The sequence below is a fragment of the Primulina tabacum genome, chromosome 11, assembly GCF_025594145.1.
Source record: "Primulina tabacum isolate GXHZ01 chromosome 11, ASM2559414v2, whole genome shotgun sequence".
NCBI classification, from domain to species: Eukaryota; Viridiplantae; Streptophyta; class Magnoliopsida; order Lamiales; family Gesneriaceae; genus Primulina; species Primulina tabacum.
This window is the reverse complement of record NC_134560.1, coordinates 28,783,338-28,855,426: the sequence shown is the minus strand read 5'-3', so window position 1 is coordinate 28,855,426 and position 72,089 is coordinate 28,783,338. Positions and strand designations below refer to the sequence as shown.

At 40.4% G+C, this 72,089-nt stretch overlaps 1 non-coding gene across 1 annotated transcript; it reads left to right on the top strand.

Annotated features, from left to right (window-relative positions):
- The first annotated feature begins 38,216 nt into the window (after positions 1 to 38,216).
- Positions 38,217 to 38,323, top strand: LOC142519963 (small nucleolar RNA R71). Its single transcript, XR_012813847.1, has one exon. It is a non-coding gene; the product is annotated as a small nucleolar RNA R71 (small nucleolar RNA).
- Positions 38,324 to 72,089: the final 33,766 nt, after the last annotated feature.

The window sequence follows — 72,089 nt, the reverse complement described above, 5'->3', positions numbered from 1 at the left end:
TTTCGGATGTCATCTACACCTCAGTCTCGGGGCGTGACATTTTGAAACGATTCGTGATGCTAAAATACTACTATAAATTTTTTTTTGTAAACTATTTTTTTGAAAATTACATTTAAGCTCATGGATGCAATAACAGCTGTCATTCACGCATTTTAAAATAAAAGTATTCAACTACATGTAAAAATACTGTAGTTAAAATGAATATCTCAACATTAAACCCAAGAATGTTATTTAAAATAATTTAAATATGAAACATGCAATATCTTGTCAAACCATCAACATATAAAAGCGTAAGTGTATAAAAATATTCATGTTTACTTCTAACTCATTAACATATGCGCAGAAAAAATATGGTCCTCCGGTTAGCGTGCGCACATCCAGCCCCGCCTACTCAGTCTTCGGCACCTCCATTCTCCATATCAATACGCTCAACTCCATCATTTACACCTAGTGAGTCTAAAGACTCAACACGTCAGAATCGTAATAGCAAGTACATATACATAACATGGAACCGCGAAAAATACTGTAATTAATATACATTTCATGACTTCAAAAGCGTAAGCATAAACATGACATGATAAAGCATAAATGTGTCCATATCGCATTATATCAACGTATACGTGTTTAGTTTTATTTATTTGAATTCTGTTTATTAGTTGTGACTTTCGTATCAACCATAGTCGATGGATCCATATACGCATAACCGCGGTGCCTGACGACGGGGACATCAGCGACAATATTACCCATCCACTGAGCCTTGGCCTTAAATATTCACGTTCGTGTTCGTATTAGTCACAACCTAACTCCCTTCCTTCAAAAACATCTCTTCGCATTCATCACTTTTAAAAATCATGCATATGCGTAAATTTTTTTAAAATCAAGCATGCAATGTATTTTTCGTATTTCCATAAAAATTCTTGTTCATGATAACATAGACATTTAAAACATGTCAATTTGTGATCAGGGCACTGCCAAGACTGTTAAATCGACCCAGGTGAAAAATGACTATTTTGTCCCTGGAAACCATAATTGAGCATTTTACCTCTGGACCTCATAATTTTGATCTAAAGCAAAACAAACTCCATAAAAAACCTCAAAAGATAATTATAAACAATTCCTAGACATAACCTCAAGCCCTTTCCGTAACTTATATGATTCGTTTTAAAACTTGGACCGGGTTCACGGTTTTAACCCGAAACTGAACCAAAATTTCCCAAATTTTTATCAAAACTTAATCACACCCTACAAGCTTCTAAACAACTAAATTCCAGCCCTTTTGATCCACCTAAGCACGGCTGCCCCTTGCTGGAATTTTCTAACCTTTGCAACCTACAAACACTAATGCGCTAAGCCATAAAATTTTTAATCCTAGACCTAACCAACTCGAACCATCCTTGAACCAATGTTACCTAGGACCGAGATCAGGCCATGGACTCTTTCTTGGACCAGCTCTAATCGCCCTTACTGTCCATGCATTCAGCCCTACATGTATCACCCGAAAAAAAATCCAACGCCCTACCCTACTCGCCCCTTGCTCTACGATCGGCTACTAGAGCGTGACCAGCCGTGGTTGAGCCCACCTAGACAACGTCTAAGACCCCTTAGGGTCTACACCGTGGCTTGGATCGACTCCTCTACATTCGGTTCCATTCCCATTGCCCGATCTAGCCCCATGCCTCAACCTATGCCCTAGACCCGTTCTTCCCTCAACCAAACTCGATCACACCCCGACTCCAGGACCTTGACGCCTTAGCCCTCGACGTGTACAACCCTTTAACACCTAGCCCTAGCAGCCTCTTGCACAAGAACAATGAAAAAATGAGTTACATCAAAAGTGTAGGCATATTTCTACGACTAATATTTTCTCATGGAAAAATATATAAACCAACATATATTGATGTGAATGATGAGAAAAATGAGATATAGGTGTGATTTTGCATTATTACGCTCGAAACCTTTGAGATATACATGTAGAACTTTTACCAGAGAGACAAAGAAGGAGTTCGTTGCAAAAGCTTGAGAAAACCTAAGGGAAAGAGCTGCTGAAATTCAAAGGAGGCTACAAGAGGTTGATGAAGGGGACGGCCGAATTAGTAAGGAGTAGGTTTAGGGTTTTGAAGGTAGGTTTAGGGTTTTGAAGGTAGGTTTAATAAAATAATTAGTGTATAATGAGCCTTTAATTAAAATAATGAAGTATAGTAGAATTTTGGCCCAATATGCATTAAATAATCCCAATAAGAAATATTTTGTTTAGGTACGTTTTTGAAAATATTTCTCGAAGCCTTAAAAAATCCTCTGGCTCGCTAAATTTTCGTGTCGGTTTAAAATATGAGTAAAAATACCCTACCAAGGCCCATTTAAAAAAAACACCCTTATTTACTCCATATATTAAATAATTGAAAATAATTATTTAATAAAAATATTTTTTCTTTACTGTCCCCGATCTTCGTTCCTCGTTCGAGTGCGAAATACTACTAAAAGCCCTAATACATGAGATCTTAATAAACCATGAAATGAAATACATATCAATGCAATAAACACGCATTTAATGTTTTAAATTAATTAAAAAAATATTTTAGTAAAACCCTAAATTGCTTGCAGTCAGGTTACGTAGCTTGAATTTCCTAAACTTCACATTTAATTGGTATCTGAACTGCCAGATTCATAATTCTATAGGGATTTTGATAGAAAAAAATTTGACAGTCAAATTTTGTATAAGCCCCATGCCTTCCTATCCAAAACAATCCGACAAATCAAACTCATCTTCTATCCTTTAGATTTCCAAATTCGAGCTATTACGAATTGCTGGTATATTTGAATTACTTATATCTTAGCATAGAAATCTCAAAACTCGATCTCTTCAATGATTACACATTTTCAATCAATCAAATTTTGTATAAGCCCCATGCCTTCATGTCCAAATCAATCCGAAAAATCAAACTCATCTTCTATCCTTTAGATTTCCAAATTCGAGCTATTACGAATTGCGGGTATATTTGAATGACTTATATCTTAGCATAGAAATCTCAAAACACGATCTTGTCAACGATTACACATTTTCAATCAATGCGAAAATTTCTTAATTTGCCATCTATGAATCAAAACTCGATCTTGTCAACCATGATGACAATTGCAACCATTCTGGCCTCAACGCTACAAGGTTTTATGAATTCAAACCCCAATGCCAACCAGCCACCACCGGAACCTCAACCATGTGGTATTAAGTACAACTATGAGCATTTCAGAAGAAACCGTGTCCCAATCTTTGATTGAAACCCTGCCCCAGAAGTTTGCCATAATAGGCTCAAGAACTTGGAAATCCAACTTCATCTGTTGGAAATCTCCGAAGAACTTAAAGTAGAAGTAGTGACGACATTCCTCGAAGATAGAGGGTGTAAATTGTGGGAAACCATCTCACCAACCATAGCTGATGCTGGATAGATAACATGGGATATATTTCGAAGAGGATTTTTGAAACAATATTATCCAGCAGAGTTTCATTGGCAAAACCAAAATGAATTCTAAGGTTTTAAGAAATCTCTAGATATGACGGTGATAGAATATACCTCAAAATTCAATGATCTCAGAACTTATATCACAACCATTATGGTGAATAGGACTTTGAAGATGCACTGTTTCAATAAAGGCTTCAGCAGCTGAATCCAGTCGGCCTTAGCTGCATATAAACCCACCAATTTTGCTGAACTTAATGGGAGCAGCCTCAAACTGATATAAAGCGTCATGACGAAGAAATCAAACACAAGCGACACTTCATCATTGGTCAGTCTCCCCAAGATGGACAGACTTTCAAACGGCCCAACCATTCAAGTATCCCATCGAAAGGAACTTTACAGCCTCTGACAACAAAGAAATAAAGCTCTGTACTAATTGCAACATGTGACACTTTTGAGAATGCTAAAGGAAGTTTGGTGATTGTTTCAAATGTGGAAAATTATGGCATTAGATTGCTGATTTCCATGAAAACAAGGATAAAGGGACCGTGCCAAACATGAATACTATCAAGCCAAAAGAAAACAAGCCCAATGCTCCAGTGTTCGCCATAACCCAAAATGAAGCGGAAAATACAAATGTCGTTGTGGCAGGTACCATCCTAATCAATAAAATACCTGCATATGTATTGTTTGACTGTAGAGTCTGTGGTGATAGCCATTCATTTGTGTCTAATAAATTCGCCAAGACACTAAAACTTGAGAGCGAATTAGTGAACCATTAAGAGTGGAAACAGCTGCTAGAAAAACAATTGAAACTCATAAGGCACATTGGAACTGCAAAATTTGCATGAATAAACAAATCTTTGAGGCAGAATTGATTCTACTCAATATGGTTGAGTTTGAATGCCATTGATCGATCAAACTTGCACTGTAACATCCTTAGTGAAAATTAATAATATTCAAGCTCGAAATAATCGCAAGTTTACGATGTCAAGTAATAATACATGTACGAGAGTACGAGTATCGTTCCTCTAGAGACTGTATTTCGCAAATTTTATTCTCAGTTATTAAACATTTAGCAACGATATTTCGGATGATTGTTTACTACTACGATGATTAAATAAAAGCCCAACGAAATGTTTCAAGGATTAAATGATGGAATAAATAAGTTAGAATGATTGATTAAAGTAGAATGAGAAATGAATTTTTTGGGAATCTCGGTTCACCAACCCCTCGCTAATTTACTTAATTCGTTCCACAATAATCTAGTTGTCGACAGATCTCCTATCCAATTGAACACGCCCTCTTGAGCTATGCCAAACAAATTCAACGCAATGAAGTAATTAAATCTCTTTAATTATTCATCAAATGTGAATTACATGTCGTTTTATGAAATCCCCTGGCTTTCGACCTACTGGACGATGACTATCGATGTGTATCTGTCTTCATATTTCTATGTAAATTGTAAATCCACAAATTATGCTGCTCGTTTCTATCACGGGTTATTCTCTCAAACTCACTCGCAATATGAACTTGTTATTAAAGTTAGATACACTCCAACAACGCAATGAAAATAATAGCACAATCAAGAATAAATCAAAAGTCATAGATGAATTAACTAAACTCGGTTTCGGGGTAGGATCCCCTTAAATCCAAACAAATAATGAAAATTAGATACTAGAATTCATGATAAAACTAAGCAAAACAATATTTAAACAAGAAGAATTAAACTAGAAATACTAGACGTGACGAAAACGCGAAAACGTTGCCCGGAAATCTTGAAATTTTCAACTCCAAGCTTTCTCCAAGCCTTTTCTCTATTCCCAACTTTGTGGCTGCTGAAAAGTATCTTAATTTTCGTCCCTTAGGGTTCTTTTGTGCAGCCCCACTTGGAAACCTCCCCCAGAAGGCAAGAAATCATCTTCAATTCCAAATTGAGTATCACTCGGATGGTAAGATTCTGTCGCCCGAGCGCTAACTCCTCTGTAATTTCTCTCGCAATGTGTGGTACTCGCACTCGAGCGATAAGATTGTATCGTCTGAGCCCCGAGTCATCTGTAATCCAGTCTTCAAAAGGCACATATTGTGCCCGAGTGGTAAGATTCTACCGTCCGGGTGCCAACTCTTTTATCCAAAAATTCATCTTCATGCCCGAGCGGAAAGATCCTACCGCCCGGGCGCCAACTTTTCTACTCATTCCTCCCTTCCTCGCCTGCCTTGTGTATTTCTCTCCCAATTTCAGCTCTCCTGTCATTTCACCTACAAATTCATCACTTACGAGTGAGACACGATCATATGCATATGCTAATTCTAAAACGAATAAAATGTATATAAAATTCACTCACTCACAATGCGAACACACACAAAAATAATGCAATAAAACACGTAAAAACAACACCTATCAACCCCCTCATACTGACCTTTTTCTTGCCCTCAAGAAAAATAGGTCATAAACCTTGACTAAGACACAAAATAAGACATAAAATAAAATTACCAAACAACCAACTCGATGGCAGAACAGCAAATTCGTATCTCATGCTTCTGTGGGTTTTTGAAATACACCTCATTAGTCACATCACAACATCCATTAACAACCCTTTTCCAGCACCACATAGCATTTTATTTTGAATCGAAAATTAGTTTAATTATGTGATGTGTGTTCTGCTAGCTTGTGCTTCAGATAGTTTTACTCGCAAATCATGTGAGTCACCAAATCAACAATTCAACGCATGTTTTCGCTCTCCTTAGTTCCTTTTCTTTTCGTGACCGATCAGTAAACACAATGTAGTAGAATTTCATGGTTGCACAATGATATTTAAAGGGTTAAAGTTAACATGTGCTCAAGTGGTCCAAAAAGATTGGGAGTACATCGATCATTTTCATTATGCACTTGTTAGAATTTTCATCTGACATTCCTCAATATCGTACATCTCCATATTTTCAGTGTAGGGTAGGATTTCATCCCTTTTTGGCTCCCCCACACCTTACATCACCTTTTGTTTTTCACATTTTTTTAATAAGTACATAATTTTCTCATGTGTACCCCCTAGGTTTTGAATATAAGGCATGCCCATTTATTTGTCCTATGGACGAATTTTCAGGTTCTATACACGATTGGGAATAAGGTTATTCCAGGTTTACAAGGTTTTCTACTCCTGTTCATGCTACTGGTCAGTCACTCCTTTCAACAGACATTCATTCAAGTTTTACTCACATCTCATGTCTCTCCAGTTTCCCCCACAAATTTTTAGACTCGGCTATCATTCACACAACTACCAAAACCTACTATATGTGCATTTAAAAATTCAGAATTCATGTTGAAATGCATATTTTTTTCTAGATGGGGTATAATAATGAGTGACAAGACTAAGAAACATGCAACTCATTAATCCCATCATCATAGTCGGCTACCAATATAATTTCTTAACCAACAATTAACAATCATGCAATACGCAATCCAACAAACAAATAGCAATACACAACCCAACTGACCCCCTCATACTAAGTGTGTGCAGTGTTCCTATTGCACAGAAGACTGAAACACATAAACGACACACAGATGCACAAAAACTGTAGAGCCCAAAATAAGTACACGTATGTAAGGCCCGAGAAATTTATCCGGTTAATCTGAAAAGATTTGGCGATAATTATTATAATTTATGGGTGATAATTGATACGATTATAGACGTAACGGATCGGACTGGGAAAGACGAAAGAAAATCAAAAGAGGTGCAAAGAGAAGCCCCCGCGCACATGCGCGACATGTATCGGCGCACATGCGCGAGGAAGACAGAACCACGCGCGCACATGCGCGACGTAAATGGCGCACATGTGCGGGTTGGGCAGAATGATCGGCGCATATGCGCGACATAGATGGCGCATATGCGCGAGCCAACAGAAGATGCTGGTCGAACTACCGGCGCATATACGGGAACAAGGTCGCGCATATGCGCGCAACGTGCAGAACATGCACAACGCCACTTGCCCTTGTATCATGCAACATATGTATATATATATATCAGCATGCGAATTCCTTCAGAAGAAAAGGAAACGAGGGCCAAAGAGATTTTCAGATTTTAAAGCATAGATTCGTGATCTTGTGAAATCCGTCCGTTCGATTTTGAATCTGACTTCAGTACTGAGTGCCTATCAACGCAGGCTTCATCTGGACATAAGTTTTATTACGTTTAGACATGATTTGAATTTATGATATTGTCAGAATTGAATACGAATCAGATATGATGTTTCTGCTACATTAGGCATTGTATAACTGAAGTCAGATTAAAGAATAGACTGTTTATGAAATTGTTATGATTTTTGGAGTTGATTTAGTTGAGATTCTATATAAGAGTTGTGTTATTATTCAGGGTATGAGCTGTACTGATATCGATTATGAGTTGGGGTATTATATCTGTGATGTTCAGATTGACGGGGTTATTCAGATTGTATCGCTATGCCGTCAAAACATCTGTTGATTTAGATTGATCAGATTCAGTAATGATTTCGATTGTATCGTGATATCGTTGATATGAATTAGATTGTACCTTGTTCAGTTATGGATCAGAATATATATATTTCGATTTGAATATTGATCAGAACAGGTATTGAATTGAATTGTTTACTGATATTGTATTTATGCGATTGTCATTGCCAGACTGGGTATGGACAGATTGACATACAAGACTTCGTCTTCATCAGATCGTGAAGAGAAAGGTATAAATTGATGTTATTTGGGAGATCGACTTGAGTTAGATTTAACTCAAGTTTCCCTAAACCACATACTTGTATGGTATTGTTTTTGTACCTTTGTATTTTAATGATTATGTTTATTCTATTGAATTAGAAGTAGAAAGCAGAGAGCTGTTGAGTGAGAGTCACTGACAGAGGGGTTAGATTTTGACAGTATAGTCACTGACCCATTGCACATTGTCAGACTAGGCTTAGTCTTGGTAGATACGCCAAGGCACTGGACGTTTGGTGTATCGATATGCTTAAGATACAAACATTGTTCTTATTGTAGATTATTCGATACAGCTAGACCAAAGTCCAGAAATAAGAATGTACCGCCACCGCGACTGGTAGTAGTAGGTGGGAGACTTGTTACGTTCTTATTCACCGGGATCCCTAGATTAGAATGAGAGATGAGTCGAGTCTTAGATATGGAGACTAGAACTTGATAACAGAGTTGTATTGATTTATGTTTCGTAGATTACGATTCAGATATTATTTACAGATTGGTATTGATACATGTTGTTTGATTTTGTTACATGTGATAAGATATAATTCATGCTTTTATGTTAATTCAGTTATCTGCATGTATACATTATTTATACTGGGATTTATTCTCACCGGAGTTATCCGGCTGTTGTCTTGTTTGTATGTGTGCATGACAAAAGGTGGGACAGGATCGGGGTCAAGAAGACGATGAGAGGAGACAGATTAGAGTGGTGATTCCGGACTCATTGTAGATATGGTTTTAACACTTGGAATCTAGTAGTTGAACCTTAGTCTAGTTTCATGATTATTTTACATTATTGTACTTCTATACTGAGATGTATATTAGTAAATTCCATTACGTTCCGCACTTGCATTTTAAAAAGAAAAATTTTTAGACCCTGTTTATCTGAATTGATAATTAACTCCCAAAGATGATTAAGAAGATGATTTGCATCCGGGTCCCCACAACAGGTGGTATCAGAGGGATGATCCTTTAGATTGAGATAGAAGAGAATGAGCGGGGTAGATTGAGTTTTCTTTCCTTGCATGTGATTGCTAGCATGAGATTTATTTTAATGTCGACTTACATTGTGTGTGCTAGCATGACATTATGCTTTACTGCTTTGAAATACATGTTATCTAATTATCTGATTTGAATTGGTAATATATATTATTGAGTATGAATCAGATTTGATTCTTGATCAGCAGTAAGATGATCAAAGAAAGATTGGAACAGATTTGTAGTATTGGGTTACTAATGGTTTTGATAAGCAGATATACCTCCACGGAGAATTCCAGAAATGGGTAGTACTTCGACTAAACAGATAGATGTATCGGAAACTCAGATGGAAATACAGTTGGAAGAGTTTCAGTTATTTCAGCCGCCAATTCTGAGTGGTATCGAGATGTTTGAAGATTGTGAGAACTGGTTTGATGACATAGAAATACTGTTTGATTTACTTGATTATTCAGATGAGCAGAGAATTAAACTGATATTCCACCAGTTACGAGAGACTGCCAGGAGTTGGTGGATTACAAGTAAAAGAATGCTAGAATAGAGAGGTACAGTGATTTCGTGGGAAATATTCAGAACTGAATTTTATCGAAGATTTTTCTCAATTTCGTACCGAGAGGACAAGAAAGCAGAGTTTGAGAATTTGAGACAAGGTCAACTGGATATTGAAGAATATGTTGCTAAATTCTCTACTCTATTGCGTTTTGCTCCTAATATAATTGGGAATGATGAAGCTGTAGCGGATCAATTCATCAGAGGATTGGACTCGGAGATAGTTGCATTGATGAATATGCAGCGACCTTATCATTTTGCTGATGCCTTGAGTAAAGGGAAGAGAGCGGAGGCGAGTCTGATTAGACAACTAAAAAGGGTGTGTGCGATGAACCCCAGACACAGCAATCCCCTCTCCGATTTGATCGTGGCAGCACGAGTGGAAAGCAAGATTTGCTGAAAGCTCGAAAGAAACCATTCAAGAAATTAGGGAGCGGACTGAGCGGTTCAACTAGCTCCAGTGGTTCCAGCCCAAGTTATACTGGAGTGTATTGCAGGATTTGCGGAGGGAGACATTCCATAGAGCAATGCCATGGAGTGACTGGTAATTGCCATATTTGTAGACAGCCGGGACACTTTGCTAGAGTTTGTCCTCAGAGAAGTTCCCGAAGATTTTAAGGAGCAGAAGACCGAGGAACAGACATAGGACACACCTGATGATAGAGTGGCAGGTATTGTTCTTTTATGATTATATTGCATAGGTATTGATATATACTAATGCATTCCCTACGATTATCTTTGACTGAGTTGCATTGAGATATGCTGTATCTGTTGAGTCTGATTGTATTGTAGTATTGATTCCCTTATTTTTTCTGGAAAGAAAGATTGATATCAGAGATTTCTGTGAAATATTGTATACTACGGTAAGATGAGAATGAGATTGAGTTAAATTATGATGTACTTGTGTTTTCTGATTTGATTGCATTATTGATATTAATATGCTGAACAAGTACAGAACTATTATAGATTCCTTTCGGGAGAGTATAAGATTCAGACCAGATATGGCTTATGAGTAGAGATTTCACGGTAAGGATTCTAGATTTAGAATTCCTTTGATATCTTTGTGTTGTCTATGACTCGATCGATACAGAAAGGAACAGATGGTATCCTTATGTATTCAGTAGATGTACTGAAGTCGAGTCTACCATTGGCAGATTTGCCAGTGATGTACGAGTTAGCTGATGTTTGCCCAGGCAAGATTTCAGATTTGCTTTGTATCAGAAAGATAAATTTCAGAATTGAGATCAGGTACTGTTTGTGCTTTAGAATTCAGTACAAAATGATATTAAATGTACAGAATGACACTGAATGAATTGAAAGAATTGAAAGATCAGTAGAAGAGTACCGACAAGGAGTTACATCTGATTTAGTGTTTTTATTTGGCATGTTTCAGTATGTTCCGAGATATTCTGTTGAGTTCATGCTTGTTGTATCTATGATAGCTTGATATACTCACAGCATCTGATTGATTGAATCGAATATCTGAGGATTGTATTGAATACTCTGAGAACTGTGAATATTGTATACAGATATTATTCAGATATGAATCCTGCTTGAAACAGATTGTATGCAGAATATGCGATATCTGAAGTTAGTATACCGATTGATTTTGACACAGTTGAGATCATGATCAGTAGATAAGAATAATACCGATATCAGAAAGAGCAGAAATGTCAGAAATTTATGTTTGGTCTGAATTAACAGATTTTCGTATACAATTGTTGTTTTATGTCTGCCTGAGTATTGTTATATTTCTACAGCCGTATTTGATACAGATCAATGTGAACCGTTGAGATTATATACAGTTCAATCCGAATCAGAGTTGAATTCGAGAATTTCAGTAGATCAAACATATAATCAGAATGTTCAGAGCTTAATTTCAATAATCAGAACAGAGCATCGATCATAGTGACAGATATGTGATTTTACGGAATGAGAATGATTATCTTGTGATGTCAAATGTTTCAGAATTGTACAACAGAATTTGATATCGATAATCAGAACCGAATACCAGGTAGGTATTTTTCTTTAATTTATATTATTAACTGATTGTTTATACCAAATAGTTCGAATTGGAAATGACAGATAGGGTCAGAAGCGCACAGAAATGGATTCAGTAGTCGTTCAGGTAACAGAAAGTATATGATAATTCGAACAGATAGTTTTGATATAGACAGACTAAATCAGTTATGATAGAATTTGTACGGAAATGTTGGCAGGAATTGTACTGAAATGTCTAAATCGCCAATAAATGAAGATAGAAAGATAGAAATCAGAAGATTTATTACAGAATTTGTATATTCTTGACTAGACATGGGGAGTATAGTTCGATGAATTTCGTAATAAGACCACTGCAATACTTTCCAGATTGTGATGTAATATGATTGTGATTGACAGATTGTTCAATCTATATCTATTAGTTTGTACCAGATAACGTACAAACATGACCAAATGACACAGATCGATGTCAGAAAAGTGGTCAGAATAACTAGAATGCCGAAGTAGAGTATATCAGATTGTGATTTTGCTTGATTTTGTGCTTGTGGCAGAATATACCACGAACTCTTTTCTATACTATCCAGATATGGGAAGTTATTTATAGAGCCATAGTGCTAGATGTTAGCACTAGTGAAAACGAAGCATTATTACTTTGTGCATTCTGGTACAATGAGAACTGCAGATTTCCTGCGTATAAGGATAATGACTCAAAGATATCTGAGATAAGATCTGATACAGTCAGAGATAGGGCAAGAAAAATGAAACTGATTCAGAAGAAAATGAAGATTATTCTGTTATTGATAACACAGTAAGATTTTCGAAATATCAAGGAGACTAACTGAAAGACCAGAATCTAATATAAGATATAGATTTCAGAATGGATTCATTAAGATGAGTTTCTTATTTAAACTCTGTATACATTTCTTCTGATATATCTGAATTGATTACTTGCGAGTTCGAGGACGAACTCCTCGAACTCAGATCTAAGAGGGGGAGAAATGTAAGGCCCGAGAAATTTATCCGGTTAATCTGAAAAGTTGGCGATAATTATTATAATTTATGGGTGATAATTGATACGATTAAAGACGGAATGGATCGGACTGGGAAAGACGAAAGAAAATCAAAAGAGGTGCAAAGAGAAGTCCCCGCGCACATGCGCGACATGTATCGGCGCACATGCGCGAGGAAGACAGAACCACGCGCGCACATGCGCGACGTAAATGGCGCACATGTGCGGGTTGGGCAGAATGATCGGCGCATATGCGCGACATAGATGGCGCATATGCGCGAGCCAACATAAGATGCTGGTCGAACTACCAGCGCATATGCGCGAACAAGGTTGCGCATATGCGCGCAACGTGCAGAACATGCACAACGCCACTTGCCCTTGTATCATGCAACATATGTATATATATATATATCAGCATGCGAATTCCTTCAGAAGAAAAGGAAACGAGGGCCAAAGAGATTTTCAGATTTTAAAGCATAGATTCGTGATCTTGTGAAATCCGTCCGTTCGATTTTGAATCCGACTTCAGTACTGAGTGCCTATCAATGCAGGCTTCATCTGGACGTAAGTTTTGTTACGTTTAGACATGATTTGAATTTATGATATTTTCAGAATTGAATACGAATCAGATATGATGTTTCTGCTACAGTAGGCATTGTATAACTGATGTCAGATTAAAGAATAGACTGTTTATGAAATTGTTATGATTTTTGGAGTTGATTTAGTTGAGATTCTATATAAGAGTTGTTTTATTATTCAGATTATGAGCTGTACTGATATCGATTATGAGTTAAGGTATTATATCTGTGATGTTCAGATTGACGGGGTTATTCAGATTGTATCGCTATGCCGTCAAAACATCAGTTGATTTAGATTGATCAGATTCAGTAATGATTTCGATTGTATCGTGATATCGTTGATATGAATTAGATTGTACCTTGTTCAGTTATGGATCAGAATATATATATTTCGATTTGAATATTGATCATAACAGGTATTGAATTGAATTGTTTACTGATATTGTATTTATGCGATTGTCATTGCCAGACTGGGTATGGACAGATTGACATACAAGACTTCGTCTTCATCAGATCGTGAAGAGAAAGGTATAAATTTATGTTATTTGGGAGATCGACTTGAGTTAGATTTAACTCGAGTTTCCCTAAACCACATACTTGTATGGTATTGTTTTTGTACATTTGTATTTTAATGATTATGTTTATTCTATTGAATTAGAAGTAGAAAGCAGAGAGCCGTTGAGTGAGAGTCACTGACAGAGGGGTTAGATTTTGACAGTATAGTCACTGACCCATTGCACATTGTCAGACTAGGCTTAGTCTTGGTAGATACGCCAAGGCACTGGACGTTTGGTGTATCGATATGCTTAAGATACAAGCATTGTTCTTATTGTAGATTATTCGATACAGCTAGACCAAAGTCCAGAAATAAGAATGTACCGCCACCGCGACTGGTAGTAGTAGGTGGGAGACTTGTTACGTTCTTATTCACCGGGATCCCTAGATTAGAATGAGAGATGAGTCGAGTCTTAGATATCAAGACTAGAACTTGATTACAGAGTTGTATTGATTTATGTTTCGTAGATTACGATTCAGATATTATTTACAGATTGGTATTGATACATGTTGTTTGATTTTGTTACATGTGATAAGATATAATTCATGCTTTTATGTTAATTCAGTTATCTGCATGTATACATTATTTATACTGGGATTTATTCTCACCGGAGTTATCCGCCTGTTGTCTTGTTTGTATGTGTGCATGACAAAAGGTGGGACAGGATCGGGGTCAAGAAGACGATGAGAGGAGACAGATTAGAGTGGTGATTCCGGACTTATTGTAGATATGGTTTTAACACTTGGAATCTAGTAGTTGAACCTTAGTCTAGTTTCATGATTATTGTACATTATTGTACTTCTATACTGAGATGTATATTAGTAAATTCCATTACGTTCCGCACTTGCATTTTAAAAAGAAAATTTTTTAGACCCTGTTTATCTGAATTGATAATTAACTCCCAAAGATGATTTGCGTCCGGGTCCCCACAACGTAAAACCCATGTATTTAATTAATTGTTAAATTATGTAATCAACTTTAAAATGATTTTCTTGAGATGCATGATTTATGAAATTACATTATTTTAAATTATTTATGTTTATGTGATGCACGTTAAAATGTTTCTCGACTTTTATGTTTCAGGCGATTATTCGATGCGAGATCGAGGAAAAGAGGCCTGCGACAATTTTGACGATTTTAAAATGTGGTATTTTATTTTAAGTCAAGGAATTGGCATTTTAAATGATTTATTTAGTTTTAAGCATTTTAAAAGCCTAATTTAATTATTAGGTGATTTTATGATTTTAAACTTTTAAAGATATGTCACTTGTGCATTTTATTTTAATTAAGAGATTTTATTAGAGTTAGAGGTGGGTTAGCATTTTTAATTTGTTTTTAATTACTAATTTAGCCAATTCTATTCCCCTAATTTAACTAAACACACGAACCAACATATTTTTACACACACTACATATATGTCATTTGTTTTGTTTTGATTTTTGAGAGCAAAACCTAGGGTTCATAGAGCTTGAGCAGCCGCCCCCTTTCCTATACATTTTTCCAACACATCTCGTTGAGTTTTCTTTAAGAAAATAGTGCCACGTTCGTCCCGTATCGTCTCTCGCATCCTTCCCGCTTCGGTGTCGTCGTTTTGGTAACTTTAAATATCAAAAGGCATGTATATTCTTTCATTCTTGCATCGATCTTGTCATATTATATGTTTTGTTGTTTATTATGCATAAAAATCCATGTATGATGTAAAAAGTTTGAGCAGAAATTTGTTGGATCGATTTTCGAAACGTTTTTGGATCTAAAACTCGAAATTTGCTGTCATTTTAATTACTGAGACTTTTCGGTCGATTTTCTGGAAATACTTTCAACATATAAAACGTAGAACTTTTTGATACCTTCGATTTGACTGTAAATAAAAATATTTGGATAAGAAATGAGTGAGTTATGATTTTTTTCGTGGGACTGCTCAAAATGCTTTTTTCTGAAAAAATGCGTTCTTGATGTGTTCTTGAAATTTTATTGTTGCAAGCTTTGTTGGGGATTGACGAGTATTCGCTGCAGCATTTAAGTATGTTGATTGTGATGTTGGGATGGTTTTTGGTGTGTCGGATCGCATCGATAGGCACTTGTTTGCATTAGAACTCGTAAGATGCCTTTTGGTGCCAAACGTCGAGTTCACAGATTGGGTTACGTTGTTTGTGATGCGTAGTTGATTTGGGGCGTTTGTTTGATTTTGAATAAGTGTATAGCATCCTAGGATGGGTCTCGAGGCATTGGTTCACGGTTCGTATGATCGAGTTAGGAGGAATAAGCCATAAGTGTAGTGTTTCTCCCTTGGTTTACGATTCCAGCACCTACACGGACCCAAAGCCGGACCCTTACACAGGGTCCGAGTCCTTTTTCCTTCGAAATGTGAATTTCCAGCACCTACCCGGACTGCGTGTACATTTACCCGGGCCCTTACACGGGTCCATGTACCCCTTTAATTAAAATAAAATAAAATTAAATTAAATTAAATTAAATTAATTTTTTTTAGGGATTGTTTTAGGGTTTGATGTAATGACTTAGTACGATGATTAAACGAGGTCAAGTCTCGATAGATTTAGAACGTTTTGTCATTTTTGGGTTTGAGCTTGACTCTACGTCTAAGTTATGCAAGATAGATATTAGAACTCATGTTAGTATGTTCAGCAGTGGCCCTAAACGAGATCCAACGAATCCCTCAACGTCAAGTAAGTATGTTCGACGTGCAAAAGGAAATATTTTAATTTTTTGAGGCATGATAAATGTCTTGTGACCAAATTATGAACGAATTGGAAGTCGATGAACGTGGCCGAGTACCTCTCCACCCCGGTAAAGCATGACCGGGTTTAGATCAGGATTGGAAAGCAGTAAAGAATGACAAGGGACCAATCCACCCGGTAAAGCATGACCGGAGATCTCATGTTGACAGTGGATTTTCCCTGTCAGCCCAGTGATGTGGTTTAGTCTGATCAGACACATTTATGTATGAGTCACTTGCTTTGAACCATATCTCTACGTAAAAAGATGAAGTTTATGTATGTTCAAGTATGTATGAAGCAAGCATGTTTATGAAAAGTTTTATGATGATGGCACGTCTACGTTTATGCTACTACATTCAAGTTTCAAGTATGTTTATGCTATTACGTTTAAGTTTCAAGTATGTACGCTCTATTTTAAAGATGCATGTGGTTTTATTACGTATTACTTGTTATATCATGTTAATACGTGTTGAGTCTTTAGACTCACTCGACTTGATCGATGCCGGTGAAGATGACTTTGAGGAGACGAGGGGTGGGGACCAATGATCTTTCTTGGACTGCGCAAGAGGCTAAACTAGAGGACCGTCCATGTTTTATGAATACTTTTATGCATGTTGTTTCAAGTACTCTTATTTTCATAAAGTGATTTATGATGTTTAAACAATTATTACTTTTGGCAAACTTGGTTGTGGTTGTTTTTGTTGCAAATGTTTTTAGACGAGCAAGTATTTTTAATGCAAATTTGAAAGTTTAGTTTGTATTTAAGAAAATTTTAATTTTTCCATAAATTTTAAATTAGTTAAAAGTACGGTACGTTACAGTTGGTATCAGAGCGGTGTTCTTGTAAAGGGTTATGCCTACTGCCAGTTGCGAAAAGCTCACGAAGCCACACCTCAAGTCTGTAAGTTTTAAATTCTTTCATGTAATATGTATCCACTCATGATTTCAGCATGTGCATGTTTGAGTTCAATTTACATGAATCTTATGATATTAGTATTATGTTCATGTATGTTGGGTTTACGTGTTGGGTAAATGTTGGAACAATATGCCTCCCAGACGTAGGATTGTGCGTGAAGCATGCGATGAGAATAGGGAAGCCCAGGATGGGGAGAGGGTCACTCTTCCTCGTCCACCCCTAGATATGTAAGCTCAGATGCTTGCAGGGATGACCCAGTTCTTCGCAAAGTTCGCGGGGAACCAGACTGCAGTAGACACAGGGGCGAGGCCCAGACCGGAGGCAGTTTATGAGAGGTTTAAGAGGATGGATCGGAAGGAGTTCTCGGGGACTACTGACCCGATGATAGCGGAAGGATGGATTAAGTCCATCGAGGTAATATTTGCGTTTATGGAGCTACAGGATGCAGACAGAGTTAGATGTGCGAACTTCTTGTTGACTGGAGACGCCAGGCTTTGTTGGGAAAGCGCGTCAGTGTTAGTGAACTTACAAACACTGACGAGGAATGGGTTCAAGGAGGTTTTCTAATCCAAGAACATCAATGAAGAAGTACGCTCCCGCTTGACCAGGTAGTTCATGTCGCTGTGACAGGGAGACAACAGCGTGGCAGACTTCGTCAGGAAGTTTGAGAGGGGGTGTCACTTTTTGCCCTTGATTGCAAATGATGTCCGGGAGAAGCTGAGGCATTTTATAGATGGGTTGCAGCCGATCTTGCATCGTGATGTTCGAGTTGCTAGCCCTACGACTTATGCAGTTGTCGTGTCGAGAGCTTTGGCAGCGGAGCAAGACCAGAGGGACATTGAGGTCGATAGACAGGGCAAGAGACCCTATCAGACGCCTCAGCAGCAGCAGCAGCAGTGACCTCAGTTTAAGTGGCCTATCCCAGGACAACAGGGGAAGAGACCCTTTCAGGGACCATCGAAAGGCAAGGGTCATATTCCTCAACAGAAGGCTCCTCAGAGACCCGATGAGTACCCAGTGTGCCTGAAGTGCAACCGCCAGCATTCGGGACAGTGTTTATTTGGATCGGGCAAATGCTTCAAATGTGGAGCCAGCGATCATATGCTGAAAGAATTCCCACAGTGGAGGCTGCCGAATCAGGAGAGAGTGTTCGCCATGCAGGCAGAGGAGGCGAACCCAGACACGACCTTGTTGACTAGTAACTTCTTTAATTCAGCTCATTATTAAATTTTTGCCTTGCATGTTTTGAATTTTATTTGGGATTATTAGTGTGCTAGTTAGTAATTTTGGTGACTGGGTGTAGAGATTTCTACTATACTTGAGATTAAGATTAGAATTTTTGGGATATAAGTTTTTGTATTGTACCAACGTCTTTCAGGAAATATTTTCATAAAGAGAGTAGCCACGAAGGCCTTGATAGATTCAGGGGCCACTCACTTTTTTATTTCGGAGACGTTCGCTAATCATCTGGACGTCAGGTCTATTGGACTCGACGTGAGCTATTCAGTGACAATCCCATCAGGGGAAGAGTTATTATCTACTAGCGTGGTCAGAGACATCGATCTCGAGCTGCAAGGCCACCTAGTGTATGCCGATATAATCGTGTTGCCGATCCCAGAATTTCATATTATCTTGGGAATGGATTGACTGACGAAGAACAGAGTTCTTATTGAATTTCAGAAAAGGTCAGTATTGGTAAGACCGTTGGGTTTGGAGCAATTTCTCTTTGAGCCGAATATATGGAGGAGTTTTCCTCGCATGATCTCTTTCATGCAGGCACGGAGACTTATTCATAAGGGTTGTCAGGCCTTCTTAGCCAGCATTGTTTCAGCGCCTGACATACCCACTCTGTCTATATCTGATGTACCAGTAGTCAGATATTTTCCTGACGTCTTTTCAGATGACGTCACAGGTCTTCCACCAGAGAGAGAGGTGGAGTTCTCTATTGATCTTTTGCCTAGCACTGTGCCAATTTCTAAGGCATCGTACCGACTAGCTCCATCTGATATGTTAGAGCCCAAACAGTAGATTCAGGAGCTTCTTGACAAAGAATTAATTCGCCCTAGTTTCTCACCATGGGGCACACAAGTGCTCTTTGTAAAAAAGAAAGATGGGAGCATGAGGCTGTGTATCGATTACCAAGAATTGAACAAGGTAAAGATCAAGAACAAATACCCATTTCCAAGGATCGAGGACTTGTTCGATCAGTTGCAGGGAGCTACAGTGTTTTCCAAGATAGATCTTCGATCATGGTATCATCAGCTGACGGTAAAGGATGCAGATGTTCATAAGACAGCCTTCAGGACTAGATATGGGCATTACGAGTTCTTAGTGATGCCATTCGAACTGACGAATGCTCCAGCGATTTTTATGGACTTGATGAATCGAGTATTCCAGCCCTATCTAGACCAGTTCGTCATAGTGTTCATCGACGACATTCTCATTTACTCGAAGAGCCATGAGGAACACCATCAGCATTTGGGTACAGTTTTGCAAGTCTTGCAGAGACGTAAGTTGTTTGCAAAATTCAGTAAGTGTGAATTCTGGTTGGAGAAGGTAGCATTTTTGGGTCATATAATAGCTGGCAATGGTGTCGAGGTGGATCCAACTAAGGTAGCAGCAGTTAAGGAATGGGTTGAACCAAAGAATGCGTCAGAGATTTGCAGTTTCCTAGGCTTAGCAGGATACTACAGGAAATTTATTCAGAGATTTTCTTCGATTGCAGTGCCACTCACCTCATTGACCAAGAAGAATGCCAAGTTCTTGTGGAGTGATGAATGTCAAAAGAGCTTTGATACTTTGAAGCAAGCTTTTATTTCAGCGCCAGTGTTAGCCATGCCAGCAGGGCAAGGCAATTTTGTGCTATACACTGATGCTTCTAAGCTTGGTTTAGGCGCAGTTTTGATGCAGCATGGTCGGGTATAGCTTATGCCTCCAGACAGTTGAAAGTGCATGAGAAGAATTACCCGACTCATGATCTTGAGTTAGCTGCCAATGTCTTTGCGTTGAAGATATGAAGACATTACTTGTACGGTGAGAAATGCCAGATATTTACTGATCACAAGAGTCTCAAGTATTTCTTCACTCAGAAAGAACTGAATATGAGACAGAGACGATGGTTAGAGTTAGTGAAAGACTACGATTGTGAGATTAGCTACAATCCGGGGAAAGCTAATGCTGTAGCAGACGCCTTGAGTAGAAAAGTTGTAGTTGTAGCACAGGTGTCAGTGCAGATATCACTTCAGTCAGAGATTCAGAAGTTTTATTTAGAAGTTTATCCTAAGGGCAGAGCTCCTAAGCTTTCTAATCTGACACTCCAATATTCTTTGTTTGACCGAATCTGTAGAGGTCAGCCTTCGGATGAGCAGTTACTGTAAATGACCCTAAAACTCCTTGCTTGAAAATTTGCGAAAAATTAAAAATTTTCTTTTTAAAAATAAATGGAGTGCCTCATTCATAAAATCAACTGATAACTCAAGTTCAATGTTTAAAATATAGCAGAGGAAGAAAATAAAGTTTGCCGAAAATAAAAATTTAAAAATATTCAACAGCTGATAAAATGTCTGAGCATAAAAAAAAATGGCAAGTGTTGAAACTGAGGTCCTCGGGTGCCACTACTGCCGACCCAAGCTGGCTCACTGGTCCCCGCCCTCGGCCCTGGCCTCATCAGTACCTACAACAATCAAGTCTAGTGAGCTTAAAGACTCAGCATGCAAATATCGTAGGTAACGAGTAAATACTGAAGTAAAATGTGCATGGGATAAAATATCATGTCATGAGGCATACTGAAAATAATTTGTACTGAGCAATTATAATACGTGCATAACTGAACTTAAATCATAGTAAAAATGTTTGCTCCTTGGAGCCCTGTACTGAAATAACTGGTAAAAATTTTTTGTTGAGATTATGGTCTACGCCTGTGGCTCCTGCACTGAACTGAACTTATCGGTAACTGGCTACCGGGGAGTATCAAACTGAACTGAGCTGACCGGTCACTGGCGACCGGGTGGTACCAAACTGAACTGATCGGTCACTGGCGACCGTATAAAATAATGCTCCCATAATAGTGAATTGACCACAAGAAATATCGCATAAATCTCAAAAATAAGTATTTTCTATTTTCATGCACGTAATATAATTAAATGGCATAATGAAAATATCCTGTATATTTTACCAACTGGATTGGATCAGTTCCCAGACTCACTGCAACCTAAATATACCAAGAAAAATATGCAATAACTTATACTTGACCAAACTATGCAATTAAGTTTGAAAATGCGACAATTACGTCTAACGACTTCGTATTTAATCATGACTCCGAACCAACCCGAACCGACACTGAACCGACGTATAGTCATGATTAAAATACGCTTAAAATTATGAACTAATGCTCCTAAAATGATGAGGGTCGAAATCTAGGTGAAATGGAGGCCAAAACAAGAAACGCTCTTTCGAGAGTCAATTTGGCACATCGCACCGTAAATTCTCGTACGACCTCAACAATGATCCGAATCACGAACGGTCAAAAACACAACCTTCCTAACTTGATGAGGCACTGTCCAGTCCAAGGCCACAGGCTAAAAGCCAACCAAGAACTCAAACAAGCCTCCGAACCAACACAGCAACTTGCTGTAAATTTCCAGCAGCTATACCATCGCGTATCTTGTGTTGTTTTCGAGACAACCGGCCATTGGGGCGTGAACCACCAACCAGAGACTCTTACCAACATCCCAAGGAATTATTTGAACCATGGCTAAGGGCCCTAGGCCAGCCACAATTTGCCTCATTCCAGCAACCAACCGAAAGCTCTTACCGAGGGCCCTCATGCGTGCGTGTGTGGTGTTGTGCTTCGCTTGCTGTCTCGACTCGTTCAAGTGGCCATTGATTGACCATGGCATGATCTAGACATCTAGGGGCATGGTATGAACCGTGGCTAAGGGCCATAGTCCAACCAAGATCCACACCAAACCAACCAACTCGAAGTACATGTGCTGTCAAAACCGAAGGGGCCGAAAAGGGAGGGGGCTGTTCTTGATATTTTATGTAAAAACCGATGAGCCATAGACCAAGCCACCAAAAGGGCGACTTAGTCACGTCTTAGACATGATTGGGGAGTGAGCCTAACCATGGATATAGACCTTTGGGGTAGCCAGGATCAGATTCAATCCCTTGACAGAAAAATCTGAAATTTCGAAGCACAAAATGGCAGTGGAGGAATGCTGCTATCATTTTCGGTTCCATCATGCATGGGGCTGATTTGAATGGACCAACATGGTCCTAATGCACCCTATTACATGTCTAGATGTCGCCTTGGGAGCCTGGAGTCGAACCATCTACCTGAAACCACTAAACAAGAGGAAACGTGAAGCTTGCCAAGGAAAGTCAAAAAAATCTGCACCATGGTTTCGAAAATATTTGGACATGCATCTCGATTTTTTTTTCTTGATAAAACATGATCACATACTGAAAAATAATTGCTAATATGACTTGATTGAGGTTTGAAAGAATCTAGACATGCCTTGGTTATCGTTTGAAATAAAAACAAAAAGAATACGACGACTCGGCGCGGAGGAGGTGGAGCGCTTCTTTCCTTTTCTTTCTTGCTCTCTACTTTTCTCTCTTGTTCTAGGCTGTGAAGGTCACGATTTTTAATCTGAAATGGATGCTGATTTCGGTGATGGAGGAGGGGATTAAGTGGTTGGGGGAGTGAGGGGGGATCCCATAATAAATGGATACAAAGGGTGACCAAGTCTACCATTCTTTTGAATTTTGAATTCTAGTTTGATATCAAATGATTTGTTGGTGCATGTTGGGGTGAGGTGGCCGATCCATTACCATCTAGACTAGGTGAGGATAAGGTTGATCATTAATTAAATGGTGCTCCCAAAAATAAAAGAATTATCCTACTAATTAAATACGAAAGAAAGGGTCAAATGTGTTGGGTTGGCATGGGATAATCTAGCAACTAAGGAGGGCCGAAAATTCACTAATAAATGGAGGAGAAATGTTGATTATCTAGTAAATTAATAACCCTTAAAAGCCTCACTAATCCTTTAAATAATTTAGTGAATTAACCCTTAATTATTGGAACTTAAATGAACTTATTTCTTAATCACCTCAAGTAATTACATTAAATCCTCAAAACATCCTTTTTAACTTAAATGAACTTACTTGCTAGCTAAATTAACTTCTGGAAATATTTCTCGAATCTTAAATTCTATCACAAAACTCCAACTCCAGTCCGGCCTCACTGAAATAACTGAAAAATCAAACTACTGCAATGAAATAATAAAATATTAACTTCAAAGAAATGCATTAAAATAATCATGCAATGAAGTCAATTTATTTTAAAAATCTAGAATTATGCATGGCTTATACGTAGACTGATTTACGGGTTCTACAATTCTTCCCCCCTTAAAAGAAATTTCGTCCTCGAAATTAGAACCCACCGAATAACTCAGGGTATCGATTTCTCATCTCCGGCTCAGACTCCCACGTAGCTTCCTCCTCTGAATGGTTGAGCCATTTGACTTTGACTCGCTTAACCAACTTGTTCCGAAGTTTCTTCTCCTGCCGGTCTAGGATCTGCACTAGTCTCTCCTCATAAGACAGGTTCGGAGTAAGCTGCAACGGCTCGAAATTCAGCACATGCGAAGGATTTGCCATATACTTCCTCAGCATGGAGACGTGGAACACATTGTGTACTCCGGCCAGATTCGGCAGAAGTGATAAGCTAGCGTCTCAACTCTGTCGAGGATCTCAAACGGTCCAATGAATCTCGGACCGAGCTTCCCTTTCTTCCCAAATCTCTTCACACCCTTCATAGGTGCCACTTTCACAAATACATGATCGCCCACTGCAAACTCTAAATCTCTCCTCCGCTGATCGGCATAACTCTTCTGTCGACTCTGAGCAGTCCTCATCCTATCACGGATCTTGACTACTACATCTGCCGCCTGCTGAACACTCTCTGGACCCAACTCTGCTCTCTCTCCTACTTCATCCCAATGAACAAGAGATCTGCACTTGCGGCCATATAGTGCTTCATACGGAGCCATACCTATAGACTGACTGGAAGCTGTTGTTATAGGTGAACTCAACCAATGGTAAGTTTGACTCCCAACTCCCTGAGAAATCAATGACGCAAGCGCGAAGAAGATCCTCCAAAATCTGAATAACTTGCTCCGACTGCCCATCTGTCTGCGGATGGAAAGCTGTGCTAAACAGCAACTTCGTACCAAAAGTCGAATGCAAACTCTTCCAAAATGAGGAAGTAAATCTGGGATCTCTGTCAGATAAGATCGAAACTGGAATACCATGGAGTCGGACTATCTCTCGGATATACAGCTCTGCATACTGAACCATGGTGAAATTCGTCTTAATAGGCAAGAAGTGCGCTGATTTGGTAAGACGATCTACAATCACCCAGATAGCATTCGATCCTCTGGCTGACCTCGGCAATCCGGTCACAAAGTCCATGGTAAAATTCTCCCACTTCCACTCGGGAATAGGGAGAGGCTTGAGCAAACCTGCTGGTCTCTGATGCTCGGCCTTCACTAACTGGCAGGTCAGACACTCGGACACAAAACGTCTGATGTCCTTCTTCATACCAGGCCACCAATACAATAGCTGCAGATCCTTGTACATCTTCGTACTCCCTGGATGAATAGAGTACGGCGACGTATGGGCTTCTGATAAGATATCTGCTCGGATAGAATCAATGCTAGGAACCCATATCCTGTCTCGGTATCTCACAATACCATCACTGACTGAATACAAGACACTGCCCTTGGCTTCATCTCTCTTCTTCCACTGTGCCAATTGCTCATCTGCTGACTGACCACTGCGAATACGGTCCAAAAGGGAAGACTGAATGGTCAAGGTAGATAGACGAGGAACTCTACCTCGAGGATAAGTCTCGAGATCAAACCTTTGTATCTCAACCTGAAGAGGTTTCTGAATCGTCAAATGAGCCATCACTGCGACTTTTCTGCTCAATGCATCTGCAACTACATTAGCTTTAACCGGGTGGTAGCTAATGTCACAATCGTAGTCTTTCACAAGCTCCAACCAACGCCTCTGACGCATGTTCAGCTCCTTCTGCGTAAAGAAATACTTGAGGCTCTTGTGGTCGGTAAAGATCTGACATTTCTCTCCATACAGATAGTGCCTCCAAATCTTCAAGGAGAAAACTACGGCCGCCAATTCTAGATCATTGGTATGGTAGTTCTTCTCATGAGTCTTCAGCTGTCTAGAAGCATAAGCTATCACCTTCCCATGCTGCATCAATACTGCGCCAAGGCCGAGCTTCGAAGCATCGGTATACAGAACAAACTCACCGGACCCTGACGGCACGGCCAAAACTGGTGCTGAGATAAGAGCTTGCTTCAAAGTATCGAAGCTCTTCTGACACTCCTCGCTCCAAACAAATTTCACATTCTTCTTGGTCAGAGCTGTGAGTGGAACTGCAATCGAAGAGAATCCATTAATGAACTTCCGATAATATCCTGCTAAGCCAAGAAAACTGCGGATCTCTGATGCATTCTGAGGCACAACCCAATCTCTGACTGCTGCAACTTTTGCTGGGTCTACCTCAATACCACTGCTAGAAAATGTGGCCTAAGAACGCCACCTTCTCTAACCAGAATTCGCATTTACTGAACTTTGCGAATAATTTGTGCTTCTGCAATGTCTGCAACACTGTGGTCAGATGTCTGCTGTGCTCCTCCCGACTCTTGAAGTAGACGAGAATGTCATCTATGAACACTATCACAAACTAGTCGAGGTATGGCTGAAATACGCGATTCATGAGATCCATGAAGATCGCTGGCGCATTCGTCAGTCCGAACGGCATCACAAGGGACTCGTAGTGGCCATAACGAGTCCTAAAAGCAGTCTTGGAAACATCAGCATCTCTCACCCTCAACTGGTGATAACCAGAGCGCAGATCAATCTTGGAGAAAATCGAAGCTCCCTGCAACTGGTCAAAAAGATCCTCAATCCTCGGAATAGGGTATTTATTCTTCACTGTAACCCTGTTCAACTCCCGATAGTCAATGCAAAGCCTCATCGAGCCATCCTTCTTTTTCACAAATAAGACCGGCGCGCCCCATGGTGAAAAGCTCGGGCGAATGAACTCCTTGTCGAGAAGTTCCTGAATCTGCTTCTTAAGCTCTGCCATCTCTGTCGGTGCTAGTCGGTACGGTGCTTTCGATATCGGAGCCGTACTTGGCATAAGCTCAATGGAAAACTCCACCTCTCTCTCGGGTGGCATACCAGAGACATCTTCGGGAAAAACGTCTAAGAAATCTCTGACAATCGGAACATCTGAGGCTGACTGGCTGGGTTCCTCGGGGACAGATAAAAAGGTCGCTAGAAATGCCCGACACCCTCTATGCATGAGCTTCCTGGCCTGAACATAAGGAATAATGCGCGGTAAAGGAAAGTACATGTTCGGCTCAAATAAGAACTGCTCCATTCCAGGCGGTCGGACAAGAACAGATCTCCGCTGGAAGTCTATCAACACTCTGTTCCTCAATAGCCAGTCCATCCCTAGGATAATGTCAAATTCCGGCATCGGTAGCACAATCAGATCCGCATAAACAAGATTACCGTGCAGCTCAAGGTCTATATCTCGGATAACATTTGTGGCTGCCATCTCCTCGCCTGATGGCAACACTACTGAAAAGGCTATGTCTAGCCCAATGGTCTTGATCTTGAGAAAGTTTGCAAAGACCTCCGAAATAAACGAGTGAGTTGCCCCTGAATCTATCATGGCCTTGGTAGAGGAACCAGATATAAAAATTCTCCCTGAAAGAGCGGAGCTCTAAGTTGAATCCAGTAGCTACAAGAACTAAACTTATAGACATGCAATGGTCAAAGTTCTTATAACTTAAATCTCCAAAATACTACTGAGTAGAGCATGCAATCCTATCACAGTTCTAAGTTCAATCTTAATCCTTATTCCCAAAACACGGAAATTCAAATAATAACTTAAAGTTTAAAGGTACCTGTCAACAACATAGTCTCCGGGTTGGTTTCCGCGGCATGGAGAGCAAAAACTCTGCCTTGGGAAGGCAGATTCATCTGAGGGCACTGCAGCAACATGTGGTCTGGACTGCCACACTTAAAACACTTTCTTGAGCTAGACATACATGCTCCAGGATGGCGGCGTGAGCACTTGGGACAGACTGGGTGCTCATAAGTCCTCGGGGCTGGGCGTCCCCGCTGCTGCTGCTGCTGCTGCTGGCCTCTGTTTCTAGGCGGTCCATGAAAAGGCCTCTTGTTCTGCTGCTGATGCTGATGAGGAGAAGGGCGGTGTGGTACCTGGACTGGGCGCTTGCCCTGGCGATCCCTCTCGATATCCCGCAGATCCTGCTCTGCGGCTAGGGCTTTGGAGACAGCAATCTCATAAGTAACAGGGTCAGACACCCTAACATCCCGGCGCAAGATTGGCCGTAGACCCACCAGGAAATGCATCAACTTGTCTTTGGCATCATTCGCGATCAGGGGCACAAAATGACAGCCCCTCTCGAACTTACGGATGAACGACGTAACCGTCATGTCTCCCTTTCTCAGGCTCATGAACTCAGTGGTCAACCTGGTGCGCACTTCCTCAGCAAAATATTTGGAGTAGAAAACCTCCGTGAAGCGTGTCCATGACAGTGTAGCCAAGGTCAGCGCTACCGACGCTCCTTCCCACCATAAGCGGGCGTCTCCAGTGAACAGATAGGTGGCACATCGGATTCGGTCTGCGTCTCCCAGCTCCATAAACTCGAAGATGACCTCGAGGGATTTGATCCATCCCTCGGCAATCATGAGGTCAGACGTCCCAGAGAACTCCTTCGGACGCATCTTCATGAATCGCTCATAAACAGCCTCGGGCCCTGTCGGCCTAGTCACCACAGCATTGTTCCCCGCAAACTGTGCGAAGAACTGCGTCATCCCAGCTAGCATCTGGGCACTCATGTCAGGTGGGGGCGGTGGTGGAGGTGGAGGAGGAGGAGGTGTCTGCCTCTCTTGTCTCTGATCGTCATCGTCCTCGCGACGGTGCTCGCCACTACCTCTCGGGCGTCCTACTTGACTTCTATGAGGCATACTGTTCCGACATAATCCATACGTAACTAACATGCATAATTCCATAATTTATTTTTTATGAACACTGAAATGCTGAAAATCTGGTCGAAATTATTTCATGGAAGCATGCTGTCAAAATAATTCATGCTTTAAATAAAATGCTGAAATGTAAAACTTACAGACCGAAGGCGTGGCTTCGTGAGCTTCTCATGGTCAGTAGTAGTGTAATCCTATACAGAACCACCACTCTGATACCAATTGTAAATGACCCTAAAACTCCTTGCTTGAAAATTTGCGAAAAAATAAAAATTTTCTTTTTAAAAATAAATGGAGTGCCTCACTCATAAAATCAACTGATAACTCAAGTTCAATGTTTAAAATATAGCAGAGGAAGAAAATAAAGTTTGCCGAAAATAAAAATTTAAAAATATTCAACAGCTGATAAAATGTCTGAGCATAAAAAAAAGTGGCAAGTGCTGAAACAGAGGTCCTCGGGTGCCACTACTGCCGACCCAAGCTGGCTCACTGGTCCTCGCCCTCGGCCCTGGCCTCATCAGTACCTACAAAAATCAAGTCTATTGAGCCTAAAGACTCAGCATGCAAATATCGTAGGTAACGAGTAAATACTGAAGTAAAATGTGCATGGGATAAAATATCATGTCATGAGGCATACTGAAAATAACTTGTACTGAGCAATTATAATACGTGCATAACTGAACTGAAATCATAGTAAAAATGTTTGCTCCTTGGAGCCCTGTACTGAAATAACTGGTAAAAATTTTCGGTTGAGTTTATGGTCTACGCCTGTGGCCCCTGCACTGAACTGAACTGATCGGTAACTGGCTACCGGGGAGTATCAAACTGAACTGAGCTGACCGGTCACTGGCGACCGGGTGGTACCAAACTGAACTGATCGGTCACTGGCGACCGTATAAAATAATGCTCCCATAATAGTGAATTGACCACAAGCAATATCGCATAAATCTCAAAAATAAGTATTTTCTATTTTCATGCACGTAATATAATTAAATGGCATAATGAAAATATCCTGTATATTTTACCAACTGGATTGGATCGTTCCCAGACTCACTGCAACCTAAATATACCAAGAAAAATATGCAATAACTTATACTTGACCAAACTATGCAATTAAGTTTGAAAATGCGACAATTACGTCTAACGACTTCGTATTTAATCATGACTCCGAACCAACCCGAACCGACACTGAACCGACCTATAGTCATGATTAAAATACGCTTAAAATTATGAACTAATGCTCCTAAAATGATGAGGGTCGAAATCTAGGTGAAATAGAGGCCAAAACAAGAAACGCTCTTCGAGAGTCAATTTGGCACATCGCACCGTAAATTCTCGTACGACCTCAACAATGATCCGAATCACAAACGATCAAAATCACGACCTTCCTAACTTGATGAGGCACTGTCCACTCCAAGGCCACAGGCTAAAAGCCAACCAAGAACTCAAACGAGCCTCCGAACCAACACAGCAACTTGCTGTAAATTTCCAGCAGCTATACCATCGCGTATCTTGTGTTGTTTTCGAGACTACCAGCCATTGGGGCGTGAACCACCGACCAAAGACTCTTACCAACATCCCAAGGAATTATTTGAACCATGGCTAAGGGCCCTAGGCCAGCCACAATTTGCCTCATTCCAGCAACCAACCGAAAGCTCTTACCGAGGGCCCTCATGCGTGCGTGTGTGGTGTTGTGCTTCGCTTGCTGTCTCGACTCGTTCCAGTGGCCATTGATTGACCATGGCACGATCTAGACATCTAGGGGCATGGTATGAACCGTGGCTAAGGGCCATAGGCCAACCAAGATCCACACCAAACCAACCAACTCGAAGTACATGTCCTGTCAAAACCGAAGGGGCAGAGAGGGGAGGGGGCTGTTCTTGATGTTTTATATAAAAACCGATGAGCCATGGACCAAGGCACCAAAAGGGCGACTTAGTCACGTCTTAGACATGCCAGGGGAGTGATCTAACCATGGCTATAGACCCTTGGGGTAGCCAAGATCAGATTCAATCCCTTGACAGAAAAATCTGAAATTTCGAAGCACAAAATGGCAGTGGAGGAATGCTGCTGTCATTTTTGGTTCCATCATGCATGGGGCTGATTTGAATGGACCAACATGGTCCTAATGCACCCTATTACGTGTCTAGATGTCGCCTTAGGAGCCTGGAGTCGAACCATCCACCTGAAACCACTAAACAAGAGGAAACGTGAAGCTTGCCAAGGAAAGTCAAAAAAATCTGCACCATGGTTTCGAAAATATTTGGACATGCATCTCGATTTTTTTTTCTTGATAAAACATGATCACATACTAAAAAATAATTGCTAATACGACTTGATTGAGGTTTGAAAGAATCTAGACATGCCTTGGTTATCGTTTGAAATAAAAACAAAAAGAATACGACGACTCGGCGCGGAGGAGGTGGAGCGCTTCTTTCCTTTTCTTTCTTGCTCTCTACTTTTCTCTCTTGTTCTAGGCTGTGAAGGTCATGATTTTTAATCTGAAATGGATGCTGATTTCGGTGATGGAGGAGAGGATTAAGTGGTTGGGGGAGTGAGGGGGGATCCCATAATAAAGGGATACAAAGGGTGACCAAGTCTACCATTCTTTTGAATTTTGAATTCTAGTTTGATATCAAATGATTTGTTGGTGTATGTTGGGGCGAGGTGGCCGATCCATTACCATCTAGACTAGGTGAGGATAAGGTTGATCATTAATTAAATGGTGCTCCCAAAAATAAAAGAATTATCCTACTAATTAAATACAAAGAAATGGTCAAATGTGTTGGGTTGGCAAGGGATAATCTAGCAACTAAGGGGGGCCGAAAATTCACTGATAAATGGAGGGGAAATGTTGATTATCTAGTAAATTAATAACCCTTAAAAGCCTCACTAATCCTTTAAATAATTTAGTGAATTAACCCTTAATTATTGGAACTTAAATGAACTTATTTCTTAATCACCTCAAGTAATTAAATTAAATCCTCAAAACATCCTTTTTAACTTAAATGAACTTACTTTCTAGCTAAATTAACTTCTGGAAATATTTCTCGAATCTTAAATTCTATCTCAAAACTCCAACTCCAGTCCGGCCTCACTGAAATAACTGAAAAATCAAACTACTGCAATGAAATAATAAAATAATTAACTTCAAAGAAACGCATTAAAATAATCATGCAATGAAGTCAATTTAATTTTAAAAATCTAGAATTATGCATGGCTTATACGTAGACTGATTTACGGGTTCTACAGTTACAGTAATGGAAACTGAAGGATGAGGCCAAGGGTAGTGTACTATACACAGTTTCTAATGGTATTGTGAGATACAGAGGTAGGATGTGGGTGCCTAGTGTTGATTCGATCAGAGAGGATATTCTGACAGAGGCACATACATCTCTGTATTTCATCCACCCAGGAGGTACCAAGATGTACAAAGATTTGCAGACCTTGTATTGGTGTCAAGGGATGAAGCGAGATATCCGCCGGTTTGTGTCTGAATGCCTCACTTGTTAGCAAGTGAAAGCAGAGCATCGAGGCCAGCAAGAATGCTTAAGCCACTCCCTATCCCCGAGTGGAAGTGGGAGAATATCATCATGGATTTCGTTGTTGGTTTGCCAAGGTGAGTCAGAGGATCCAATTATATTTGGGTTATAGTGGATTGACTTACCAAGTCGGCACACTTCTTGCCAGTTAAGACGACTTTCTCCATGACGCAGCATGCAGAGCTTTATATCAGGGAGATAGTCCGATTACATGGGATCCCAGTTTCTATTGTGTCTAACAGAGACCCGAGGTTTACATCGTCTTTATGGAAGAGTTTGCACGCAGCCATGGGGACGAAGTTGCTATTAAAACAGCTTTCCACCCTCAGACAGATGGCCAGTCTGAGCGTGTGATTCAGATTTTGGAGAATTTGTTGAGTGCTTGTGTGATCGATTTCCATGGGAATTGGGAATCGAAGATACCTCTTTTGGAGTTTACATACAACAACAACTTTCAATTATCTATAGTTATGGCTCCCTACGAGGCATTGTATGGGAGAAAGTGCAAATCGCCGATTCATTGGGATGAAGTCGGTGAGAGATCAGAACTTGGTCCAGAAATTGTTCGGCAGAATGCAGATGTGGTGGTCAAAATCTAAGACAGATAAAGACCTACCAGAGTCATCAAAAGAGTTATGCTGACAAGAGGAGGACAGATCTAGAGTTTGCCGTAGGTGATCACGTTTTCCTAGAGATAGAACCTATGAGGGGTGTTATGAGATTTGGGAAGAGAAGCAAGCTCAGTCCGAGATTCATTGGACCGTTCGAAATTCTTGACAGAGTTGGGACATTAGCAAATCGTGTAGCCCTACCACTGAATCGGGCTGGTGTACACAATGTGTTCCACGTCTCGATGCTAAGGAAGTACTTAGCGAATCCTTCGCATGTATTGAGCTATGAGTCATTGTAGCTTGCTCCAGATCTGTCGTATGAAGAAACACCTGTCCAAATCCTAGACAGACAGGAGTGGAGACTTCGGAACAAGGTGACCAAGTTGGTCAAAGTTTGGTCGCTAAATCAATCAGTGGAGGAAGCCAGTTGGGAGACCGAGGCAGAGATGAGGAGTCGCTATCCGGAATTTGGTAAGTTTAATTTCGAGGAGGAAATTTATATAAATGGGGGAGGAACTATAGAGCCCAAAATCAGTACACGTAAAACCCATGCATTTATTTAATTGTTAAATTATTTAATCAAGTTTAAAATGATTTTTTTGAGATGCATGATTTATAAAATTACATTATTTTAAATTATTTATGTTTATGTGATGCACGTTAAAATGTTTCTTGAGTTTCATGTTTCAGGCGATTATTCGATGCGGGATCGAGGAAAAGAGGTCGGCGACGATTTTGACGATTTTAAAACGTGGTATTTTATTTTAAGTCAAGGAAGTGGTATTTTAAATGATTTATTTAGTTTTAAGCATTTTAAAAGCCTAATTTAATTATTAGCTGATTTTATGATTTTAAACTTTTAAAGATATGAAATTTGTGCATTTTATTTTAAATTAAGAGATTTTATTAGAGTTAGAGGTGGGTTAGCATTTTTAATTAGTTTTTAATTACTAATTAAGCCAATTCTATTCTCATAATTTAACTAAACACACGCACACACACTCTTTTACACACACTACACATATGTCATTTGTTTTGTTTAAATTTTTGAGAGCAAAACCTAGGGTTCATAGAGCTTGAGCAGCGGCCCCCTTTCCTATACATTTTTCCAACACATCTCGTTGAGTTTTCTTCAAGAAAATAGTGTCACGTTCGTCCCGTATCGTCTCTCGCATCCTTCCCGCTTCGTTGTCATCGTTCCGGTAACTTTAAATATCAAAAGACATGTATATTCTTTCATTCTTGTATCGAACTTGTCATATTATATGTTTTGTTGTTTATTATGCGTAAAAATCCATGTAAGATGTACAAAGTTTGAGCAGAGGTTTGATTTTTGAAACGTTTTTGGATTTAAAACTCGAAATTTGCTGTCATTTTAATTATTGCGATTTTTCGATCGATTTTCTGGAAAAACGTTCAACATATAAAACGTAGAACTTTTTGATACCTTTGATTTGACAGTAAATAAAAATATTTGAATAAGAAATGAGTGAGTTATGATTGTTTTCGTGGGACTGCTCAAACTGCATTTTTCTGAAAAATGCGTTCTTGATGTGTTCTTGAAATTTTATTGTTGTAGGCTTTGTTTTGGATCCATGGGTGTTCGCTGCTGCGTTTAAGTATGTTGAGTGTGATGTTGGGATGGTTTTTGATGTGTCGGATCGCATCGATAGGCACTTGTTTGCATTAGAAGTCGTAGGATGCGTTTTGGTGTCAAACATCGAGTTCACAGATTGGGTTGCATTGCTTGTGATGCGTAGTTGTTTTGGAACGTTTGTTTAAGTTTGAATAAATGTCATAGCATCCTAGGATGGGTCTCGAGGCATTGGTTCACGGTTCGTATGATCGAGTTAGTAGGAATAAGCTATAAGTGTACTGTGTCTCCCTTGGTTTATGATTCCCGCACCTACACGGACCCGAAGCCGGACCCTTACACGGGGTGTGTACCCCTTTTATAAAAAAAATAATAAAAAATAAATAAAATTTAAATTTTTTAGGGATTGTTTCGGGGTTCTATGTAATGACTTAGTACGATGATTAAACAAGGTCAAGTGTCGAGAGATTTAGAACTTTTTGTCATTTTTGGGTGTGAGCTTGACTATACATCAAAGTTATGCAAGATAGGTATTCGAACTCATGTTAGTATGTGTAGCAGTGGCCCCAAACGAGATCCAACGAATCCCTCAACATTAAGTAAGTATGTTCGACGAGCAAAAGAAAATATTTTAAGATTTTGAGGTATGCTAAATGTCTTCTGACCAAATTATGAACGGGTTTGGAAGTCGGTGAACGTGGCCGAGGACCTCTCCACCCCGGTAAAGCATGACCGGGTTTAGATCATGATTGGAAAGCGGTAAAGCATGACCAGAGACCAATACACCCAGGTAAAGCATGACCGGGGATCTCATGTATGTGGCAGTGGATTTTCCATGTCAGCCCAGTACTGTGGTTTAGTCTGATCAGGCACATTTATGTATGAGTCACTTGCTTTGAAACATATTTCTACGCAAAATGATGAAGTTTATGTATGTTTAAGTATGTATGAAGCAAGCATGTTTATGAAAAGTTTTATGATGATGGCACGTCTACGTTTATGCTAATACATTCAAGTTTCAATTATGTTTATGCTATTATGTTCAAGTTTCAAATATGTACGCTCTATTTTAAAGATGCATGTGATTTTATTACGTATTACTTGTTATATCCAGTTTATACGTGTAGAGTCTTTACACTCACTAGACTTGATCGATGCAGGTGAGGAAGACTTTGAGGAGACGAGGGGTGGGGACCAATGAGCTTGCTTGGACTGCGCAGGAGGCTAAACCCGAGGACCGCCCATGTTTTATGAATACTTTTATGCATGTTGTTTCAAATTCTCTGATTTTCATGAAGTGGTTTATGATGTTTAAACGATTATTATTTTTGGCAAACTTGGTTGTGGTTGTTTTTATTGCAAATTTTTTTAGACGAGCAAGTTATTTTAATGCAAATTTGAAAGTTTATTTTGTATTTAAGAAAATTTTAATTTTTCCACAAATTTTATATTAGTTAAAGGTACGGTACGTTACAAAAACAAATGCATTGTAAATGACATAATGAAACAACGATGTTAAATAAAACAAACATAATGCAGTAGAAAATAACAACGAAAAGAAGGGGAAACGGTGAACTCCCTTGATCAATGCTCGTCCTCGTCGTGTTTCGGTGGTGGTACTCTAAGTGCATCCCCTTGCTGTTTATTTTTTTAAAATTAATAAATAAAAACAATTAAAATATAATTTAAAAACGCAACTAGAGCTAGACTGTAAGTCCCTCTCAGCTCTGATTGTTTTGGAATCGAGTGATTCCAATTTGTGGCTCCACTTTGCCACCTAAATAGAGCTTCAGTCGTTGAGCATTGTCTATGAACGCCTCATTTTTCCCATCTCTCAAAGTTATGGCTCCCGTAGGGAATGCCTAGGTAATCATGTAAGGGCCCGTCCACCTTGACTGGAGCTTGCCAGGAAATAAACGCAACTTGGAGTTGTACAGGAGCACCACTTCGTCTTCTATAAATTCCCTCAGTGTAATACGCTTGTCGGGTGCTAGCTTTGTACGATCTAAGTACACGTACTTCAGGTGTGGAGGCAGTGATTGAACTCACGTGTCTGAGGTTCCTCAATGCTTGACTTCTGAGGGGTCAAGTCTCTTCGATCCCCCAAATCCTCCAATTTCATCATCACTGGCTTTTTCCATGGATGGTTGGCATTAAATTATGCCACTCTTTCATATTTTCCTTCATCAAGTTCATCCTCCTTCAATTCAATGGTGAGAGTGGCTTCCAATGGATCCTTCACAACATCCTGCACAAAATGAAACACAAGTGAATTCAAAGAATTAACTCAATCATTAGTGTGCAGTGTGTGCTTAAAAGCGTTAAAAATATTAAATGTGATTTCCTTCTTTCCCGCTCTCAATCTCAAATTCCCTTCTTTCACTTCAATCATGGCCTTGCCAGTTGCAAGGAACGGTCTCCCTAAAATCAAAGGCATCTCTCTATCCCTTCCATTTCAAGCACCACAAAATCCGTAGGAAATATAAACATTCTCACTTTCACTAATACATCCTCAATGACTCCTCGTGAAAATTTGAAAGATATGTCTACTAACTACAAAGACATCCTCGTTAGCTTAGACTCTCCCAATCAAAGTTTCCTACATACAGATAAAGGCATAAGGTTAATACTTACACCAAGATCATACAAATCTTTATGAAAAACAACATAACCAATCATACAAGGAATAGAAAAACTCCCTGGATCCTTTAGTTTTGGTGGGATCTTGTTTTGCCCCATTGCACAGAGTTTTCAGTTAAGTTTACCTTCATAGGGTCTTTCAACTTCCTCTTATTTGCTAAGATCTCCTTCAAAAATTTTGCATAACTAGGCATTTGCATCAGAGCATCAACAGAAGAAATATTAATGTGCAATTTCTTAAATACTTCAAGGAACTTACCAAATTGCGTATCAATTTTAGCTTTCTCAATGGTGCTGGAAAAAGCGAAGGAATAACAATTCTAGATTGTGTAGTGGGTGCAGGTGTAGAGTTAGAAGACTTACCCTTGGGTGTTTCGACCTGTTCCTCTTGCGAGTGACTTTTTACGTCCTCCTCTGACTCTAAGGTTTTCCCATTCATTGGTTCAATGGCATTTACTTGCTCTTTAAGATTAGTCTCGGTGTTGTTTGGCAAGGTGCCCGGATCTTTGCTCGAAATTATCTCGGTCAACTGTCTAATCTAAGTTTCCAAGCCTTTGAGAGCTGCATCTTGATTTTGTAGTCTAGTTTCCGTTGCAAACATAAATTGAGTCATCATCTGCTCTAAATTACATTTCTTCTCTCGAGGCTCAGGTCTATACATCAGTTGCTTCCCATATCGTTGGCCTCTTTGTGGGCGACCCTGATTCTTTTGACCACCCCATGAGAAATTTGGGTGATGCCTCCATCCAGCATTAAATGTGTTGGAATATGGTTAATTTCTAGGACGGTTCTGAGTCCCCATATGGTTCACTGGTGCCTCATTTTGCACATAATTAGGATTCCTTGTCTGAAAATCCTTCGTGAAGTGCTCACCTTCTTAACCATCACAGAAGATCTCTTGCAGTCTCATGACCGTACCACCAAAATTCATATTATCTACTTTCCTACTCAAAGCCTCTAATTGTGCAGCAACAACAGAAAAATCACTTACCTGGTAATCTTCTGCACTTCTTCTCTGATTGTTCCTCTGAGATTGAGGATGATAACTGCTGGCAGCCATCTCCTCCAAATATTCATATTCTTCTTCGGCGGTTTTTCTCAACAAATTCTCATAGACAGCATCATCTATCATAGTACTATTGGCAGTGAGCAAGCCATAATAAAAAGTTTAAACTACTAACCCAAGATGTAGTTCGTGATGTGGGCATCTCTCCAGTAAATCTTTGTAGCGCTCCAATGCTTCATATAAGGACTTTTGCTCAAATTGGGCGAAGGTAGTGATGTCTGCCCAGAACTTCATGGTCTTAGAGGGAGGGAAGTATTTGATGAGAAATGTTTTTGCCATGTCCTCCAAAGTAGTGATGGAACCTACAGACAAACAGTTTAACCATGCTTTAGCTTTTCACGTAAAGAGAAAGGAAACAAACGCAATCTAACAACATCATCAGAAACTCAATTGAATTTAAAAGTATCGCAAATTTCAAGAAAATCTACGATGTGGGTGTTTGGGTCTTCTAGCGCAGTTCCCATAATTGGACAATTTTTTGAATCATCTGAATAACGGCTGACTTGATCTCAAACTGGTTTGCCTTGATGGTTGGTCGCACAATGCTCGGAAGTGCTCCAGCATGGGTATACGCCTTGGCTCCTCGACACGTAGGTCTTCATGATGCTTTTCTTCACGCTCGTTCCTGTTCATCATGTATTTAAGCCTTTATTGTTGTCTTCGCCTGCGGAGGGTTCTTTTAATCTCGGGATCAAATACCCCAAGTTCAGATTCAATAGACTTTGGCATGAACCAAAAGAGTTATAATCAAAGAAATTGAAGGTGTCAACGTAAATAAAACAAAATAAAGAATGCTAAAGTAAATAACTGAAAATAAAATCGTGGATTAACAGTCTCCGGCAACAGCGCCAAAAACTTGATCGAGCAAAACTTGCACTGTAAAATTCTTAGTAAAAATTAATAATATTCAAGCTCGAAATAATATTCAAGTAATAATATATTGTACAAAAGTACAAGTATCGTTCCACTAGACACTGTATTTCACAACTTTTATTCTCAGTTATTAAACCTTTAGCAACGATAATTCGGATGATTGTTTACTACTACGATGATTAAATAAAAGCTCAACGAAAGGTTTCAAGGATTAAATGATGAAATAGATAAGCTAGAATGATTAATTAAAGTTCATTGAGAAATGAATTTTTGGCAATCTCGGTTCAACTACCCCTCGCTAATTTACTTAATTCATTCGACAATAATCTAGCTTTCGACGAGATCTCCTATCCGATTGAACACGCTCTCTCGAGCTATGTAAAACTAATTCAACGCAGTGAAGTAATTAAATCTCTTTAATTATTTATCAATGGTGAATTGTATGTCGTTCTATGAAATCTCCTAGCTTTCGACCTACTGTACTATGACTATCGAAGTGTATCCAACTTCATATTTCTATATAAATTGTAAATCCATGGATTATGTTGCTCGTTTCTATCTCGGGCTATTCTCTTGAACTCACTCGCAATATGAAATCGTTATTAAAGTTAGCTACGCTTCAAGCAATGAAAATAATAGCACAATCAAGAATAAATCAAAAGTCGATAGATGAATTAACTAAACTTGGTTTCGGGGGTAGGATCTCCTTCAATCCCAACAAATAATAAAAATTAGCTACTAGAATTCATAATCAATCTAAAAAAAACAATATATAAACAAGAAGAATTAAACTATAAATACTAGACGTGACGAAAACGCGAAGAATGTTGCCTGGAAATCTTGAAATCTTCAACTCCAAGCTTTCTCTATGCCTTTTCTCTCTTCCCAACTTTGTGGCCGCTGAAAAGTATCTTAATTTTCATCCTTTAGGGTTCCTTTGTGCAGCCCCACTTCGCAACCTCTCCCGGAAGGCAAGAAATCGTCTTCAATATTTTTTCCAAATTAAGTACCACTCGGGCGGTAGCCAACTCCTCTGTAATTTCTCTCGCAATGTGTGGTACTTGCGCTCAAGTGGTAAGATTATACTGCCCCAGCGCCGAGTCCTCTATAATCCAGTCTTCGAAAGGGACATATTGCGCCCAAGCGGTAAGATTCTACCGCCTGGGCGCCAACTCTTCTGTCCGAAAATCCATGTTCGCTCCCCAGCGGTAAGATTCTACCGCCCGAGCGCCAATTTTTCTGCCCCGTTCCTCTCTTTCTCGTGTGGCTTGTGTATTTCTCTCCTGATTTCACCTCTTTGGCCATTTAACCTGCAAATTCATCACGTACGAGTGAGACACGATCATATGCATATGTTAATTCTAAAACGAACAAAATGTATATGAAATACCCGCACACACGATGCAAACACACACAAAACTAATGCAATAAAACACGTAAAAACAACACATATAATGTAGAGCCCAAAATCAGCACACGTAAAACACATGCATTTATTTAAATTGTTGAATTTATTTATTTAAGTTTAAAATAATTTTAGGAATGCTTGATTTATGAATTTTCATTATTTTAAATTATTTATGTTTATTTGATGCACGTTAAAATGTTTCCTTGAGTTTCATGTTTCATGCAATTATTCGATGCGGGATCAAGAAAAAGAGACCCACGACGATTTTTGACGATTTTAAAATGTGGTATTTTATTTTAAGTTAGGATTGGGATATTTTAAATGATTTATTAAGTTTTTAGCAATTTAAAAGCTTAATTTAATTATTAGGTGATTTCAACATTTTAAAATTGTTAAAGTTTAGCAATTGTGTAATTTATTTTGTTAATTAGGGGATTTTGTAAAAGTTGTGGGGATTAACTTTTTAATTAATAATTATGCAATTTCATTCCCTTAATTTAGCTTAAACACACGCACAAACACTATCACACTCACGCACACATTCACTTTACACACACCCACACATTTCATTGTCTCTTCACTTCATTATTTTGTGAGAAAACTAGGGTTTCTTAGTTCCTTCTCCAGCAGCCACACTCCCCTTCAAATTATTGCAGCTTTCACACGTTTGTTTTATCTAGAAATCGAGCCACAAATCGTTCCGGATCAACCATTGCACTCGTTCCGCTTCGGTATCTTCGTTTCAGAATTTTTAAAAATCAAAGGCATGCATAATCTATTGTTTCTGCATCGACCTCGTTACATTATGTGTTGTGATGTTTATTATCCGTGAAAATCCATGTATGTTATGAAAAGTTTGAGCAAAAACGTTTGAAATGATTTTTAGATCAAAAATTTTAGATCTCAAAACGTGTCTGTCGTCATTCTCGGTTGATTTTCTAGAAAATTTTTCAACATATAAAACGTATTACTTTTAAATACCTTTGAATTGACAGTAAATTTGTAATTTTTGGACAAGAAACAAGTAAGTTATGATTGTTTCGTGGGACTGCTCAAAATTCGTTTTTATGAAAATGTGTTCTTGACATGCTCTTGAATTACTTTTGTTGCAGGATTCGTTGGGAATCGCCGAGTGGTCATTGCTGCGTCTAGGAGTGTTGAGTGGGATGATCATGTGAATTTTGGTGTGCTGTTTCGGGTTAGTAAGTGTGACGATGCATTAGAAGTCATAGGAAAGCTTGTGTGTAGATTTTGGGTTGAATTCGCACATGACTAGGGCCGCAGCGCTGCAGCTTCGCACCAGGCAGCGCCGCAGTCCTACAGGGTAGCGCCTAGGCGCCAGTCTGGCGCTGCAGCACTGCACTACAGTGCCTAGGCCCTGGTCTAGGTATTTTTTGGGCTTCGAATTAAGGTGCTTTGCTTCCTTTGGGTTCTATTACGTCGTTATTTCCTAGCATACTAAAAGTTAGTTTAGATGTTATGAAGTTTGAATAGGGATCGTTGAACTATGTGTTAAGCAAGGTCCGTGTCTTCCATTGTTTGGGGAATTTCATACTTCATGTCGAGATTGTTTCGGGGTTGAGTCGGGAGCTAGCATGATGTTCACCACGGTCAAGTCATGAGTGTTCTAGAAAGTCATAAATTAGTTAATCAATGAGTAATGTGTACGATAGGCATGATTAAGTTATGGAATTCAAGGTGCATGAAATCATGTTAGCATGTGCAGGAATAACCCGAGCGAGATCCAACTAATCCCTCAACGCATGTTCGACGTGCAAAAGAAAATCTTTATGTTTTTTATGTATGTTAAATGTCTTGTGACCAATTATGAACGGGTTTGGAAGTCGGTGAACGTGGCCGAGGATCTCTCCACCCCGGTAAAGCATGACAGGGTTTAGATCAGGATTGGAAGCGATAAAGCATGAGCAGGGACCAATCCATCTAGTAAAGCATGACCGGGGATCTCATGTATGTGGTAGGGATTTTCCCTGCCAACCAACTACTATCGTTTAGTCTGATCAGGCGCATTTATGTATGGGTCACTTGCTTTGAAACATATTTCTACGCAAAATGATGAATTTTATGCATGTTCAAGTATGTATGATGCCAGCATGTTTATGAAATGTTTTATGATGATGGAATGTTATTACGCTCAAGTTTAAGTATGTACGTTCTACATTAAATATATATGTGATTTTATTATGTATTAATTGTTACTTCCAGTTTATACATGTTGAGTCTTTAGACTCACTAGACTCAATCGATGCAGGTGAGTACGAGTATGAAGAGACAAGGGGTGGGGACCAATGAGCCGGCTCGGTCTGCACAGGAGGCTAAACCCGAGGACCGCCTACGTTTTTTTTAAGAATTTATGCTTGTGGTTTCAAATACTCCGATTTTCTTGAGATTGTTTTACATTGTTTGAACCAGTTTTTCTGCAAACTACATTTGTAATCTTTTTATTTCAATTATTTTTAGTTGAGCAGTTTATTTTAAAGCAATTTGAATGATTACTATTTATTTTAGAAAATTTTTATTTTTCCGTAAATTTTAAAATAATTTAAAAGTACGGTATGTTACAGTTGGTATCAGAGGCAATGTTTTTATAAAAGGTTATGCCTACTGCCAGTTGCGAGAAGCTCACGAAGTCACACCTCAAGTATGTAAGTTTTAAAGTTTTAAATTCTTTTATGTAATAAGAATCAAGTCACGATTTTACCATGTACATGTTTTAAGTTCAAACTACGTTCATCTTATGATATTGATATTATGTTCATGTATGTTGGGTTTACGTGCTAGGTAAATTTGGAACAGTATGCCTCCTAGACGTATGGTTGCCCGTGGAGCAAGGGATGAGGATAGAGAGCCTCAAGATGGGGAGAGGGCCACTCCTCCTCGTCCACCCCCAGATATGCCGGCTCAGATGCTTGCAGGTATGACTCATTTTTTCGCACAGTTTGCGGGGAACAATGCTGCAGTAGATATAGAGGCGAGGCCCAAGCCAGAAGCAGTTTACGAGAGGTTTAGAAGGATGGATCCGAAGGAGTTCTCGGGGACGACTGGCCCGATGGTAACCGAGGGATGGATTAAGTCCATCAAAGTGATATTCGCATTTATGGAGCTGCAGGATGCAGACAGGGTAAGATGTGCTACTTTTCTGTTGACAGGAGACACCAGACTGTGGTGGGAAAGCGCATCGTGTCAGTGAACTTGCAAACACTGACGTGGGATTGTTTCAAGGAGGTTTTCTACTCCAAGTACTTCACAGAGAAAGTATGATCCATACTGACCATGGAGTTTATAACGCTGCAACAAAGAGACAGCAGTGTGGCAGAGTTCGTCCGGAAGATTGAGAGGGGGTGTCACTTTGTGCCCCTGATTGCAAATGATGCCGAGAGAAGATGAGGCATTTTATTGATGGATTGCGACCGATCTTGGATCTTGATGTAAGAGTTGCTGGTCCTATTACCTATGTCGTCGCTGTATCTAGAGCCTTGGCGGCAGAATAGGACCAAAGGGACATCGAGAGCGATAGGCAGGGCAAGAGGCCCTATCCCTCCGCAGCAGCAGCATCGCCGAAACGCAAGGGTCCTATCCCTCAGTAGAAGGCTCCACAGAAGCCTGGTGAGTACTCAGTATGCCTGAAATTCCACCGCCAGCATTCGGGACAGTGTTTATGGGGATCAGGCAAATGCTTCAAATGCGGAGCCATCGATCATATGCTGAAAGACTGCCCACAGTGGAGGAAGCCGACCCAGGGGAGAGTGTTTGCCATGCAGGCAGAAGAGGCGAACCCAAACACAACCCTGTTGAATGGTAACTTATTTAATTCAGCACCGTATTATTTTTGCTATGCATGTTTCGAATTTTATTTTGGATTATTAGTGTGCTAGTTAGTATTTTTGGTGATTTTGTGTAGATATTTTCTACTATGCTCGAGGTTAAGCTTAGAATTTCGGGATATAAGTTTTGTGTGTTGTGCTAACGTCTCTCGGGAAATATTTTCATAAAGATGGTAGCCAAGAAGGCCTTGATAGATTCCGGGGCCACTCATTCTTTTATTTCGGAGACATTCGCCAAACATCTGGATGTAAAGTCTATTGGACTCGACGTGAGCTATTCAGTGACAGTTCCATGGGGAGAATAGTTATCAGCTACTAGCGTGATCAGAGACATTGATCTGGAACTGCAGGGCTACCTAGTGTATGCTGATCTGATTGTGCTACTGATGCCAGAATTTGATATCGTTTTGGGAATGGATTGGCTGACAAAGAACAGAGTTCTTATTGGCTTCCGAAAAAGGTCAGTGTTGGTAAGACTGTTGGGCATGGAGTTGTTTCTCTTTGTGCTGGATAGATGGAGAAGTATCCCTCGCATGATCTCTTGCATGCAGCCAGGGAGACTTATTCATAAAGGATGTCAGGCTTTCTTGGGCAGCATTGTTTTAGCGCCTGACACACCCACTCCATCGATATCTGATGTACCGATTGTCAGAGATTTTCCTGAAGACATCACAGGCCTTCCACCAGAGTGAGAGGTGGAGTTTGCCATTGATCTTATGCCAGGCACCGTGCCAATCTCTAAAGCACCGTACTATTTAGCTCCAGTTGAGATGTTAGAGCTCAAGAAGCGAATTCAGGAGCTTCTAGATAAAGAATTCATCTGCCCTATTTTCTCACCATGGGGCGCACCAGTGCTCTTTATAAAGAAGAAATATGGGAGCATGAGGTTGTGTATCGATTACTGAGAGCTGAACAAGGTAACGATCAAGAAAAAATACCCAATACCAAGGATTGATGACTTGTTCGATTAGTTTCAGGGAGCTACAGTGTTCTCTAAGATTAGATCTTCGATCGGGGTATCATCAGCTAAAGGTAAAAGACGCAGATGTTCATAAGACAGCCTTCAGAACCAGATATGGGCATTACGAGTTCTTAGTGATGTCGTTTGGACTGACGAATGCTCTAGCGATATTCGTGGACTTCATGAATCGAATATTTCATCCCTATCTAGATCAGTTTGTAATAGTGTTATCGACGACATTCTTATCTACTCGAAGAGCCATGAGGAGCACAGTCAGCATTTGGGTACAGTTTTGCAAGTCTTGCAGAGTCGCAAGTTGTTTGTAAAATTCAGTAAGTGTTTTGGTTGGAGAAAGTTGGGGTTTGGGGTCATATAATATCTAGTAGTGGTATTGAGGTGGATCCGGCTAAGGTAGGAGCAGTTAAAGAATGGGTTGAGCCGAAGAATGCGTCAGAAATCCGTAGTTTCCTAGGCTTAGCAGGCTACTACAAGAAATTTATTCAGGGATTTTCTTCGATTGTAGTGCCACTCACTTCATTGACTAAGAAGAATGCTAAATTCATATGGAGTGGAGAATGCCAGAAGAGCTTCGATACTTTGAATCAAGCTCTTATTTCAGCGACAGTTTTAGCCATGCCATCTGGGCAAGGTAATTTCGTGTTATACACCGATGCTTCTGAGCTCGGGTTAGGCGCATTATTGATGCAGCATGGACGGGTTATAGCTTATGCCTTCAGACAGTTGAAAGTGCATGAGAATAATTATCCGACTCATGATCTTGAGTTAGCTGTCGTTGTCTTTGCGTTGAAGATATGGAGATATTATTTATACGGTGAGAAATGACAAATATTCACTAATCACAAGAGTCTCAAGCATTTCTTCATGCAGAAAGAGCTGAATATGAGACAGAGACGGTGGTTGGAGTTAGTGAAAGACTACGATTTTGAAGTTAGCTACCATCCGGGGAAAGCTAATGTCGTGGCAGATGCTTTGAGCTGAAAGGTTACCGTCGTAGCACAGCTGTCAGCGCAGAGATCTCTTTAGTCAGAGATTCAGAGGTTTGATTTAGAGGTTTATCCTAGGGGCAAGGCTCCTATGCTGTCTAATTTGACAGTCCAGTCTTCTTTACTAGACCGAATCCGTAGAGGTCAGCCTTCGGATGAGCAGTTACAAAAATGGAGACTGAAGGATGAGGTCAAGGGCAGCGTACTCTACACAGTGTCTGATGGTATTGTGAGATACAGAGGAAGAATGTGGGTGCTTAGTGTTGATTCGATCAGAGATGATATTATGATAGAGGCACATACATCTCTGTATTCTATCCATCCAGGAGGTACCAAGATGTACAAGGATTTGCAGATTTTGTATTAGTGGCCAGGTATGAAGCGAGACATCCGCGATTTGTATCTAAATGTCTCACTTGTCAGCAAGTGAATACAGAGCCCTAGAGGTCAGCAGAATTGCTTAAGCCGCTCCCTATCCCCGAGTGTAAATGGGAGAACATCACCACTGACTTCGTTGTTGGTTTGCCGAGGTCAGTCAGAGGATCCAATGCCATTTGGGTTATAGTGGATCGAGTTACCAAGTCAGCATATTTCTTACCGGTGAAGACGACTTTCTCCATGACTCAGTATGCAGAGCTCTATATCAGAGAGATAGTCCGATTGCACGGGATCCCAGTTTTTATTGTGTCCGACAGGGATTCGAGATTCACATCGTCCTTCTGGAAGAGTTTGCACACAGCCATGGGGACGAAGTTGCTATTCAGTACTCGTTTCACCCTCAGACAGATGGTCAGTCTGAGAGAATGATTCAAATATTGGAAGATTTGTTGCGAGCTTGTGTGATCGATTTCCATGGGAATTGGGAATCAAAACTACCTCTAGTGGAGTTTACCTACAACAACAGCTTTCAATCATCTATAGGTATGGCACCGTACGAGGCACTATATGGAAGGAAGTGCATATCGCCGATTCATTGAGACGAAGTCGGTGAGAGATCAGAAAGTGGTCCAGAGATTGTCCAGCAGACTGCAGATGTAAGAGGCCTAAAAATCCTTACTTGGAAATTTGCGGAAAATTTAAAATTTTTCTTTTTAAATAATTAAAATTGCCTTCTTCATAAATGAACTTATAAATAAAGTTTGATGTTCAATGTGGCAGCGGAAGAATTAACATTTTTGAAATAACAGTAAAAAGTTTTTCCAACAATAATTAAAACGTTTGAGCCATCAATTAAAAATAAATGCTGAACTGAGGTCCTCGGGTTCTACTACTGCCGACTCGAGCCTGCTCACTGGTCCCCGCCCTCGGCCCCGGCATCATCAGAACCTACAACAATCAAGTCTAGTGAGTCTAAAGACTCAACATGCATATATCGTAAATAACGAGTAAATACTATAGTAAAATTTCATGGAATAAAAATGTTGTGTCATGAGGCATATCATAAAAGTGTCGTGTCATGATTAATTATAATACGTGCATAACTGAACTGAAAATATCATGGTAAAAATGTTTGCTCCTTGGAGTCCTGAACTGAAATAGCCTGTAATAATTTTCCTGGTGAGATTATGGTATACGCAAGTGGCCCCTGCACTGAAACTGACCGGTAACTGGCGACCGGATAATAAAATGCTCCCATGACCGGTAACTGACGACCAGATAAAATAGTAAACGTCTGATCAGACTGTAGCCACAGTATACTGGGTGAAACAAACTCAACTGACCGGTAACTGGCGACCGGACCGGTAACTGGCGACCGGATTTAGCAATAATCCCATGATAGTGTAATGGCCACAAGCAATATCGCATAATCTCAAAAATGAACATTTTTAAATATTTATGCACGTAATATAATTAAATGGCACAATTAAATATCATGTAATAATTTACTTCTTGGATTGGATCGCTCCCAGGCTCGCTGCAACCTAAATATGTCATGAAAAATATGCAATAGATTTATGGGACCAAACTATGCACTAACATTCTAAAATGTGACAATTACGCCTACCGACTTCGTATTTAATCATGACTCCGAACCAACCCGAACCAACACTGAACCGTCATGTAGTCATGATTAAAATACTGCCTAAAATGATAAAATAATGCTCCTAAAATGGTGAGGGCCGAAATCTAGGTGAATGGAGGCCAAAACAAGAAACGCTCTTTCGAGAGTCAATTTGGCACATCGCACCGTAAATTCTCGTACGACCTCAAAAATGAACCGAATGACAAACGGTCAAAAACATGACCTTCCTAACTCAATGATACACTGTCCAGTCCAAGGCCATAGGCTAAAAGCCGACCGAGAACTCGAACGAGCCACTGAACCATCACAGCAAGTTGCTGTCCAAAAATACAGCAGCTGTGCTTTGGTTTGCTTGCGTCGTTTGCGAGGCTAATGGCCATTGGGGCTCTAACCACCAACCAGAACCTCTTACCAACGTCCCAAGGAATGATTCGAACCATGGCTAAGGGCTTTAAACCAGCCACAATTCGGAATATTCCAGCAACAATCGAAAAGATTCACCCGAGAGCACCTTTGCATGCGCGTGTGGTGTTTAGCTTTGCTTGCTGTCTCGTGTCATTCCAGTGGCCATTTGATTGACCATGGCACGACCTAGACATCTAGGGGTATGGTATGAACCGTGGCTAAGGGCCATAGGCCAACCAAGATCCACACCATCCACAAGAATTCGAACCATACATGCTGTAAAATGAAGAGGGGCGAAAGGGTGCAGGGCTGTTCTTGGAGTTTTATTTGAAAACCGATTAACCATGGACCAAGCCACCAAAAGGGCAACTTAGTCACGTCTTAAACATGCTAGGGAAGCGATCTAACCAAGGCTATAGGCCCCTAGAGCATCCATGATCAGAAGCTTCCCTTTTTGACAGCAAGACACAAGAAATCAAGTGCACATGAGCTGTGCTTGGGGAGTTGCTGTCAATTTTCGTTTCCAGCGGGCGAGGGGCTTGAATGAATGGACCATTATGATCCTAACATGTCCTAGTACATGTCTAGATGCAGCATTGGTAGCCTTGAGTCGAACCAATACCTGTAACCATCAACACAAAAGAAATCGTGAAGCTTGAAATGAAAACCGAAATTCTGCACTTTTATTTTTCTGAAAATTCATGATGGATTTCGGATTATGGCCATATAAATCATGATCATGCAATGAAAATAATTGATAATAGAACTTTATTGAAGAGTCAAGGAAGAATATATGCATGCCTGGTTTCGTTTTGAAAGAAAACGAAAGAACGAGACGATCCGGCGCGGAGGAGGTGGAGCGCTTTCTATTCTACCTTGCTTCTTACTCGATTTTCTCCTATCTTCCTAGCTATGGAACCCACGGTTTTTCTTCTCAATTTCACTCTGAATTTCGAGATTAGGGAGAGGAGAATGATGGTTGGAAAGGTGAGGGGGAAGATCCACTAATAAATGGATTTAAAATGCAAGACCAAGTCTACTTCTCATTCAAATTTTAAATTTGTTTGAACAAGTCTTCTTGGGGATGCAAGGCCGATTGTCCATGAATATTTAGACTAGGATATTGCTTACTAATAAACTAATTAAGGTTGATCAATAATTAAAAAGGTTATCATGCTAAAAAAATGACAAAGAATGGGTCAAAGGTGAGTTAGGCATATCCTTGCTCAATCTACTAAGGGTGGCCGAAAATCAACACTAAAAATGAAGACAAATGTTGTTTAGTTGATAAATTTTAATACCTTAAGAGCCTTACCTATCCCTTAATTAATTTAGTGAACTAACCTCTGAATTAAGGAACTTAAATAAATTTATTTTCTACTCACCTCAAGTAATTAAATTAAATTCTCAAACCTACTTTTAACTTAAATGAACTTACTTGCTAGCTAAAATAAATTCCGGAACTTATTTCTGAATATTAAATTCTATCTCAAAACTCCAACTCCAGTCCGGCCTCACTGAAATAACTGAAAGAATAAAATTAAACCTATTGAAATGAAATAATTAACTTTAAAGAAAGGCACTTTAAATACTCATGCAACAAAAATCATTTTAAAATACTAGAATTATGCATGGTTTATACGTAGTCTAAGTTACGGGTTCTACAATCCTTCCCCCCTTAAAAGAAATTTCGTCCTCGAAATTAAATCTCACCTAATAACTCGGGGTAACGATCTCTCATCTCCGACTCAGACTCCCATGTAGCTTCCTCTTCTGAATGGTTGAGCCGTCTGACTTTGACTCGCTTAACCAGCTTGTTCCGAAGCTTCTTCTCCTACCTATCTAGGATCTGCACTGGCCTCTCCTCATAAGATAGGTTCGGAGTAAGCTGCAACGGCTCAAAGTTCAGGACATGCGAAGGGTTCGCCATGTACTTCCTCAGCATGGAGACGTGGAACATATTGTGTACTCCGGCCAGATTCGGCGGAAGAGTCACACGATAAGCTAGCGTCCCAACTCTGTCGAGGATCTCAAATGGTCCAATGAATCTCGGACTGAGCTTCCCTTTCTTGCCAAATCTCATGACACCCTTCATAGGTGCAACTTTCACAAAGACATGGTCGCCGACAGCAAACTCTAAATCTCTCCTCCGCTGATCGGCATAAATCTTCTGTCGACTCAGAGCAGTCCTCATTCTATCACGGATCCGGGCTACTACATCGACAGTCTGCTGAATAATATCTGGACCCAACTCTGCTCTCTCTGCTACTTCATCCCAATGAACAGGAGATCTACACTTGCGGCCATATAGTGCTTCATACGGAGCCATACCAATGGAAGACTGGAAGCTGTTATTGTAGGTGAACTCAACCAATGGCAAGTTCGACTCCCAACTCCCTGAGAAATCAATGACGCAAGCACGAAGAAGATCCTCCAAAATCTGAATGACTCGCTCTGACTGCCCATCTGTCTGCGGATGGAAAGCTGTGCTAAACAGCAACTTCGTACCCATAGTCGAATGCAAACTCTTCCAAAATGAGGAAGTGAATCTAGGATCTCTGTCAGATACGATAGAAACTGGAATACCATGGAGTCGGACTATCTCTCGGATATACAGCTCTGCATACTCAATCATGGTGAACGTCATCTTAATAGGCAAGAAGTGCGCTGATTTGGAAAGACGATCTACAATCACCCAGATAGCATTCGATCCTCTGGCTGACCTCGGCAATCCGATCACAAAGTCCATGGTAACATTCTCCCACTTCCACTCGGGAATAGAGAGAGGCTTGAGCAAACCTGCTGGCTCTCTGATGCTCCGCTTTCACTAATTGGCAAGTCAGACACTCGGACACAAATCGCCTGATATCCTTCTTCATCCCTGGCCACCAATACAATAGCTGCAGATCCTTGTACATCTTCGTACTCCCTGGATGAATAGAGTACGGCGACGTATGGGCTTCTGATAAGATATCTGCTCGGATAGAATCACTGCTAGGAACCCATATCCTGTCTCGGTATCTCACAATACCATCACTGACTGAATACAAGACACTGCCCTTGGCCTCATCCCTCTGCTTCCACTTTGCTAACTGCTCATCTGATGACTGACCACTGCGAATACGGTCCAAAAGAGAAGACTGAATGGTCAAGGTAGATAGACGGGGAACTCTACCTTGAGGATAAGTCTCAAGATCAAACCTCTGCATCTCAATCTGAAGAGGTCTCGACACTGTCAAATGAGCCATCACTGCGACTTTTTTGCTCAATGCATCCGCTACTACATTAGCTTTACCCGGGTGGTAGCTAATGTCACAGTCATAATCCTTCACAAGCTCCAACCAACGCCTCTAACGCATGTTCAGCTCCTTCTGCGTAAAGAAATACTTGAGGCTCTTGTGGTCGGTAAAGATCTGGCACTTCTCTCCATACAGATAATGCCTCCAAATCTTCAAGGCAAAAATTACTGCGGCCAACTCTAGATCATGGGTAGGGGAGTTCTTCTCATGAGTCTTCAACTGTCTAGAAGCATAAGCTATCACCTTCCCATGCTGCATCAATACTGCGCCAAGACCGAGCTTCGAAGCATCGGTATACAGAACAAATTCACCGGACCCTGACGGCACGGCCAAAACTGGTGCTGAGATAAGAGCTTGCTTCAAAGTATCGAAGCTCTTCTAACACTCCTCGCTCCAAACAAATTTCTCATTCTTCTTGGTCAGTGCTGTGAGTGGAACTGCAATCGAAGAGAATCCCTTAATGAACTTCCGATAATATCCTGCTAAGCCAAGAAAACTGCGGATCTCTGATGCATTTTGCGGCACAACCCAATCTCTGACTGCTGCAACTTTCGCCGGGTCTACCTCAATACCACTGCTGGATACAATGTGGCCTAAGAACGCCACCTTCTCTAACCAGAATTCGCATTTACTGAACTTTGCGAATAATTTGTGCTTTTGCAATGTCTGCAACACTGTGGCCAGATGCCTGCTGTGATCCTCCCGATTCTTGGAGTAGACAAGAATGTCATCTATGAACACTATCACAAACTGGTCGAGGTATGGCTGAAATATGCGATTCATGAGATCCATGAAGATCGCTGGCGCATTCGTCAAACCGAACAGCATCACAAGAAACTCGTAGTGACCATAACGAGTCCTGAAAGCTGTCTTTGAAACATCAGCATCTCTCACCTTCAACTAGTGATAACCGGAACGCAGATCTATCTTAGAGAAAATCGAAGCTCCCTGCAACTGGTCAAAAAGATCCTCAATCCTCGGAAGTGGGTATTTATTCTTCAGTGTAACCCTGTTCAACTCCCGATAGTCAATACAAAGCCTCATCGTGCCATCTTTCTTCTTAACAAACAAGACTGGCGCGCCCCAAGGTGAGAAACTAGGGCGAATGAACTCCTTGTCAAGAAGTATCCTGAATCTGCTTCTTAAGCTCTGCCATCTCTGTCGGTGCAAGTCGATACGGTGCTTTTGAGATCGGAGACGTACCTGGCATAAGCTCTATGGAAAACTCCACCTCTCTCTCAGGTGGCAGACCAGAGACGTCCTCAGGAAAAACGTCTAAGAAGTCTCTAACAATCGGAACATCTGAGGCTGACTACCTGGGTGCCTCGGGGACAGATACAAAGGTTGCTAGAAATGCCCGACACCCTCTATGCATGAGCTTCCTAGCCTGAACATATGGAATAATATGTGGTAGAGGAAAGTACCTGTCTGGCTCAAATAAGAACTGCGTCATTCCAGGCGGTCGGACTAGAACAGATCTCCGTTGGAAGTCAATCAAAACTCTGTTCCGCAGTAGCCAATCCATCCCTAGTATAATGTCAAACTCTGGCATTGGCAGTACGATCAGATCCGCATAAACAAGGTTGCCATGGAGCTCAAGATCTATGTCTCGGATCACACTGGTGGCTGCCATCTCCTCGCCAGACGGCAGTACTACGGAATAGGCTATATCTAGCCCAATGGTCTTAACTTTAAGGAAATTAGCAAAGACCTCTGAAATGAATGAGTTAGTGGCCCCTGAATCTATCAAGGCCTTCGTAGCGAAACCGGATATAAAAATTCTCCCTGAAAGATCGGAACTCTAAGTTGAACCCAATAGTTACAAAGGCTAAACTTATAGACATGCAAAGGTTGAAGTTCTTCTAACTTAAATTTCCAAATATTACAAAGTAGAATATGCAATCCTAACGCAATTCTATGTTCAAAATATTAACCCAAAACATTAAGTTCCAAATGCAGACTCAAAGATTAAGGTACCTGTCATCAGCATAGTATCGGGGTTCGTCTCCGTCGCATGGAGAGCAAACACTCTGCCCTGGGTAGGCAGGTTCCTTTGAGGGCACTGCAGAAATAAGTGGTCTGGACTACCACACCTATAACACTTTCCTGAGCCGTACAAACATGCTCCAGGATGGCGACGTGAACACTTAGGACAGACTGGGCGCTCAGGAGCCCTCGGGGCTGAGCGTCCCCGCTGCTGCTGCTGCTGCTGGCCTCTGTTTCTAGGCGGTCCGTGAAAAGGCCTCTTGTTCTGCTGCTGATGCTGCTGAGGAGGAGGGCGGTGCGGTACCTGGGCTGGTCGCTTTCCCAAACGATCTCTCTCGATATCACGCTGATCCTGCTCTGTGGCTAGGGCTTTGGAGACAGCGACCTCATAAGAAGTAGGGTCAGACACCCTAACATCACGGCGCAAGATCGGCCGTAGACCCACCAGAAAATGCATCATCTTGGCTCTAGCATCGTTTGCGATCAGGGGTACAAAATGACAACCCCTCTCGAACTTACGGATGAACTCTGTAACAGTCATATCTCCTTGCCTCAAGCTCATAAACTCAGTGGTCAACCTGGTGCGCACTTCCTCAGCAAATTATCTGGAGTAGAACACCTCCGTGAAACGTGCCCAAGTCAGGGTAGCCAAGTCAAGGGCTACTGAAGCTCTTTCCCATCATAAGTGGGCGTCTCCTCCGAAAAGATAAGAGGCACAACGAACTCGATCCGCATCGCCAAGCTCCATGAAATCAAAAATAACCTCGAGGGACTTGATCCAGCCCTCGGCAATCATGGGGTCAGACGTCCCAGAAAACTCTTTCGGACGCATCTTCATGAATCTTTCGTAGACACCCTCGGGCCCTGTCGGCCTGGTCGCCACAGCATTGTTCCCCGCAAACTGTGCGAAGAACTGAGTCATCCTAGCTAACATCTGGGTATTCATGTCCGGTGGAAAAGGAGGTGGTAAGTCTCTCTCCTGCCTCGGCTCCTCTCTGTCCTCTCGGCGAGGCTCATCATCAGTAGGGCGCTCAAGGATGCGTCTAGGGGGCATAATGTTCCATACATAACCCATACGTAACTAACATGTATAATTCCATAATATATTTAAATTTAAATACTGAACAAATAAAATGAATCTGGACATACAATGCTTCATGAAATCATGCCGTTAAGAAAATAATTCATGCTTTAAAGAAAATGCGTAAATATAAACTTACAGACCGAAGACGTGACTTCGTGAGCTTCTCGTGGTCAGTAGTAGTACAACCCTATACAGAACCACCGCTCTGATACCATCTGTAAGAGGCCTAAAAATCCTTACTTGGAAATTTCCGGAAAATTTAAAATTTTTCTTTTTAAATAATTAAAATTGCCTTCTTCATAAATGAACTTATAAATAAAGTTTGATGTTCAATGTGGCAGCGGAAGAATTAACATTTTTGAAATAACAGTAAAAAGTTTTTCCAACAATAATTAAAACGTTTGAGCCATCAATTAAAAATAAATGTTGAACCGATGTCCTTGGGTCCTACTACTGCCGACTCGAGCCTGCTCACTGGTCCCCGCCCTCGGCCCCGGCATCATCAGAACCTACAACAATCAAGTCTAGTGAGTCTAAAGACTCAACATGCATATATCGTAAATAACGAGTAAATACTATGGTAAAATTTCATGGAATAAAAATGTCGTGTCATGAGGCATATCATAAAAGTGTCGTGTCATGATTAATTATAATACGTGCATAACTGAACTGAAAATATCATGGTAAAAATGTTTGCTCCTTGGAGCCCTGTACTGAAATAGCCTGTAATAATTTTCCTGATGAGATTATGGTATACGCAAGTGGCCCCTGCACTGAAACTGATCGGTAACTGGCGACCGGATAATAAAATGCTCCCATGACCGGTAACTGGCGACCGGATAAAATAGTAAACGTCTGATCAGACTGTAGCCACAGTATACTGGGTGAAACAAACTCAACTGATCGGTAACTGGCGACCGGACCGGTAACTGGCGACCGGATTTAGCAATAATCCCATGATAGTGTAATGGCCACAAGCAATATCGCATAATATCAAAAATGAACATTTTTAAATATTTATGCACGTAATATAATTAAATGGCACAATTAAATATCATGTAATAATTTACTGCTTGGATTGGATCGCTCCCAGGCTCGCTGCAACCTTAATATGTCATGAAAAATATGCAATAGATTTATGGGACCAAACTATGCACTAACATTCTAAAATGTGACAATTACGCCTACCGACTTCGTATTTAATCATGACTCCGAACCAACCCGAACCAACACTGAACCGTCATGTAGTCATGATTAAAATACGCCTAAAATGATAAAATAATGCTCCTAAAATGGTGAGGGCCGAAATCTAGGTGAATGGAGGCCAAAACAAGAAACGCTCTTTCGAGAGTCAATTAGGCACATCGCACCGTAAATTCTCGTACGACCTCAAAAATGAACCGAATGACAAACGGTCTAAAACATGACCTTCCTAACTCAATGATACACTGTCCAGTTCAAGGCCATAGGATAAAAGCCGACCTAGAACTCGAACGAGCCACTGAACCGTCACAGCAAGTTGTTGTCCAAAAATACAGCAGCTGTGCTTTGGTTTGCTTGCGTTGTTTGCGAGGCTAATGGCCATTGGGGCTTGAACCACCGACCAGAACCTCTTACCAACGTCCCAAGGAATGATTCGAACCATGGCTAAGGGCTTTAAACCAGCCACAACTCGGAATATTCCAGCAACAATCGAAAAGATTCACCTGAGAGCACCTTTGCATGCGCGTGTGGTGTTTAGCTTTGCTTGCTATCTCGTGTCGTTCCAGTGGCCATTTGATTGACCATGGCATGACCTAGACATCTAGGGGTATGGTATGAACCATGGCTAAGGGCCATAGGCCAACCAAGATCCACACCATCCACAAGAATTCGAACCATACATGCTGTAAAATGAAGAGGGGCGAAAGGGTGCAGGGCTGTTCTTGGAGTTTTATTTGAAAACATATTAACCATGGACCAAGCCACCAAAAGGGCGACTTAGTCACGTCTTAAACATGCTAGGGAAGTGATCTAACCAAGGCTATAGGCTCCTAGAGCATCCAAGATCAGAAGCTTCCCTTTTTGACAGCAAGACACAAGAAATCAAGTGCACATGAGCTGTGCTTGGGGAGTTGCTGTCAATTTTCGTTTCCAGCGGGTGAGGGGCTTGAATGAATGGACCATTATGATCCTAACATGTCCTAGTACATGTCTAGATGCAGCATTGGTAGCCTTGAGTCGAACCAATACCTGTAACCATCAACACAAAAGAAATCGTGAAGCTTGAAATGAAAACCGAAATTCTGCACTTTTATTTTTCTGAAAATTCATGATGGATTTCGGTTTATGGCCATATAAATCATGATCATGCAATGAAAATAATTGATAATAGAACTTTATTGAAGAGTCAAGGAAGAATATATGCATGCCTGGTTTCGTTTTGAAAGAAAACGAAAGAACGAGACGATCCGGCGCGGAGGAGGTGGAGCGCTTTCTATTCTACCTTGCTTCTTACTCGATTTTCTCCTATCTTCCTAGCTATGGAACCCACGGTTTTTCTTCTCAATTTCACTTTGAATTTCGAGATTAGGGAGAGGAGAATGATGGTTGGAAAGGTGAGGGGGAAGATCCACTAATAAATGGATTTAAAATGCAAGACCAAGTCTACCTCTCATTCAAATTTTAAATTTGTTTGAACAAGTCTTCTTGGGGTTGCATGGCCGATTGTCCATGAATATTTAGACTAGGATATTGCTTACTAATAAACTAATTAAGGTTGATCAATAATTAAAAAGGTTATCATGCTAAAAAAATGACAAAGAATGGGTCAAAGGTGAGTTGGCATATCCTTGCTCAATCTACTAAGGGTGGCCGAAAATCAACACTAAAAATGAAGAGAAATGTTGTTTAGTTGATAAATTTTAATACCTTAAGAGCCTTACCTATCCCTTAATTAATTTAGTGACTAACTCCTGAATTAAGGAACTTAAATAAATTTATTTTCTACTCACCTCAAGTAATTAAATTAAATTCTCAAACCTCCTTTTTAACTTAAATGAACTTACTTGCTAGCTAAAATAAATTCTGGAACTGATTTCTAAATCTTAAATTCTATCTCAAAATTCCAACTCCAGTCCGGCCTCACTGAAATAACTGAAAGAATAAAATTAAAACTATTGAAATGAAATAATTAACTTTAAAGAAAGGCACTTTAAATACTCATGCAACAAAAATCATTTTAAAATACTAGAATTATGCATGGTTTATACGTAGTCTAAGTTACGGGTTCTACAATCCTTCCCCCTTAAAAGAAATTTCGTCCTCGAAATTAAATCTCACCGATTAACTCGGGGTAACGATCTCTCATCTCCGACTCAGACTCCCATGTAGCTTCCTCTTCTGAATGGTTGAGCCGTCTGACTTTGACTCGCTTAACCAGCTTGTTCCGAAGCTTCTTCTCCTGCCTGTCTAGGATCTGCACTGGCCTCTCCTCATAAGATAGGTTCGGAGTAAGCTGCAAGGGCTCAAAGTTCAGGACATGCGAAGGGTTCGCCATGTACTTCCTCAGCATGGAGACGTGGAACACATTGTGTACTCCGGCCAGATTCGGCGGAAGAGTCACACGATAAGCTAGCGTCCCAACTCTGTCAAGGATCTCAAATGGTCCAATGAATCTCGGACTGAGCTTCCCTTTCTTGCCAAATCTCATGACACCCTTCATAGGTGAAACTTTCACAAAGACATGGTCGCCGACAGCAAACTCTAAATCTCTCCTCCGCTGATCGGCATAAATCTTCTGTCGACTCAGAGCAGTCCTCATCGGGCTACTACATCGACAGTCTGCTGAATAATATCTGGACCCAACTCTGCTCTCTCTCCTACTTCATCCCAATGAACAGGAGATCTACACTTGCGGCCATATAGTGCTTCATACGGAGCCATACCAATGGAAGACTGGAAGCTGTTGTTGTAGGTGAACTCAACCAATGGCAAGTTCGACTCCCAACTCCCTGAGAAATCAATGACGCAAGCACTGAAGAAGATCCTCTAAAATCTGAATGACTCGCTCTGACTGCCCATCTGTCTGCGGATGGAAAGCTGTGCTAAACAGCAATTTCGTACCCATAGTCGAATGCAAACTCTTCCAAAATGAGGAAGTGAATCTAGGATCTCTGTCAGATACGATAGAAACTGGAATACCATGGAGTCGGACTATCTCTCGGATATACAGCTCTGCATACTCAATCATGGTGAACGTCGTCTTAATAGGCAAGAAGTGCGCTGATTTGGTAAGACGATCTACAATCACCCAGATAGCATTCGATCCTCTAGCTGACCTCGGCAATCCGGTCACAAAGTCCATGGTAACATTCTCCCACTTCCACTCGGGAATAGAGAGACGCTTGAGCAAACCTGCTGGTCTCTTATGCTCCGCTTTCACTAATTGGCAAGTCAGACACTCGGACACAAATTGCCTGATATCCTTCTTCATCCCTGGCCACCAATACAATAGCTGCAGATCCTTGTACATCTTCGTACTCCCTGGATGAATAGAGTACGGCGACATATGGGCTTCTGATAAGATATCTGCTCGGATAGAATCACTGCTAGGAACCCATATCCTGTCTCGGTATCTCACAATACCATCACTGACTGAATACAAGACACTGCCCTTGGCCTCATCCCTCTGCTTCCACTTTGCTAACTGCTCATCTGATGACTGACCACTGCGAATACGGTCCAAAAGAGAAGACTGAATGGTCAAGGTAGATAGACGGGGAACTCTACCTTGAGGATAAGTCTCAAGATCAAACCTCTGCATCTCAATCTGAAGAGGTCTCGACACTGTCAAATGAGCCATCACTGCGATTTTTTTGCTCAATGCATCCGCTACTACATTAGCTTTACCCGGGTGGTAGCTAATGTCACAGTCATAATCCTTCACAAGCTCCAACCAACGCCTCTGACGCATGTTCAGCTCCTTCTGCGTAAAGAAATACTTGAGGCTCTTGTGGTCGGTAAAGATCTGGCACTTCTCTCCATACAGATAATGCCTCAAAATCTTCAAGGCAAAAATTACTGCAGGCCAACTCTAGATCATGGGTAGGGGAGTTCTTCTCATGAGTCTTCAACTGTCTAGAAGCATAAGCTATCACCTTCCCATGCTGCATCAATACTGCGCCAAGACCGAGCTTCGAAGCATCGGTATACAGAACAAATTCACCGGACCCTGACGGCACGGCCAAAACTGGTGCTGAGATAAGAGCTTGCTTCAAAGTATCGAAGCTCTTCTAACACTCCTCGCTCCAAACAAATTTCACATTCTTCTTGGTCAGTGCTGTGAGTGGAACTACAATCGAAGAGAATCCCTTAATGAACTTCCGATAATATCCTGCTAAGCCAAGAAAACTGCGGATCTCTGATGCATTTTGCGGCACAACCCAATCTCTGACTGCTGCAACTTTCGCCGGGTCTACCTCAATACCACTGCTGGATACAATGTGGCCTAAGAATGCCACCTTCTCTAACCAAAATTCGCATTTACTGAACTTTGCGAATAATTTGTGCTTTTGCAATGTCTGCAACACTGTGGCCAGATGCCTGCTGTGATCCTCCCGATTCTTGGAGTAGATAAGAATGTCATCTATGAACACTATCACAAACTGGTCGAGGTATGGCTGAAATACGCGATTCATGAGATCCATGAAGATCGCTGGCGCATTCGTCAAACCGAACAGCATCACAAGAAACTCGTAGTGACCATAACGAGTCCTGAAAGCTGTCTTTGAAACATCAGCATCTCTCACCTTCAACTGGTGATAACCGGAACGCAGATCTATCTTAGAGAAAATCGAAGCTCCCTGCAACTGGTCAAAAAGATCCTCAATCCTCGGAAGTGGGTATTTATTCTTCACTGTAACCCTGTTCAACTCCCGATAGTCAATACAAAGCCTCATCGTGCCATCTTTCTTCTTAACAAACAAGACTGGCGCGCCCCAAGGTGAGAAACTAGGGCGAATGAACTCCTTGTCAAGAAGTTCCTGAATCTGCTTCTTAAGCTCTGCCATCTCTGTCGGTGCAAGTCGATACGGTGCTTTTGAGATCGGAGATGTACCTAGCAAAGCTCTATGGAAAACTCCACCTCTCTCTCAGGTGGCAGACCAGAGACGTCCTCAGGAAAAACGTCTAAGAAGTCTCTAACAATCGGAACATCTGAGGCTGACTACCTGGGTGCCTCGGGGACAGATACAAAGGTTGCTAGAAATGCCCGACACCCTCTATGCATGAGCTTCCTAGCCTGAACATATGGAATAATATGTGGTAGAGGAAAGTACCTGTCTGGCTCAAATAAGAACTGCGTCATTCCAGGCGGTCGGACTAGAACAGATCTCCGTTGGAAGTCAATCAAAACTCTGTTCCGCAGTAGCCAATCCATCCCTAGTATAATGTCAAACTCTGGCATTGGCAGTACGATCAGATCCGCATAAACAAGGTTGCCATGGAGCTCAAGATCTATGTCTCGGATCACACTGGTGGCTGCCATCTCCTCGCCAGACGGCAGTACTACGGAATAGGCTATATCTAGCCCAATGGTCTTAACTTTAAGGAAATTAGCAAAGACCTCTGAAATGAATGAGTTAGTGGCCCCTGAATCTATCAAGGCCTTCGTAGCGAAACCGGATATAAAAATTCTCCCTGAAAGATCGGAACTCTAAGTTGAACCCAATAGTTACAAAGGCTAAACTTATAGACATGCAAAGGTTGAAGTTCTTCTAACTTAAATTTCCAAATATTACAAAGTAGAGTATGCAATCCTAACGCAATTCTATGTTCAAAATATTAACCCAAAACATTAAGTTCCAAATGCAGACTCAAAGCTTAAGGTACCTGTCATCAGCATAGTATCGGGGTTCGTCTCCGTCGCATGGAGAGCAAACACTCTGCCCTGGGTAGGCAGGTTTCCTTTGAGGGCACTGCAGAAATAAGTGGTCTGGACTACCACACCTATAACACTTTCCTGAGCCGTACAAACATGCTCCAGGATGGCGACGTGAACACTTAGGACAGACTGGGCGCTCAGGAGCCCTCGGGGCTGAGCGTCCCCGCTGCTGCTGCTGCTGCTGGCCTCTGTTTCTAGGCGGTCCGTGAAAAGGCCTCTTGTTCTGCTGCTGATGCTGCTGAGGAGGAGGGCGGTGCGGTACCTGGGCTGGTCGCTTTCCCAAACGATCTCTCTCGATATCACGCTGATCCTGCTCTGTGGCTATGGCTTTGGAGACAGCGACCTCATAAGAAGTAGGGTCAGACACCCTAACATCACGGCGCAAGATCGGCCGTAGACCCACCAGAAAATGCATCATCTTGGCTCTAGCATCGTTTGCGATCAGGGGTACAAAATGACAACCCCTCTCGAACTTACGGATGAACTCTGTAACAGTCATATCTCCTTGCCTCAAGCTCATAAACTCAGTGGTCAACCTGGTGCGCACTTCCTCAGCAAATTATCTGGAGTAGAACACCTCCGTGAAACGTGCCCAAGTCAGGGTAGCCAAGTCAAGGGCTACTGAAGCTCCTTCCCATCATAAGCGGGCGTCTCCTCCGAAAAGATAAGAGGCACAACGAACTCGATCCGCATCGCCAAGCTCCATGAAATCAAAAATAACCTCGAGGGACTTGATCCAGCCCTCGGCAATCATGGGGTCAGACGTCCCAGAAAACTCTTTCGGACGCATCTTCATGAATTTTTCGTAGACACCCTCGGGCCCTGTCGGCCTGGTCGCCACAGCATTGTTCCCCGCAAACTGTGCGAAGAACTGAGTCATCCTAGCTAACATCTGGGCATTCATGTCCGGTGGAAAAGGAGGTGGTAAGTCTCTCTCCTGCCTCGGCTCCTCTCTGTCCTCTCGGCGAGGCTCATCATCAGTAGGGCGCTCAAGGATGCGTCTAGGGGGCATAATGTTCCATACATAACCCATACGTAACTAACATGCATAATTCCATAATTTATTTAAATTTAAATACTAAACAAATAAAATGAATCTGGACATACAATGCTTCAAGAAATCATGCCGTTAAGAAAATAATTCATGCTTTAAAGAAAATGCGTAAATATAAACTTACAGACCGAAGACGTGACTTCGTGAGCTTCTCGTGGTCAGTAGTAGTACAACCCTATACAGAACCACCGCTCTGATACCATCTGTAAGAGGCCTAAAAATCCTTACTTGGAAATTTCCGGAAAATTTAAAATTTTTCTTTTTAAATAATTAAAATTGCCTTCTTCATAAATGAACTTATAAATAAAGTTTGATGTTCAATGTGGCAGCGGAAGAATTAACATTTTTGAAATAACAGTAAAAAGTTTTTCCAACAATAATTAAAACGTTTGAGCCATCAATTAAAAATAAATGCTGAACTGAGGTCCTCGGGTCCTACTGCTGCCGACTCGAGCCTGCTCACTGGTCCCCGCCCTCGGCCCCGGCATCATCAGAACCTACAACAATCAAGTCTAGTGAGTCTAAAGACTCAACATGCATATATCGTAAATAACGAGTAAATACTATAGTAAAATTTCATGGAATAAAAATGTCGTGTCATGAGGCATATCATAAAAGTGTCGTGTCATGATTAATTATAATACGTGCATAACTGAACTGAAAATATCATGGTAAAAATGTTTGCTCCTTGGAGCCCTGTACTGAAATAGCCTGTAATAATTTTCCTGGTGAGATTATGGTATACGCAAGTGGCCCCTGCACTGAAACTGATCGGTAACAGGCGACCGGATAATAAAATGCTCCCATGACCGGTAACTGACGACCGGATAAAATAGTAAACGTCTGATCAGACTGTAGCCACAGTATACTGGGTGAAACAAACTCAACTGACCGGTAACTGGCGACCGGACCGATAACTGGCGACCGAAATTAGCAATAATCCCATGATAGTGTAATGGCCACAAGCAATATCGCATAATCTCAAAAATGAACATTTTTAAATATTTATGCACGTAATATAATTAAATGGCACAATTAAATATCATGTAATAATTTACTGCTTGGATTGGATCGCTCCCAGGCTCGCTGCAACCTTAATATGTCATGAAAAATATGCAATAGATTTATGGGACCAAACTATGCACTAACATTCTAAAATGTGACAATTACGCCTACCGACTTCGTATTTAATCATGACTCCGAACCAACCCGAACCAACACTGAACCGTCATGTAGTCATGATTAAAATACGCCTAAAATAATAAAATAATGCTCCTAAAATGGTGAGGGCCGAAATCTAGGTGAATGGAGGCCAAAACAAGAAACGCTCTTTCGAGAGTCAATTTGGCACATCGCACCGTAAATTCTCGTACGACCTCAAAAATGAACCGAATGACAAACGGTCAAAAACATGACCTTCCTAACTCAATGAGACACTGTCCAGTCCAAGGCCATAGGATAAAAGCCGACCGAGAACTCGAACGAGCCACTGAACCGTCACAGCAAGTTGTTGTCCAAAAATACAGCAGCTGTGCTTTGGTTTGCTTGCGTTGTTTGCGAGGCTAATGGCCATTGGGGCTTGAACCACCGACCAGAACCTCTTACCAACGTCCCAAGGAATGATTCGAACCATGGCTAAGGGCTTTAAACCAGCCAAAATTCGGAATATTCCAGCAACAATCAAAAAGATTCACCCGAGAGCACCTTTGCATGCGCGTGTGGTGTTTAGCTTTGCTTGCTGTCTCGTGTCATTCCAGTGGCCATTTGATTGACCATGGCACGACCTAGACATCTAGGGGTATGGTATGAACCGTGGCTAAGGGCCATAGGCCAACCAAGATCCACACCATCCACAAGAATTCGAACCATACATGCTGTAAAATGAAGAGGGGCGAAAGGGTGCAGGGCTGTTCTTGGAGTTTTATTTGAAAACCGATTAACCACGGACCAAGCCACCAAAAGGGCGACTTAGTCACGTCTTAAACATGCTAGGGAAGTGATCTAACCAAGGCTATAGGCCTCTAGGGCAGCCAAAATCAGAAGCTTCCCTTTTTTACAGCAAGACACAAGAAATCAAGTGCACATGAGCTGTGCTTGGGGAGTTGCTGTCAATTTTCGTTTCCAGCGGGTGAGGGTCTTGAATGAATGGACCATTATGATCCTAACATGTCCTAGTACATGTCTAGATGCAGCATTGGTATCCTTGAGTCGAACCAATACCTGTAACCATCAACACAAAAGAAATCGTGAAGCTTGAAATGAAAACCGAAATTCTGCACTTTTATTTTTCTGAAAATTCATGATGGATTTCGGTTTATGGCCATAGAAATCATGATCATGCAATGAAAATAATTGATAATAGAACTTGATTGAAGAGTCAAGGAAGAATATATGCATCCCTGGTTTCGTTTTGAAAGAAAACGAAAGAACGAGACGATCCGGCGCGGAGGAGGTGGAGCGCTTTCTATTCTACCTTGCTTCTTACTCGATTTTCTCCTATCTTCCTAGCTATAGAACCCACGGTTTTTCTTCTCAATTTCACTCTGAATTTCGAGATTAGGGAGAGGAGAATGATGGTTGGAAAGGTGAGGGAGAAGATCCACTAATAAAGGGATTTAAAATGCAAGACCAAGTCTACCTCTCATTCAAATTTTAAATTTGTTTGAACAAGTCTTCTTGGAGTTGCATGGCCGATTGTCCATGAATATTTAGACTAGGATATTGCTTACTAATAAACTAATTAAGGTTGACCAATAATTAAAAAGGTTATCATGCTAAAAAATGACAAAGAATGGGTCAAAGGTGAGTTGGCATATCCTTGCTCAATCTACTAAGGGTGGCCGAAAATCAACACTAAAAATGAAGAGAAATGTTGTTTAGTTGATAAATTTTAATACCTTAAAAGCCTTACCTATCCCATAATTAATTTAGTGAACTAACCCCTTAATTAAGGAACTTAAATAAATTTATTTTCTACTCACCTCAAGTAATTAAATTAAATTCTCAAACCTCCTTTTTAACTTAAATGAACTTACTTGCTAGCTAAAATAAATTCCGGAACTGATTTCTGAATCTTAAATTCTATCTCAAAACTCCAACTTCAGTCCGGCCTCACTGAAATAACTGAAAGAATAAAATTAAAACTATTGAAATGAAATAATTAACTTTAAAGAAAGGCACTTTAAATACTCATGCAACAAAAATCATTTTAAAATACTAGAATTATGCATGGTTTATACGTAGTCTAAGTTACGGGTTCTACAGCAGGTGTAGTGGTCAATATTCGAGACAAAATGAAAACCGCACAGAGTCCTCAAAAGAGTTATGCTGACAAGAGAAGGAGGGATCTTGAGTTTGTTGTAGGTGATCACGTTTTCGTGAAGATAGCACCTATGAAGGGTGTTATGAGATTTGGGAAGAGAGACAAGCTTAGTCCGAGATTTATTGGACCGTTCGAGATTCTTGACAGAGTTGGGACACTAGCTTATCGTGTAGCCTTACCGTCAAATCTGGCCGGTGTACACAATGTGTTCCACGTCTCGATGCTGAGGAAGTGCCTAGCAAATTCTTCGCATGTTTTGAGCTATGAGCCGTTGCAGCTTGCTCCAGATCTGTCATATGTGGAAAGACCTGTCCAAATCCTAGACATGCAAGAGCAGAAGCTTCGGAACAAGGTGACCAAGTTGGTCAAATTCCGGTGGTTGAATCAATCAGTGGAGGAGGCCACTTGGGAGGCCGAGGCATATATGAGGAATCGCTACCCGGAACTGTTTGGTAAGACTTAATTTCGAAGACGAAATTTATTTAAGTGAGGGAGGTATTGTGGATACCAAAATCAGTACACGTAAAACTCATGCATTTATTTAAATTGTTGAATTATTTATTTAAGTTTAAAATGATTTTAAGAATGCTTGATTTATGAATTTGCATTATTTTAAATTATTTATGTTTATATGATGCACGTTAGAATTTTTCCTTGAGTTTCATGTTTCAGACGATTATTCGATGCGAGATTGTAAAAAGAGACCGGCGACGATTTTTGACGATTTTAAAATGTGATATTTTATTTTAAGCTAAGATTGGGGTATTTTAAATGATTTAATAAGTGTTTAGCAATTTAAAAGCCTAATTTAATTATTAGGTGATTTCAATATTTTAAAATTGTTAAAGTTTAGCAATTGTGTATTTTATTTTTTTAATTAGGGGATTTTATGAAATTAGTGGGGATTAAATTTCTAATTAACATTTTAATTATTAATTAAGAAATTTCATTCCCATAATTTAGCTTAAACACACACACACACACTATCACATTCACGCACACATTCACGTTACACACACCCATTTCATTGTCTCTTCACTTCATTATTTTGTGAGAAAACTAGGGTTCTTAGTTCCTTCTCTAGCAGCCACACTCCCCTTCAAATTATTGCATCTTTCACACGTTCATTTTATCAAGAAATCGAGCCACAAATCGTTCCGGATCAACCTTCGCACTCATTCCGCTTCGGTATCGTCGTTTCAAAATTTTTAAAGAACAAAGGCATGTATAATATATTTTTTTTGCATCGATATCGTTATATTATGTGTTGTGATGTTTATTATGCGTGAAAATCCATGTATATTGTGAAAAGTTTGAGCAAAAACGTTTGAAATGATTTTTAGATCAAAAATTTTAGATCTCAAAACGTGTCTGTTGTCATTTCGATTTCTGTGAAAAATGGGTTGATTTTCTGGAAAAGGTTTCATAAAACGTAGTACTTTTTAATACTTTTGATTTGCCAGTCAATTCGTAATTTTTGGACAAGGAACGAGTGAGTTATGATCGTTTTCGTGGGACTGCTCAAACTGTGTTTTTATGAAAATGTGTTCTTGACGTGTTCTTGAGTTTCTTTTGTTGCATGCTTTGTTGGAAATCTCCGAGTGGTCATTGCTGCTTCTAGGAGTGTTGAGTGGGGTGATCATGTGAATTTTGGTGTGTTGTTTCGGGCTAGTAAGTGTGAGGATGCATTTGAAGTCAAAGGAAAGCTTGTGTGCAGATTTTGGGTTGAATTCGCGCAGGACTAGCGCCGCAGCGCTGCACTTCGGGAGCAGCAACATTGCACTGCAGTGCCTAGGCGCTGGTTTGGGTATTTTTCGGGCTTCGAATTTAGGTGCTCTTGCTTCATTTGTGTACTATTACATCGTTACGTCCTAGCATACTAAAAGTTAGTTTAAATGTTATGAAGTTTGATTGGGGATCGTTGAACTATGTGTTAAGCAAGGTCGAGATTGTTTCATACTTCATGTCGAGATTGTTTCGGGGTTGAGTCGAGGGTTAGCATGATGTTTACCACGGTCAAGTCCCGAGTGTTCTAGAAAATCGTAAGTTAGTTAATCAATGGGTAATGAGTACGATAGGCATGATTAAGTTAAGAAATTCAAGGTGCATGAAATCGTGTTAGCATGTGCAGCAATAACCCGAGCGAGATCCAATGAATCCCTCAACTCCATGTAAATATGTTCGACGTGCAAAAGAAAATATTTTATGTTTTTGAGGTATGTTAAATGTCTTGTGACCATCTATGAACGGGTTTGGAAGTCGGTGAACGTGGCCGGACCTCTCCACCCCGGTAAAGCATGACCGGGTTTAGATCAAGACTGGAAAGCGGTAAAGCATGACCAGGGACCAATCCACCCGGTAAAGCATGATCGGGGATCTCATGTATGTGGTAGAGGATTTTTCCTGCCAGCCCAGTACTGCGGTTTAGTCTGATCAAGCGCATTTATATATGAGTCACTTGCTTTGAAACATATCTCTACACAAAATGATGAATTTTATTCATGTTCAAGTATGTATGATGCAAGTATGTTTATGAAAATTTTTATGATGATGGCACGTCAATGTTTATGTTATTACGCTCAAGTTTAAGTATGTACGTTCTACTTTAAATTTGTATGTGATTTTATTATGTATTACTTGTTATTTCCAGTTTATACATGTTGAGTCTTTAGACTCACTAGACCTGATCGATGCAAGTGAGGACGAGTATGAAGAGACGAGGGGTGGGGACCAATGAGCCGGCTCGGACTGCACAGGAGGCTAAACCCGAGGACTGCCTACGTTTTTTTTAAGAATTTATGCTTGTGGTTTCAAATACTATGATTTTCTTGATATTGTTTTACGTTGTTTGAACCAGTCTTTCTGCAAACTACATTTGTTATCTTTTTATTTCAAATATTTTTAGACGAGCAGTTTATTCTAAAGCAATTTGAATTATTACTATTTATTTAAGAAATTTTTTATTTTTTCGCAAATTTTACAACAGTTTAAAAGTATGGTATGTTACATATAAGCCATCATAGGAATAGAGTGGTTGGATGAGAGCCATGCATGAGAACCATGCCTTGGTAGATTGTCAGAAGAAAAGTGTCAAACTTCAAGCTCCAAACCATAAAGAAATCATATATCATGACAAATCCAAAAAAAATATCTTCTATCTGCATCACAAACCTGGAAAGTAGTGAAAAATGGTGAAGAAATTTACACGTCAATGATCAGATAGGTAAATGACGAAGTTACCCCAAGGTAAGAAGATATTCCGATCATTCAAGATTTCCCAGACATAAAAAACACCATACTTAATGTCTCCAACAGAGTTAAATGAATTAAAGGACCAACTCCAGGAGTTGTTGGAAAAATCCAACCTAGTGCATCTCCGTGGGGAGCCCTAATATTATTCGTGAAAAATAAATATGTGAGTATAAAATTATGTATCGACTATAGAGAATTGAATAAGATCACAATTAAAAATAAATACCATCTCTCGAGAATAGATGACCTCTTCGATCAGTTAAAGGAGCCAAGGTCTTTTCAAAACTCGATATAAGGTCAGGTTACCACCAACTGAAGGTCAAGACAGTGGATATTTTTAAAACAGCCTTCATGACAAGATATGGACATTTTGAGTTCACGGTAATGCCGTTTGGTTTGACCAATGCTCCAACAACATTCATGGATCTCATTAATAGCGTTTTCAAGCCATACCTAGAAGAGTTTGTGCTAGTATTTATAGATGATATCCTTGTATACTCACCAAGTGAGGAAGATCACAATGAACATCTTGGTCTCACTCTACACACACTCAGAGAAAAAGAACTATATGCCAAATTCAAGAAATGTGATTTTGGCAACGAGTGTCGCCTTCTTGGTCACATAATCTCTGAGCTACAAGTCTCAGTGGATCCGAAGAAAGTGGAGGAAATTATGGACTGGTCTCGACCAAAATCATCCCTCTCACTCAACACACATATAAAAACTCTAAATTTAATTGGAGCAAAGAATGGAGAAGAGTTTTTGGGTTCTGAAAAAGAAACTTGCATCAACATCGGTGCTAGTACACCCAGAAGATAACAAGAACTTCACAATTTATAGTGATGCATTGAAAAGAGGATTAAGATGTGTAATCATGCAGGATGATCAGGTAATTTCTTATGCATCAAGACAATTAAAGTCTTATGAGCAAAATTATCCAACACATGATTTTGAGTTGGCTGCAATTTAATTTGCTCTAAAAATCATGAGACACTAATTCTATACACTGCTAAATGTGAGATATTCACCGATCACCAAAATCTCAAATAATTGTACACAAAACAAATTGAACACTAGGCAGAGGCGGTGGATCGAACTCTTGAGGGATTATGATTTAACAATCAACTATCATCCGTGTAAGGAAAATAAGGTATCTGATGCTTTAAGCCAAAGAGACATAGGAAAAGTAAACTTAACCTCTCTTTCAGCTCAACTACGCCTTCAAGAATCCATCAAGCTGAAGCAAAATCAAGATCCTTCTGTAACAAAAATTAAGAAAAAACTCCAAGTAGGAAAAATCCATGAATTCTAAACTGATGAGAAATGAATTCTATGGTGAAAGGACGTTTATGTGTACCGGCTATCTATGGAATGCGTCAAGAAATAATGTCTGAGGCACACAAATCCAAATTTTCTGTTCAATCTGGTAAAACCAAAATGTACCGATATTTGAAGAAAATTTATGGTAGAATGAGATGAAGAAAGATGTGGCTGAAATTGTTTCTTTATGCCAAATCTGTCAACAAGTCAAAGCAAAACATTAGTGATCTGGACTTTGCAACCATTAGAAATACCGAAGTGGAAATAGGAACATCTCTTCATGGACTTCATAGTATAACTACCAAAATCAAGGAAAAATCATGATGGGATCTAGGTAATCATTGATATATTAACCAAACATGTACATTTTCTACCTCTACGAATGTACTAAAATCTGGATAAACTAGTCACACTGTACATGGACAACATAGTAAGAATACACGGTGTTCCGGCAAACATATTATCTTACAGAGATCCAAGATTCGTATCTCAGTTCTAGAAAAGTTTTCAAGAAGCCATGAGAACCAAGGTCACTCACAGCACGGCCTATCATCCTCAAACAGATGGCCAAACTGAAAGAATAATTTAAACCCTTGAGGACTTGTTAAGGGTGTGTGCTCAAGATTTCAGTGTGAATTAGAGTGAACACCTACCCCTAATAGAGTTCATTTATCATAACAGCTACCACAGCAGTATCAAAATGGCTCTTTGTGAAACACTTTATGGACGAAAGTGTATGCTACCACTATACTGGGATGAAATCGGAGAAAAAGTCATCACATGACCTGAACTAGCTCAATTAACTATTAATAAATTAGCTATCATCGGGGAGAAACTTAAAGCAGCAAAAGATCGACAAAAGAGCTGGGCTGACTTAAAAAGAAGACCATTAGAGTTTGAAGCCGATGAAAAGACTTATGTCAAAGTTTAACCTATGAAAGGAGTAGTCGCTTCAGCAAATCTAGAATATTAAACCCAAGATAAGTCGGACCATTCGAAATTCTCGAAAAACTGGGAACCTTAGCTTATCAACTAGCCTTGTAACAAGACATGTCGAGAGTCCACAATGTCTTCCACATTTCACAGCTAAGAAGATACATCCTCGACCCAAATCATATTCTTGAAGCCGCACTATTGCTAATAGACAGGAACCTGAACAAGGAACTAAAATACGAAGAAGTGCCTATACGTTTAGTGAACACCAAAGACAAGGTACTAAAACGTCATACCATTCCATACTTA